Source organism: Panthera uncia, chromosome E1 (genome assembly GCF_023721935.1).
Source record: "Panthera uncia isolate 11264 chromosome E1, Puncia_PCG_1.0, whole genome shotgun sequence".
NCBI classification, from domain to species: domain Eukaryota; kingdom Metazoa; phylum Chordata; class Mammalia; order Carnivora; family Felidae; genus Panthera; species Panthera uncia.
In genome coordinates, this window is record NC_064814.1 from 8,638,097 (window position 1) to 8,708,133 (window position 70,037).

Sequence of the window (70,037 nt, forward strand, 5' to 3'; positions counted from 1 at the left end):
TGCATTACTAAGTGTGATGCTTCATAAAGCCCAACATTAGATACCTATCATCTTTTATTATATGGTTGTAGCTTGAGCCAAATGGAATCTAGAAGACCAATTTACTGCAATGAAATAATACATGTCTCAAAGCCTAATGATGTTGATCTATGGATTCTCCGCTGGTTGGAAATTTTTGCTACATCGTTTTCCTCCATCAACACGACTGAGGGAGTTGACTGGACTTACTTTCTTGTTGAGGTTGTCTTCCCACCTGTGAATGTTGCTGTCTCCGCTCCTTCCAAGTGCATGCACTTGAACTTGTGTAAGCGGTCATTAGCACCCTTCAACTCAGATGGTTTTGTTCATGGGGCCCCACTCTTGGCACTCCTGGGCTATGTTACCCTGGACCTGGGACTCTGGGACAAGACTAGGATCATCTGAATGGTTTGCTTAAGAGCCAAGAGCTCAGTATAGATATTTATTCATTCAGTAGACATTTTGTTAAAGACCTCTTTTGGATCAGGCACTGAGCTAGGTCTGAGAATACTGAGATGAAGAAAGTGACATGCTTCCTGCCCACAGGGGGTTTGTAGTTTATAGGGGGAAGCAGATCTAAAGGCTGATGAGTTACAGGTACTTTAACAGTTATCTCTGTGAGGTAAAGGGGAGCAGAAAGGAGAAAGCGGTCTCCAGGGGTCAGTCAGAAAGGCTTCGTAAAGGGAGCAGACATTTGATTTGTCTTACTGAGTGTTTGCCAGATAGACAATGGAATGGGCATGTCGGGAAGAGAGAACGATGTGGGTAAAGGCACAGTGTTAGGGAAATGTGGAACAAACAGTGTGATTCTCCTAGAGCAAGAGGGTGAGGAACAGGCTGGACAAGTAGGCAGGGCTCGTGCACCTGCTGAAGATCAGGCAGTGGAAAGGGTCAGGCTTTTAGACAACGATTCTTTTTTTTTTTTTTTTTTTTTTTTTTTTTAAATCCTTCTTGCTCTTGTTGAACCAGAGTGTCTAATTTCTGTTTTTTAAGACCAGATGGAGAGAAAAAGTACTAGATTCCAGCAGCCTTCTCCCATCCTTGGCGATTAGGCAGGAAGTTTGCAACTGGTTGCCTTTTTAGATTTTCGCTTCTGTCTTGAAAATAACAAGCAGGCTTGTGTTGTGCTTTTCTGCCTGGTGGGATTTGGTGTCTGGATCAGAAAACAGCCCTGCAGCGCAAACTGGAGAGGGGCCGGCCTTGCTGCTATTGCCGAAACCCCAGCAGGGGTTTCGTCTGCATGGGAGAAATGAATTTTTTATGGTTACTGCTTTTTCTTAAACACTTTGCCACCCTCCTGCCTCCCCCAACTTTGTCAAATTATTAATCTTTCCTCGGGAGAGTCTTAAATGAAGAGAGAACGTATTGTAATATTTCACTGTACGGAGGAGGCACACTGGTTTCTCAATATGAAACAAAGGGCTGGGTACGGGTTTGGGGACTGTGCCTCGCCTGTTTTCTTCCGGGGCTTTTGCGTTTATGTCCTTGTGTCACCTTGTAGTCTAACTGTTTGGTTGAATTATATATTTCACTTGGACCTCAGTGATTGTATTTGGGGATCTGACTCTGGTGACCGAGTGGGTGGTGGGTAAGGGAGGGCGAGGCAGTGACAGGGAGACGTTGAGAGATTCGGCAGTGTTGTCTAAGGAGAAGCTGGGAGCCGGGAGCCTGGTGCCGGAGTCTGGGGCGCCGCCGGAGGGGAGGGAATCCACCCACCATGATAATTTTAGAAAACATAGGTGGTGCTGTTCATTGAAGTGGGGCATGTTGGAGGAGGAGGTTTTGGGGGGGAAATGAAGCCAGTCGGACCCATGGAGCGTGAGGGTATATGGGACACCGATGTTTGGCCAGGTTGGATAATCATGTCTGGAGCTTAGGGGGGAGGTCTAGGCTGATGAGACTGGGTTAGGCGTCATGAGCCGCCGAGGTGGCATCTGAGGCCATGGGGGAGGATGAGAATGTCTGAGAAGGGAAGAGGGCCTGGGAGAATTAAGGAGGATGGCGGGAGGTGGGAGGCCCAAGAAGGTGGCCGTGATGCGGTAAAATGTAGCGCCCAGCCTTCCAGGAGGCCGATGGCAGGCCAGATGGGGTGCGCTGGGGGCCCTAAGCTCAGGCACTCTTGGGTCCAGCCTTGGGGTGCACTGAGGACACACAGGAGGGTGGGTACTTGGTACTCAGCCAGCAGATAACCTGAGCCCTGAGTAGTGTGGTCACTGGGGGGCCTAGATGGGAGCCGGGTCGTCAGAGGCTTGCAGTGAGTTGGAGAGGAGGCTGTCCCTTACCCTAGTGTCCTGCCTGTGGTTGTGTGGCTAAGCCCTCACAACCCTTGCGTGTGCTCACGGGTCACTTCCCAAACACGTCCATTCATGGGCAGCCCCAGGCCTCATCAGAAGCACCTTCGTGGGAGGGACCACATCCCTTACTGTCTCTGGCTCCTGCTCAGTCGCAGCCAGGAAACGCTCTTCTGTAATGTTTGTGCATAAACTGCCTTTGTGAAGCTTCTCTGTACCTGGGTGCTAGGCATGGCGGGGTGGGGGTGGGGGGGACATTGGGGGGTTTTGCGCCTGGTGGGAGCAGGGCCAAGTGCTTTCGTTGCCTGGAGGGATGTTAAGCTTTCCAAGGCTTAGGCTTAGGGCATCAGCCCTGGCTCCCTTGGTCATTGGAGTGTGGGCCACAGGCAGAGGGAGGGGGCCTGATGGTGGGTTCCCAGGCAGGCCCAAAGGAATATGACCTGGTGGCTTCTTAGTTTCATTTGAGAAGTCCTGGTTGGTTCTTGCTTTTGGCCTGACCTGTGGTCACTTCTCATTTCCTCCCGCCCAGAATGGCGATGAACAAGTGTTTGACTCTCCTCCTCAAGCCCTGATCCTCTGCCCTGCCCGCTGTGGTTTGCCCGTCCCTGTTCTGGAGTCCATTTTCCCAGGCTCGCTTCCCACCTCCTCCTTTCCCTCCTCCGCTCCTTCACTAGGAAACCTAGTTGCCACTTGTACTGACATGACTGCACTTCCTTTAGTGACTTCATCCCAACCCCGAAGACCTTGGTCAGGTCACGAGAGGTCTCCCAAGGCAGTGAATCACGGAATTAGGGTTCCTGGAATCCACCACCGTGTAGACCACGGCCGCATTCCATCTGCCATGAGCCCCCAGTGGGTACGGGGACCTGAGAGGCTGCAGGTGGCTCTCGGTCATTCTCCAGTGGGGGGCCTCAAAGGGCCTTCAGAAGGTGATTGTAAAGATGGACTGAGGTTTGAAGAAAGCCTGAGCTCTATTTGCTGGCTTAGTTGGGTTTTTTGTTTTTTGTTTTTTGTTTTTTCTTTGTTTGTTTTTAAGGTATTTTGCCTGGATTTGCCTTTAGGAAGGAGGGTCTCAGAAAGGAGGGACCCAGTCCCTTTTCCTTCCAGGCCTGTAATCCTAGTACCTGGGATCAAAGAGCCCCAGTATTGAGCATCACTGAGCAGAAGGGAGGGGGGCAGTGAGGGGGGGACTTGATGCCAACGACATTGAGGACGGAAGGGGGCAGAGGAGGGAACTCGGGCAGCGTGACCCACACTCTTGAGCTGCTGGGGGTGGCCTGCCCCCAGATTTTCCACCAGGGCCTATCAGGTGCCCTGGGGTGAGCTTGGGCTACATCACGCCATCCACAGACCCTGCCCCCTGCAACTCTCCAGTAAACTAAGGCAGATGAGGGCTAACTCGCCACCAGGTCCTTCTGTTCTTTCCTTATGCCATCACCCACACTGGGCAGAGAGCACTCTCCCACTCCCCATCTGACTCAGGCATCCCATAGGAAGCAGAGATAGTCAGGCCTGACTGTGGAACCTGAGTATCTCCCTGAAGAAGGGAAATCCTGAGTGCCAAAAGGCAGTTTTGCCCGCCAGGGGCTGGCACCCTCACTTCCAAAGGATGCCCGGGAGTTGGGTCAGTTTCTGCGCATGAAGCATTAAGCCTATGGCTTGGAATCAACTCCCAGGAAAGGAGAATTCTTTGTGACTAAGAGCAAAGCTAAGGGGGGTGGGGGTGGGGAATGTGGCAGAAGGTGGCCACTTTATTAGTAATCCCCTTCTCTCCACCAATCCCAGTTCAGAACACAGCCAGACATTTTTTCCAGCCTTGTGACCCACACGTGAGTGAGAGAAACCACCCCGCGTCTTCCTCCTGCCAGTGCAGCGATGAGATACAGGAGTGATGGGGGCTGGTCGAGAGGCTTCTGTGCCAGAGCACATTCAGGTCTGGTTTCACCCAAAGGGTTTGTGTACAGTGGTCAGGGGCAGACAACCCATGATCCGTCTGAGATCATATCCTTGTTATTTCTTCCGACGTGAGGGTGGATTGGCTCTGAGTAAAAGCTATCTGCTTGCAAATGCAGGCCACCAGTGACAAAGGAAACAGAGTGAGGGAATGGATAGCTCAAAAAAAAAAAAAAAGAGCCTTGCCACTCCTGCAAAACAACATCCCTGGCTGTGTCCCTTTGAGCGTAAGAGGTGTCGTTGTTGAAAGGAAAGCACATACCGTTGTCTATGTGACTCACCTCTCCCTTCAGCCCGGATGCTCTTCTGGCCCCTGCTAGGTTTAAACATGTGCCCTGCTGTCCTTCTCACAGCTCTCCTCCCCCAAGATCCCCACCAGAATTTCAGAGTTGCAGCACTTGTTAAAACCAAAATCAACCTGCTGTTCTCTCTGGGGTGCTGGGGCGGGGACCAGAGGAAAAATGGAATGTGTGGCCAGGGTCCTCTCTTGAGTAAAGCTGGGGTCCCAGCCCTGGAAAGGGATCTTGGCCCTTAAGAAATTGCCTTTTCTCCAGACTCTTTAGCCTCTGGGAAGGGACTAAGCTCTCTCCCCCAGAGTAACAGTTCCTACTAACAGGTTCTGAGGCCAAAGCCTTCCTCTTGAGACTGGGGAGTGGAAGGAACTCGCCCGCTGATAAGGAAGGCATTGCTGTGACTCGAGTCTGCAGGCAGAGCGTGCCAGCTTTGATTCCCGCAAAGCTGGCTTCTGGAAGCGGGAACACCTACACTAGGCCCTGCCCCGAGGTCCCACCCGGCTGCTGTTGGGCTGCATGCCAATGCTAGGAGGTCCGTGTGGCCGCGGTCCTTTTCAGGCTGCGGCCTGGATTTGCTCATGCCGGGAGGGCAGGTCCTGCCTGGGTCCCAGCGTGGACTGCCGTGAGAAGCCAGGGCTCCCTCCTCTGGAGGCCCCCCCGCCGCCCCTCCAGCTCTCTGTGGTAAAAGATCAAAGAAGCTGCACCTGCCAAGTTGCAGATTTTGCCTCAGGCAACTAAATTTATTAGCAAGAAAAAATTTTTGTCAGCCCAGTGCTGACCAACAAAGTACATCGTTAATAAAGGATAACAAATCTGTCACTTAATTCATAAAACATACCTCAAGCAGTTACAACTAAAAATAAAGTTGGATTTTTGTTTAATTTAAAAGCCTCAAAAATAACAAGCAATATGTTTTTAAACATGTAGTAGACACAATTGTCTATTATACAATATACACTATACACAAGTAGGGCTGGGGCCGGTCAGGGCGGGTTGAGGGCAGAGGATCAGGAGGTGGAGGTGTTTTCATCTGAATCCAGATTTGAGTTGAAATGCTGTGTCCTTTAGAAAAGAAAACTGCTAGAGAGAGAAAAAACCCCGACGCTCCTCATGGCCCCCCAAACCCTCAACTGAAGCAGGCGTGGGGGAGGCAAGTAACGAGGACAGGAAGAAGGGAGCAATTAAATAAAACTTTAAAGCACACACAATACACAGTGTTCATCATCTGAAGTAGAGTATAAGGCAACGTTCTCCATAGAAAAAGAGGGCATCAGTGGATAGCTCGACTTTTTAAATAGAAAGTTGGAATGTGCTGGAGGAGGGCGGTGGCAGGGCTGGGCATGTGGCATGTGGCGTGAGGCAGCCCCGTGAGCCTCCCGGGAGGTGGATGCCGGCCGTGCCCTGGGGACAGGGTCCCGGGGCGTCCTGGGTGGCTGGCGGGGCCGGGGAAGGGAGAGAGAGGGGCATGGCACAATGCGACTCCGGCGGTGTTGGGGGGAGAGGACGGGGTCGGGGGGGGGGCTCACTTTGCTCCTCGACGGAGTGAAATTCATGTTTTTCCTTTGGAAATAAGGGTTCCCATTCGTCCTGGTTTAGAACGTCTCATTGGGCACGGCCACTGTCCACAGTCTGGGCAGGCCGGAGCTCGAGGTGAGAGGGAAGGGCCAGGGCAGAGCCAAGGGGCTTCAGAAGGAGGTGAGCACTGGGCGACGGAGCCCCTTCCTATGGGACCGGTCGCAGAACAGAAGGGAGGGGCTGAGGGTGGCCCAGGGCACCCGGAGCCTCCTTTCCACCAGGGGCCCAGGCAGGACACAGACGGGGGACTGTATCTTCAGGGCCTCCCGCCTCAGTTGGCCTTACAAGTTCTTCGTGACCAGGTGGGTCTTGTAATGCTTGGTGAGATGGTCGCTCCTCATGAAGCGCTTCTGACACTGGGCACACTCGAAGCGTTTGTCCCCTGGGAAGACGAGATGCGCGTCACTCAGAGCCTACGTGCGGACGCTGTCCCAGCCCGGAAGAGGGGGTGCATGTGACGTGTGAGGGGCACCCTGTAAAGCTGGCGTTGCCTTGTCATCATAACCTACCCGCCTCCTGCTTACACGCTTGCTCCCTGTGGTCGACTCACCTAAACCCTCTGGCAGCTCATACTTCTCATATTTCTCTCCACCCCCCACATGACGTCACTTCCCAGTCTACTTTGTTCCCCTCCCTTGTCCCTTGCCTGAAATGCTGTACTTGTGTCCCTGTACCTGCACCCAGGACTCTTCCCAAGTAGGGCTGTCACCTGCTTCCTTCTGATCTTTGTCCCTGTGACTGACCCACTTGCCGAAAAACCCCACTTGCCCACCGACCTGTCAGCTGCCATTCTGAATATTTACTGCTCTTCCCCCCGGGAGGGTGGCTGGCCAGGGGCTGTAGCTTCGGGTCGCGTGCCCCATCCCTAGTCCCAGGCCAGGGGTCTGCTCACTGGAGACACTCGCCCTGGCAGTGGTTCTCAAAGCATGTGCCGCGGGCCACTGGAGATGCCCGCGACAGTGTTAGGTGGTAGCTGGACGAACACTGTTCTACTTTATAGTTTTGCATTTATTTGCTAGTGCATTAAAATATGTAACTATTACCAAGCCTGTGGTGCCAAAAATATTGCACTAGACGTAAAGGAGTAAAAACAGTGAAACAATCTGAGGAAAATCATTTGGAAAGTGATAGTAGCAGAGGCAGTGTGGGACAGTGATTTAGACCGTGGACTTGGGGGGCTCAGTCAGTCAAGCGTCCAACCATCTCGGTTCAGGTCATGATGTCACGGGTCGTGAGCTGGAGCCCTATGTTGGGCTCTGCGCTGACAGCTTAGGATTTTCTCTCTCCCTCTCTCTGCCCCTCCCCTGTTCATGCTCTCTCAAAATAAATAACTTAAAAAAAAAAAAAAAAAAGAGAGATTTTGACCTGGGAACCAGAGGGCCTGGTGACCCGGCCACCTCCCCATGTCTCAGTCAAGTGGGCATAATAAAGAACCCTCCCCACAGAGTCGTTATAAGGATTAAGTTAGTCCATTGGTAACACGCACTGTTCAGTGGCTGGCACGGTACAGCAGGGCTTGTTAAATAAATAACCGTGCGGCTACGGCAGACGTCATCGAGGCTGCGTAACGTGAATGGCATCACTCTGGGAAACGCTACAGTAAAGGACTGGCCTGAAAGAATTTCCTGGGTAGGCCTGGACCCCCCGAGAAGTGAGAGTGTAGCTCTCACTCAGCGCGGCCGGGAATCTGGGCTGAGGGAGAGGCCGGAAGCACCCCGTGCGGCCTGGAGCGTGCCGCAGGGGAGGGGACAGACCTGTGTGGGTGCGGGCGTGCCGCTGGAGCTCGTCGCTCCGTGTGAACCTCTTTCCACAGAAGAACCAGTTGCAGACAAAGGGCCGCTCGCCGGTGTGCAGGCGCACGTGAGCCCGCAGCAAGGACGTCTTGCGGAAGGTCTTGCCACAGTCGGGGATGTGGCACACGTGCTTCTTCTTGCCCTGCTCTCCAGACCTGGGAGTTGGGTTGAGGGTGGGGACGGAAGGGGTGGGAAGCCGAGAAAGGGAGGGGGTAGAAGAGGGAGGCAGGACGGGTCGGAGAGAGGACGAGAGGTCAGATCGGAGGGCACAGGAAAGGTGAGGGGGACGGGTGGCAGGCAGCTGCTACCTCACCCCTCTCCCACCTGCGTCCCGGAGAAGGGCCGGGGCAACAGGGTCCGTGCCGGGCTGGGGGCGTGGCCCCTCCCCCTCGAATCACCTCTTGTCCCCATCCTTGCAGTTGGGACACGTGCAGGCCATGCGGCGCCGCTTCTCCCCGGGCTGGGCCTCTCCGGCCAGCGCCTGCTCCATCTGTAGCTGGATCTGCGTGGGGCTCAGCCCGCTGATGGTCAGGTTGTTCCCGGAGACGTTCTGCACCGTCAGCTGCTGCTGCCCTGTGGACGAGAGGGGGGCAGCGTTCAGGGTCACGAAGCCTGGCGCCCCTCTTCCCTGCTGCACTCGACACAGATGATCATCGGAGCGGCTCACACTTTTGGGAGGCTGTCAGGTGCCAGAGACCACGTTAGAGACTTTAAAGGTGTTAACTAATCCAACCCTCATAACCCCCTGAGTTAGAGACTGTTATCCCTCTTTTATGGTTGAGGCTGAGGCTCAACGGCATATCAAGGTCATAGGTAATAATTGGTAGAAGCTGCGTCTGAACCCAGGCAGTCGACCTCCGAGGCAGTGTCCTGGACACTACACTACGCAGGCAGAATTCGGTGTCAGACTCTGCCCACGTGACCTCAGTGGGGAAGGGTCCTGTCTTGAGTGGTCCTGGAGTGTTTCTTCAGAAACGCCTCCAACCTCAGGCCCTTGTGAGATACCAACTCTGCTCTCAGGGACATCTCCAGGGATTTTTGTTAATAAGAGTGCGGAAACGGGACAAATCAAGTCCTCTGCAACGTGCATAAAGCCATTCAAAGCATGGGGAGTGTCACTGACCTAACACTGGTGTCTCTCTGAGTGGATTCAATCCTATGCCTCTAAACCAGAGTGACATAAATTCATTTAAGGATGAGAGAACTCCCACTGGCTTGAAAAGTGCTCCTCACCCAGCTGAAGAACACTCAACGAGGGGGCGCCTGGGTGGCTCAGATGGTTAAGCCACTGATTTTGATTTTGGCTCAGGCCGTGATCTCACCATTTGAGTTCGAGCCCCCACGTCAAGCTCTGCATGGACAGCATGGAGCCTGCTTGGGATTCTCTCCCTCTCTCTCTGCCCCTCCCCTACTCACATACTCTCTCTCTCAAAATAAATAAATTTCTAAAAAACTTTAACAAAAAAATTAAGAACACCTAGCTAAAGCACCAGGAACCATTCTGCTAGGTAGCTCCCATGTTCCTTTGATTACGTGCAAGGGCCGTGGCGCTGTAAATACTGCCAAGTATTACCACCCAGCTGAAGTGTAGTGCAAGCCATTCCCACTGCCAAAGGCTCCCTCCTTTCCTTCTAACTGTTAACTCAACTCAAGGCTGTCTCCTCTTAGGAGCCTTCTTTCAAGTCCCTTTACCTGGAACCTCCCTTGAACATCCCTCTCTGGTCTGTACCATGCTAATTTGCATGTGTATGTTAGCTGGAGAGCTTTCCTGAGTACATCTTATTTCTCCATCATATTCAAGGTCTTCAGCTGTCAGGTGGGGCCAACACACGTCTTAAACTATCTCCTAGGGGCGCCTGGGTGGCTCAGTCGGTTGAGCGTCCGACTTCGGCTTGGATCATGATCTCACGGTTCATGACTTCAAGCCCCGCATTGGGCTCTGTGCTGACAGCTCAGAGCCTGGAGCCTGCTTCAGACTCTGTGTCTCCTCCTCTCTCTGCCCCTCCCCTGCTCATGCTGTGTCTCTGTTTCTCAATAACAAACGTTTAAAAAAACAAAAAAACCCAAAAAACAAAAACTATCTCCTAGGACTTCTGTAAGGACCAAGTGGACATGCTCTTAAGCTAGAAGGGACCAGGCAAATGATGGGCGGTATTTTCGCTGTGGTTCCTGGGAACCCCGGGCTGGCCCACGGCTCCCAGGGGTGAGGCGAGCAGGCCTGCTGCCCACACCCTGGCCCAAGGGCCCACTCTCACCTCCGGTATTGGTGATGGTGACAGGCACGCCCTGGACCTGGACACCGTTGATGTTGATGGTCTGCATGGCCTGGGCCGCTGCTGCCAGCTGGGCTGCGTTCAGGCTGATGATGCTCCCAGCGGGGGCGATCTTTGGCAGGGGGCGCTCTTTCCGGAGAATTGCGGCCGAGTGCTTTTTGCTGGTCCCACTCAGATGGGGAGCACGGGACGCAGGGCTGCTACAGGTGGTGGTAGAGGTGGCTGCAGCTGTTGTTGGGGGGCTGTCCTGGACGAGGACCGTCTGCACCTCACCGGAAGGCGTACGGATGTAGACCTGGGAAGGGCCGGAGAAAAAGGGTCAGTGCCCCAGCAGAGACTGGGCCCCTGCACTTTGAACAGTGTTATCCCTCCGCACCCAAGTGAGAAGTGGGGGTGCCTCTTCACCCACCCAAGTCTTCCCCAGCTGGCCCAGACCTACATTCACACACTGTCGATGGCATCCCCACACTAAGGTGGCAAATGCTGACGACTGATTGGAAACCAAACACCGAATTTCCTCAGCATGAAAGATACAACGCCAGCGTCAGAAGTAGAGAATTAGAAGGGAGCTAAATGGGAACTTCACAAAAGATGCACCATGAATGACCGCCAAACGAAAATAGCTCTTAGGAGGCACAATCGATGAGGAACAGTTGTCCTCCACCTCAGATTGGCAAAGACGGAAAAATAAAATATGCTCACTGTTGGTGAGACAGCAGGGAAACGGGCACTCTTACATCAGGAGCAGGAGTTGTGAGGTGGTCTGGGCCTACTGGAGGGAAATGTGGGAAGGTCTATCAAAAGCCTTAAAAATATGCACGTTAGAGCCTGAGTGGGACGAGGAGGGCATTTGTGGGGCAGTGATGACAGCAGCCTGGCACAGGTGTCGCAGCCCCAGCAGGCACCTGTCCACATGGGAGAGCTGAAATCCAGGGGGCAGTGATCCAGAAAGGGGTATATTAAGGCTAATGGAAGCGAGGGTTCTGTCACAGAAGATGGTTACAAATATGGAAAGGGAGAATCTAGAATAAAGTGTGTGGCACTGGACAGGAATTGGAGGTACTGGTGGAAATTCTTGGGTTTCAATGTAGAGAAACAGAGATAGAAATGTGTGATAATATATGTAGGTATGTGCGTGTCCATATCTTTATCTATGTAGGTATTACATATATGTGTACGTACGTACTTATGTATATTTATGTATACTTCTTGGCTGTGTCCACTGAGAGAGGCTGGGAGCAGCAGTACTCCAGGGATAATGAGCTCACCCAGCACCCAGGTCTCAGCTTCTAAAACTCATGCTCCACTAAAAGGAACCAGGGCTCCTTGGAGAAAGAGCTGATTCTAGGTTTGGGGGCAGGGAAAGTGCAAGACCTTGGAACACCTGTTGTACCAGAAAGTACCAAAGTACAAGAATGGTGGTGTCATGGGAAGAGGACACGGGAGCCAGCCTGAGGGGTCTCCCATTGGCCAAATATGGGAAAACCTGAACATCAAAATAATAATACTAATGGGTTATAACCCACTGGATAAAATGGGGACCTAACAGTCCCTATTGACATAAATAAACAGATGGAGAAGAGAATGACACAATTTCCAATCAGAACCAGGACTCCTGGGAAGAATGATCCACCCCAGGGCCGGGGCTAGGAAAATACAAGGAATGAAGAACCTGCTACAACAGGGATGGACCCTGAAAACATTATTACTAAGTGAAACAAGTCGACTGCAAAAGCTCACCTATTGTAAGGTTCCATTTAATGAAATATCCAGAATAGGCGATTCCATAAAGACACAAAATGGATTAGTGGTCGCCAGCGGGGTTGGGGGAAAGGGGAGAGGAGGAGTGGCTACTAAAGGTACAGGGTTTCTTTTGGTGGGGGGTGATGAAAATGTTCTAAAACTAGACGGGATGGCTGCACAACTCTGTGAACATACTAAAACCTACTGAGTTGTACACTTTAAAAGGGTACATTTCATAGTATGTGAATATTTACAGCTGATTTAAAAGAGAAAAGAATGGGAGTATGTCAGGGGATACAGAGGCCAACCCGAAAGAGCTCCAAATGGCCGAGGGTAGGACCAATGTGAGTAACAAAATAAATAACACAGTCCTGGATTATAACCCAAAGTATAACATAGATACACATGAGTCCCTCTACTGCTAGAAATAAATGACTGAATAAGTAAATAAAGAAGAAAAAGTCATCTTTATAGAAGAATTCCCAATAATATTATGTAGATACTTTCTCTTCCAGGATGCAGAGCTTAATTCTTTTTTTTTTTTTTAATTTTTTTTTTTAACGTTTATTTATTTTTGAGACAGAGAGAGACAGAGCGTGAACAGGGGAGGGGCAGAGAGAGAGGGAGACACAGAATCTGAAGCAGGCTCCAGGCTCTGAGCTGTCAGCACAGAGCCCGACGCGGGGCTCGAGCTCACGGACTGCGAGATCATGACCTGAGCCGAAGTCAGACGCTTAACTGACTGAGCCACCCAGGTGCCCCACAGAGCTTAATTCTTAACCCCCACTCTTGCCCATGAATATGGGCAACTCCCATATTAGGACTTAGCAACTCCCTTCCAAAGAACAGAGAGGGGCGCCTGGGTGGCTCAGTCGGTTAAGTGTCTATCTCTCTCTCTCTTTTTTTATGTGTATTTATTTTTGAGAGAGAGAGAGCGTGAGCAGGAAAGGGGCAGAGAGAGAGAAAGAGAGAGAGGGGGAAACACGGAATCTGAAGCAGGCTCCGAGCTGTTAGCACAGAGCCTGATGTGGGGCTCGAACTCATGAACTGTGAGAACTGATCTGAGCTGAAGTCGGAGGCTTAACCAGCTGAGCCACCCAGGTGCCCCAAGTGTCCATCTCTTGATCTTGGTTCAGGTCATGATCTCACAGTTCGTGAGTTCTAGCCCCATGTCAGGCTCTGCATGGACAGTGCAGAGCCTGCTCGGGATTCTCTGTCTCTCTCTCTCTGCCCCTCCCCCACTTGTGTGCGTACATGCTCTCTCTCTCTCTCTCTGTCTCTCTCTGTCAAAATAAGTAAATCAACTTAAAAACAAAAAAGAACAGAGAATGGGAAAAGTAGTAACTTCAATGAAGAGACCTAGCAAACGCGACCTTAACCAGCGACAGAGGTTAACATCAGGGACATGACATCATCAGGATGGCATATGGACATCATGTACTCCTCATATAATGTGATTAGAGGGCCATCTCACCTCTGTAGTATTCTTTCCAAAAACCTATAACCCCAGACTGGGGGCATTCTGTAGGATACCTGACCAATACACCTCAAGACTGTCAAGATCATGGAAAATAACGACCAAGAAGCTATCACCTGAGGGGCCCAGGGAGATGTGCCCGCTAAGTGCAACATGGTATGTGGACTGGATCCTGGAACAGAAGGCGGACATAAATGGCAAGACTGGTGACATCCAAGTCAAGTTTGGAGTTAGGTAACAGTCTTGTACAATGTCGGTTTCTTAGTTTTGACAAACGTACCTGGTAATGTATGATGTTTAACACTGGGGGAAACTCAAGTGAGAGGTAAACAGACACTCTCTGCACTACCTTTACAACGTTTCTGGAAATATAACCTCTTCTAAAATAAAACATTAATTTTAAGAAAATCTCTTCTAATAAAAGATACTAAAGCAAGTGGGCAAAAGTCTGATGAGGAATGGGATATTTACATAATCTCAAAGTATCTTCCTCTTTTTTAAATTTTTTTTTTTTTCAACGTTTTTTATTTATTTTTGGGACAGAGAGAGACAGAGCATGAACGGGGGAGGGGCAGAGAGAGAGGGAGACACAGAATCGGAAACAGGCTCCAGGCTCCGAGCCATCAGCCCGGAGCCTGACGCGGGGCTCGAACTCACGGACCGCGAGATCGTGACCTGGCTGAAGTCGGACGCCCAACCGACTGCGCCACCCAGGCGCCCCTCAAAGTATCTTCCTCTTAATACTACTTCACTACAAAGAAAAAAAGGTGCAGAAATCTGGTGAACATATTTGCTACTTTAATTGTCACCAGTAGGGAGACAAATTGAAATCATGCACCCTTTTTAGGATATGGTGAGAACACAGCATCACTTCTGTATTTCTGCAAAAAAAAAAAAAAAAAAAGCACAGCCCAGAGGTCATGAGAAAACATCACGCAAACCTAAACTGAGGAACATTCTACAAATAACTGGCCTGTAGCCTTCAAAAGTGTCAAGGTTGTGGCACCTGGGTAGTTCAGTCCGTTGAACATCCGACTTCGGCTCAGGTCATGATCTCGCAGTTTGTGAGTTCGAGCCCTGTGTCAGGTTCTGTGCTGACAGCTCAGAGCCTGGAGCCCGTTTTGGATTCTGTGTCTCCTTCTTTCTCTGCCCCTCCCCCCTCAAAATTAAAAAATATATATATTTTTAAATTAAAATTAGGGGCGCCTGGGTGGCTCAGTCATTTAAACAGCTGACTTCAGCTCAGGCCGTGATCCCATGGTTTGTGAGTTCGAGCCCACATCGGGCTCTGTGCTGACAGCTCGGAGCCTGGAGCCTGCTTCTGATTCTGCATCTCCTCTCTCTCTGTTCCTCCCCCATTTATGCACGCTCTCTCTCCCTCTCTCAAAAATAAATAAACATTAAAAAAAAATGTCAAGGTCACGAACATCAAGTTAAGACGGAGAACTGTTCCAGACCGGAGGAGGCTAAGGAGACATGACAACTACATGCATGTAGTTCCCAACTACGTGGGAAGACTCTTTTGCCATAACGGAATTATCGGGACAAGTGCTGAGACCTGAGTGAGGTCTCTAAACTAGATGCTAGCATGTTTCTTTGCTAATTTCCTAGGTGTGATGGTTGTACTGTCGTTATGTAGAATGTCCTTGCATGTAATAATGAGACCCTTTCTATAAAACATTTGGAAGTGACAGGGATTGTGGTGGCAACTCAAATGATTCAGGGGCAAAAAGTTATTTGTTAAAAAAGTCCTGCTGGGATTTTGATTAGTGCTATTTTTAAATTCCTGGGTTATCTGAGACTGTGTTTCTCAGTTAAAAGCAAAGAAACAAACCTTACAGCATCTCTTAATGAATACACAGTTCTCATCCCCAATTTTCTCATATGTGCCCCTTTTGCACATTAATTGCTATTTTCCGTGTATCTGAAGTTTCTGTTACTAGAACAGTTTTTGTTCATAATCTAGAGCAAGGGTCAGCAAACTTTTTCTGTAAAGGGCAGATACTAAATATTTTAAACTCTGTAGGTCATGATGAGGTCTCTGCCTTGTAGTGCAAATGCAGCACAAATGGACATGTCTGCTTTCTAATTAAACTTTATTTATGAAAGCAGATGGGTGGGCCAGATTTGACCGTGAACTGCCCATGTATGAATCAGAATATAATGCCTTTTTAAAAAAATGTCCATATCCTTTGCCCCACTTTTAGGAATTTATTTAGCTAGAAGACTGGAAACTGCCTACATCTACAGTTAACAGAGAATTAGTGGTATAATATACAGCACCTGAGGATACTGGAAAACTATTTTATCTTTAAAATAATGTTGTAGGGACACGCGGGTGGCTCAGTCAGTTAAGCATCCAATTTCGGCTCCTGTCACGATCTCACGGTTTGTGAGTCTGAGCCGCACATTGGGCTCTCTGCTGGCAAAGCAGAGCCCGCTTCAGATCCTCTGTCTCCCTCTCTCTCTCTACCCCTTCCCCACTCATGCTCTCTCGCTCTTTTAAAAATAAATTAAAACTGGGGCGCCTGGGTGGCTCAGTCTGTTAAGCGTCTGACTTCGGTTCAGGTCATGATCTCATGGTTTGTGAGTTCGAGCCCCGTGTTGGGCTCTGTGCTGACAGCTCAGAGCCTGGAGCCTGCTTTGGATTCTGTGTCTCCCTCTCTCTCTGTTCCTCCCTTGCTCATTCTCTGTCTCTCAAAAATAAATAAACGTTAAAAAAAATTTTTTTTAAATTAAAACTTTAAAAAATATTTTAAAAATAATAAAATATAAAATAATGTTGTAGCTAAATCTATGCACATTTGCATGATTATGTCCTTAGGAAGACCTAGGTTTAAGCCCTGCCTCCATCAACCTCAAGATCTGGGACCTCAGGGAACGGAGGGGAGGTACTGCCAAGATGTGTGCACCTGAGCGGGTATCACCTCAGTTCCTCTGTACAGCAGATCTGATGATGAAACCTCATAGATATTATAATACGTAAATGAAACAGTTTAAAGAAAATCACTTGACAATACAGAATGTGCCAGAAGGGAGGAGGCACTCTAAGGCAGACCTCAGATTTCCTCCTGTGTGACTCCCATGTCCACAGGTCAAACTCAAGGGCACTCCTTTTCCACCCAGGAAGAGGACACAACTCCCTACTCTCACTGACCGTGATGCCTTGGTTCTCTCTCTCTAGACAACTGCATGATAAATTCCTCGACGGCAGGAGCTGTTTTCTTGTACTAAAAAAAATCCTTGTCCTCAATTTTAATTGTAGCACCTGCCACTGAGACCCAGCAAGTCCAAGTGAAAAGCAGAAAAGAGCGTGGGGTTTGAAGTCAGAACTTCAAGCTGAATCTTGGCTCTTGTCACCTATGCCCCATGAGCTATTAGATACTTCCTAACTTCCCTGAGTTCCAGGTTCTCCATCTGCAGCACAGGCACCATCTCTGGCACTTAGTAGGCATACACAGAGAATAAAACCAACTCACACAGAGCCAAAGAGATTCCAGAGTAATACAACACCTTAATAAAAGCCCCCAATAAGAACATTCTTGAAGTTCTTAGCATCACAGATGAATCTAGCCTAAGAGTTCCTGCCATCGAGCTGGCCTGTGTCTCCCTGTTTTTTTTCTTGTCATTAACAATGACCAGAATGTTCTTGCTTTACATCAAATTCTATGGTTCTGACTGAAATTCGTTTCATTCTTGTACCGTTCTGAGTATGTAGTTCCATAATAAAAAAAAACAAACGAACTTTACTATTAAAAAGTATATATCTGCCCCCTACCCATCCTCCGAAAGACTCCCTGAAAGAAAAACTGGACCACGATATAGGTATATAGGGACATCTCGGCTTATTTCTAAGGATGAGCTGTATGTAGCCCTATGAACCGAAGAGAGCCCATTTGCCGGCCCAAATGGCCACTTCCTGCCCACCCCAGACGATGCTGAATCCTAGCACTCAGGTAAAAGTGGGAAATGCATCAGCACCATCTTCCAGAGCAAGCCCAGGGGGAACGGAGCGTCAGCCATTCAGTGCGAAGGAGAGGGAGGCAGGTGCAGAGGGTGAGTGCGGTACCTGAGTAGGCGTCGGCTCAGCCGCCTGGATCTGAAAGTTCTGGGAGGGCTTCTGGGGGACGGTGGGGAGGGTGGCAGATGCCGCCTGCACCACCCGCAGGGCCTGCTGGGGGATCTGCACCACCTGCTGCTGCTCGGCCTTGGGGGGCACCACCTGGACCTGCTGGACCACGGCTGGCTGGCCCCCACCAGGGCTCTGAACAATGAGCAGGTTGTTTCCTGCCTGGATGATGTTGTCCGCAGTGGTCTCGATCAGCACCGTCTCCACCTGCTCAGCCACAGCCACGGGGGGCTGGGAGGCAGGCAGACTCTTCTTCCGGGCTTTCTTGTTAGTCTTAGACAGTGGTGTGGGGGGGCTCTCCGTGAGGAGCTGAGCGGTGGCCCCGGAGTCACTGGTGTTCACGAGGTTGTTGACGGGCAGCGTGAGCGTCACATTGCCGCCCCCACCTGTCAGCTTCACCACATTGGCGCTGCTCTGCACAGGAGTGGTAGTCGTACTTGACTTCTGGACGGGGGCTGGCTTGATGGGGACAGGCTTGTGACTGGACGGTGAGGGGGTGATGATGGCTTGGCTGGTGCCGGGGATGATCTGGATCTGGTTGGTGAGACTGGGCTGTACCTGGATGGTCTGGGAATTGCTCGCCTGGATCTGAGGGACCGCCTGGTATTGGATATTGGCATTTGACCGGGTCCCTTTGTTGATCACAGTGGGGTTCTGGATGGCAAACACCAGCTGCCCCCCAGGATAGGATGCACTCAGTTGTGACCCCTGAATCTGAAGGATGTTTCCTTTGGAGGACAAGATTCCAAAGCTATTCTTGCCAGGACTGAGGGGGAGAGGGGCAGGTTTGATGGGGACGAGTTTCCGTGGCGTGGGCTGGGGGGGAGCAGGAGGCGTCACCGCAGCTTCAACAGCTGGAGGGCCAATTTTGCTACATGTTGCAGCAAGCAGGGCTAGAGGAGATGGCTGGGAATCCTGCGAGAGAACAGGCGGAGAGAAAGTGAGGTGTGAACCCACTGCCCAGCCACCCTCTGCCCTTCGTGGCCCTTGGCAGGCTCTTCGCCACCGCTGTGGTAGGCAGGGTGCCAGCATCCTCCCCCTCCCTGCTGGCTCTGCTTTCTCTCAGGGAGAAAGAATGGGCAATGCCTTCCTCAGGAAGGAACTCTCCAGAAGCCCCCATGGCAGGGTAAACTAACACCCTTACTTCCCACTACCCTTGTTTCTTAAGGCTCACGGAGCCATCCTCAGCTCTTAGACAGAAGTCCATGGGCCCATCACAGGGGTGAAGGGGACCCTGATTCCTCAGCTGAGGAAGGGCTGAGGAAGGGAGGCAGGGAAAGAGGAAGGGAGGGCCAACAGGAAGAATAAACACTCTGGTAAAGTGGGGAGGGCTGCTCTTTTGAGGCTACAGGGACAGAGCCTCTGTGTAGGGACACAGCCTCTGTTTCCCTTTTATGGTCAGGGGGCCTGGTGGAAGGGACCTTGAGTTTAACCCTGCTTTTCCCTCGGCTCAACTGTGTCATCTTAGGTAAGCAGCCCTGGCTTCTTAGTTCAGAGAAAGCAGATAACCGAACCTTCCCGGGTCTCGTATCCTAGCCAGTACAGAGCTTTTGGCTGTGGTTTAATGTCGGCTTCCGGGAGTGCTTCCAGGCCAATGCAGCCCCAACCCTCAGAAGCCACTGCCCACTCACCTGGGTGGTGGAGGCGGCGGGCTGCAGGTAGTCACTGGGACTGACAGCGGCAGTGGCAGCCATGCTGGTCTGTGGACCTGCTGGAAGGAAAGAGACAGAACAATGCACAAGATGCTGGAACAGAACCCAAGCCCACTGGCTCAGACACTCTTTTCGCCTCTTTGCTGCTGCTTCTCCAAGAGATGTTAACCTTTCCTCACATCTCCCCACTCAAGATTAGCAACCCTATACCTTTCTTTAAAAAAAAAAAAAAAAAAAACTTTATTAATTTTTGAGAGACAGAGAAAGAGTGTGAGTGGGGAAGGAGCAGAGAGAGGGAGACACACAATCTGAAGCTGGCTCCAGGCTCTGGGCTGTCAGCGCAGAGCCTGACGCGGGGCTCGAAATCACTGACCATGATATCATGACCTGAGCTGAAACTGGATGCTTAAACGACTGAGCCACCCAGGTGCCCGTTAGCAGATGACCTTCTTTCCTCTCCTCCAACTTGGCCATCTGGGGCTGTGAGGACAGCTGGTCCTGTCTCCAGCCATCATAAAGCCTGGGAGAACGTGATGATACAAGACTATACCAAGGGCAGCTTCAGTCACCTAATGGAGTTCTCTCTACAGGGTACTGCTGACTCTCCCTAGCTAGATCGGAATCCCTATTTGGAGGCGCCCTCCCGCCTCCCCCGCAGCTAACTCCCTAGTTCTAACCCAAGCTTCTTGCTCGCTCTTGCTAAAGCTAGGTGCCAAGCCAGCCTGGGAGAGAAGCATCCCTCAGCCAGGATCTCTACAAGGACACACCTGCTCCATGAGGAAACCTTAGGTGCTTTATTCTCAGCCTTTATTACAAAGGCACAACGGCCCAGGTATGGATCTTCAGCACATGGGGAACTGCTTTAAGCAAATTTATATAGGATAGTAGGTATGGCCCCAAAGGTGTCGCCAAGACTAGAACTAATGACTGAATATAACAAAAAGAATGAAAACAGAGTAAACTCTATTTTTGTTAAATGTGTTATATTTCTAAATAGGAGTACAGCAGGAAAAGTCTTTAAAAATGCTGAAATGTTAAAGGCCATTATCCCTTGGTGGTAGAATTTCATTTGACTCAGAATTATTCTCCTTGTTTTCCTGGATTTTCTCATTTTCCCACAATGAATATACTCTATTGTGCTTTTTTATTTATTTATTTTTTTTCAACGTTTTTATTTATTTTTGGGACAGAGAGAGACAGAGCATGAACGGGGGAGGGGCAGAGAGAGAGAGGGAGACACAGAATCGGAAACAGGCTCCAGGCTCCGAGCCATCAGCCCAGAGCCTGACGCGGGGCTCGAACTCACGGACCGCGAGATCGTGACCTGGCTGAAGTCGGACGCTTAACCGACTGCGCCACCCAGGCGCCCTATTGTGCTTTTTTAAATTTTAAATAAAGAAAACTAAAGAACGCTGAGGAAGTAACAAAGGGAATCAATACTCTGAACTTAAATCCGATCTAAGAGAAATATAAGTAAAGTGGAAATCATGAGAATTGGGGCAAAGAATCTATGCCATCTTGTAGTTCATAAGTCACTAAGGAGAAGGGCACTGGGCAGTGAGACTTGTACCTTGAACCTCTGGAAAGTAGCTTTCAGGAAGTACAGAAACCAGGTTATTAGTCTGGAGACTGGAGAAGGCAGCGAGCCCCCTGATCTTCTGGGAAGAGGACTGAAGTCATGGAGAGAGGGCAACTACTCAAACCATTCCGTCTAGGCTGGCCTCTGGGGGAGAGTCATTCTTCCACGGGAAAGGTAGGGGGAAGGGAAAGAAAAAGTCAAGGGGAAGGAACTAAGCCCAGGACAGACGATGGGCCAGCAAGACCGATGCCTTCAATGGTTTCCAGGCCCTAGGGCCACACAAACTGCACTCCAGAGTAAGACTTTACAGGCACACTCGCAAAGTATATGAGAAGCCAGAGGGCAGCTCTAGGCAAAATCGTATTAGGAGATCCTGCAATAATACAGACACTGATCCTCGGCAAAATGCTAGAACAGATGACCGCACGCTACAATTACTGCAGTAAGGAAGCAGTGATCGTAAGGAATAAGCACAGGGTTGCAAAAAAAATGAGTCATGCTTGTTTCCTGGGGTTTTGCATGGATACACCAAGAGAAGGGTGTTATGCTGTGTGTTTTAGTTCAACAAGGGATCTGACTGAAATTTTCGTAATATCCTTATAAACGAGAAGGAAAAAAACAAAAACAAAAACAAAAACACAGGCAGGATAGTCTGGGTTGGGGGCTAAGCTGAATGTGCCTCTACCTAAAAGGGCTGAGATCCACACACCCTGGGGAGTTTGCTGCAAGGTCCACCAGGGTGTCTCAAACTCAGGGGTGGGCCCCAGGGCAAGGGTCGGCAGCTTCTCCTGGGAGACCCGTGCTTTTTCTACCAGAATGTTTTATTCCGGTGTTTTCACTGTGATGGTCTTTTAAAAATGAACGCATGCTATAGAGATCACTGGGTGACTGCTGCTTTACCGGGCTTTGCCTGTTTCGGGGCCTGTGTGTGTGTTTTCACAGCAGTACCAGTGCCAAGTGGCGCCGCTCTAACTGCGTGGGCTAATTAAGACAACTTAATTCTGCACATTTAATTCACGTTTGTGCAAAGTGAGGGATGACGGCTCTTAAGAAGCGTGGGAGGGCTGTGTTGCACTAGACGCTGCAGGGTAGGTGTCTGCAGCTCAGGGAGCCTGAGGTGTCGAGGCTGTGGCACGCTGCTGCTGACAGCCGCGATACGGGTTCCATCAAGTGTCATCCTCCCAGAAGGAAGTTGCTGATGTGATTCTTACTGGCTTTTTTGTAGTTAATTAATTTTATAGGAGCTAGATCAATGAGTTGATAAACAGATTTCTGTGCACAATTAAGTAAGGCTGCAGCATTCTAATGAAGACAATCTAAGTTGACTCAAAAACATTTTTCCTTTAGAGCAGTGATGTTCAAAGCATTCTGACCACGAACCACAGTTATAAAAACAATTTACGTAAAGACTGAGTATGCGCGCACCCACACGCCTCCCTGTCCTATGCTCAGGCACTGAGTTTCCTGAAACAAAATCTACGTTACTCTGTGTGATGTGCTTGGGTATTTTTCTACTCTATTTCATTTTTTTTAAATGCTGGCTATGACTCACTAAATTGGTTCTGCACCCTAGAGGCTGGAAAACGTGGCTTTAGAGTAGTCGATTCACCACTGAAGTTTGGAAAACCATGCAAAGACCAAGCAGGCAAGTTCAACTCGCAGATGCCACAAAACTGAGGGTTATAAATACAATGGGTGTCAGTATTAGGGTTCAGAGATCTTTAAAAACTAGTATGTGCAGTGCTTTTAGAGCATGAGGCTCCATCCAGAACTAAATGAGAGCTGGGTCTGTGCTGTCACCTGTGGGGTGGCGGGGGCGTCCCTCTCAGCCTCACTGCGCCGTAAGACAAAGGGCACAGCGCCTCCTGGGATTCTAGGAGGCATCAATAATTACTACGGAGAGCAGCGAGCACACAGTGGGTAATAAATAAACAGTGGTTTAAACTTTGTAGTTGAGTACATCTTGCCCTTGGGTTAAAAAAAAAAAAAAAATCACATGCATGCAGGACAGGAAGACGGAGCTTAACAGTGGCTCTCCTGTGAAAAAGCCCCAGTGGGTTCTTCTCAAAGCTAAACGGGAGGCAATAGAATCTAGATGTGGTTGCCAAAAAAGCTACTGCAATCTTGGACTGAATTTCCAAAAGTTCAATCACAGAAGAATAAGTTAATCGTCCGAGTGCGTTCTGCACAACTGGGCCACATCTGGAGTGTCAGCTTTCATTCTGAGGGACATTTTGAAAGGGGCATTTTCAATTGGAGCTTGGTCAGAGGACAGGAGCAATGGTATGACCAGGATGCCAGACTGACTTATATCCACCAGGGGGCTTATCCCATAGGTGGTTCAAGACTTTAGGGTGGTAACTTCAAGAAGGCAGATTTTGGGGATGCCTGGCTGGCTCAGTCAGTTGAGCATGTAACTCTTGATCTCGGGGTCATAAGTTTGAGCCCCACATTGCAGGCAGAGTTTACTTAAAAAAAAAAAAAAAAAAAAGAGGGCAGATTTTGGATTAACAGAAGGGAAAACTTTCAAAAGATAGAATCCGTTGCCTTTTCTGGAATCGTTTAGACAGAGGCAGGATGTGTGTCTCTGTCAGAGATGGGATGTCTAGATGGGGTGGGAAGCTGGACTAAACGAACTTTTATAAGACTTTTTCAATTCTCAGGCCATGTTGCGATTAAAAACACAAAATGAGTTACTTGCAGCCAAGGATGGGAAGGGAAGGCAGGGGCTCTCCCAGGAGGCTCCCCTGGGCTCAGGTTCACTTAGCTAAAATTGGTGACTGACTCCCGCAGACATCCTCTGCTCTGAAATAGAAGGACACTAGGATGGGACAGAGTGCAAACAACTTGAAAAAAGGCCTCGAGCTTCTTACTCATCTCCCTTTCTCCCTCTACAGTTGTTGTTACCCTGGACTCAAACTGTTTGGAGACCAGGTTGGGCTCAGAGCGATTCTTCAGTTAGGAAGTTACAGCAGCATTTACCGAAGCAGCCTGCTGGTGCGCGACGACCTTGTACCATTTGGGCTTGGTTTCATTTTCCTCCCCAGTTGGCTCTTGAAATAACCCTCTAGATTTCAAACCAGTGTTTGTAAGTATCTCTCCTAGTGTCACTCAGAGCTTTGTGGCCCCTCGGCTGCAGGCTTGGGCAACCAAAACAGAGACTGATCTCCCTACCACTGGAGAACTATATCCTGGGATTAACCATGAAAGGGAAAAGAGAAGCATTTCCAGTTGGGTGTTTGGAAATGAAAAGTGGTTCAGAAGTAAGCATAGATGTGTAACTGCAAGACGATGATCAAAGGTACTTTAGAACCTCATTAATTTGGAACCTTATATTTAAAATGTGTAATTTGGACATAAATTGTGCTTAACTTTGTCTTCATACTATTCAAAGGGAGGCTAAATAGTGTATGAAGACTGCAAAGGGACTCTTGCGCAAAACCACGTAATTGTTTTATGCCACTTCGACCATTTCAATTGTACTTCGTGCTTTTAACAGCAGTTTAGATCCGGTCACTGAAACCTACACTTAGCAGCACTGGTGAGTGGGATTTCCTAAGTGTTCTTGAAAGAAAAAGCTGCATTCCTTTCAGAGTTGTGCCATTCAGACTTTTCATTAATTCAGGTTAGCTAGAACTTCCCCAACAGTCCCTTGGCTGGTGAAGTTTTACAGTGATTTATTACACAAGCAACAGTAGCTCTCTCAGGCTCCAAGGAATGCCAAGGGCATCAAGGGAGGCTTCCAGACTGGAGGGTTGGGGGGTGGGGCGGGGTGGGGTCTAGGGCCTGATGGCACCACCCCTGACTTTCCTTTCCCCAGACTGGAAGCCAGTCTAGTTCGAACACCAGCTGAGAAGCAGCCCCTGAGTCTCTGGGCTCGTTCTGTACAGGCCTGGTGGAAAAGCTGCCGGCACTTTACTGTTTCCCTCCTTTCTCACTTGCTTATTTCCCTGAGCAGCAGCATCAGCACTTTGACCCTGGCTCTCTGCTCTCCCTGCTCCTGCTTGGGTCACCCAAGACCTCCTCCCTGCTAGATCCAACAGACCCTCGTCAGCAGTTCTTGACCCTGACTATTCCCAACGCCTCAAAATTCCCATGGATCTTCTCCTATCTCTCCAGCCTCCTCTTCCCCTTTCGGGTTCTGTTCCTCAACACCCATCCTTCTCACCCAATACCTGTTCCACAGGTGACCATGCCCACTCACAGGGCTCCAGGTACTGTCCACAGACTGCCCCCTCCTGGATCTGCATGTGGCCCAGCTCTCCTGAGGGGCAGGCGGGTACATCCGGCCCTCTGTGAGCCTTCCACTTGGGTGGGCCACAGGACTTCCCACACCGAGCTGCCAACTCTGCCCATCCTCTCCCCAGCGTTCTCATCCCCGGCCTCCACAGGCCCTCTTCCAGATCCTTGAAGCTTTCATCTCTGCCACTGACCTTTCCTTGCTCAGGGCTCTTTCTTCTCTCTTTACTAGCTAACACCTACTCACCCTTCACGTCTCAGCCTGGTTTTTCCCCAGAAAAATTTATTGAGAGCCCACTATGTACCCAGCTGTCATTTACTCAGACCCCTGAGATGAGGTTAACCCCTCTGGTAACACTCGCCACCCATTAAATAATCACAGGCTTGATATTCGCAGAGGGGTGGGGGGGGGGGGGGGGCCGGTTTTCACTGCACTGCTACACACAACACAGGGGCCCTTCAGTGCCTGTGGGCTCGATGAATAATAGTAGTCTCTGGGGCAACCAACTTCTGTCTGGTATTTCCAATCACAAGGAAACCTGAACATCATCCTCTTTGCCTATGACTCATCAAGCCCTCATGAGTCTATCTCCTAAATATAAACCTCTCTCCAATCCACTCACCACTCTCCAATCCCCTTTGCCCCGACCCTGGCACTAACCACCTTCTGCTCGGCCTGGAATACTGCCCAGAGTCTTCAAAATGGCTCCCCAGCCTCTGGCCTGGCCCCCTCTAATCCAGCCTCCACTATCAGTGTCAGAAGAATCTTTAAAATGCAAATCCCATCCAGCCGCCAACCTCCCCCCCCCCCATTATACCTTTCAATAGCTTCAGATGATCTTAGGATAAGCTTATAAAAGCCAAAAACACTCTGCCCCTCCCCCTCTACCTCTCCTTTATCTCTTGCTCTTCAGACTCTCCCCACAGGCACTTCAGTGTTTTCCATTTCTGGAACTACGACACGCCCTCTCTCACTTGGAGCCTAAGCTTGCTCTTTCTGGCATTTGTCTGGCTAACTCCAGTCCTTAGAGCTCGGTTTATAATTCACTTAAGCAGGGAAGATCTTTCCTGACCTCTTCCCTCCCAACCCCCAAGTCTGGGGCAAGAGCCTGTGCTGTATGCCCGTGTAAAGGTCCCACAGGCCCCTTCCCCTATCACAGGGCAATGAGTGGTGTCTGTCCTAGGGGTCTTTCCAATGGCCTGGCTCAGGAAGCACCGGTAACAGGAGGAGGCCTCAGACAGGACCCTGAAGCCCTGGCCATCAGACTGGGGGCCGCTCCACTGGTCTTTCACTTGAGAACATTACTCTTGAGACACAGGGAATGAGAGAGAAGGGGACCTAAGAAATACCACAATAAGCTTTAGGAAGCTCTTTTCCCTCTGGAGAGAACTTGGGTCAAACTCCATAGCCAGGACTTGGCAGTACCTGGCTTTTTTTTTTTTTTTCTTTTTTGGCCTCATGGGTTCCTACCATGGCCTTCTTGGCCATCCGCTATGGTATTTCCCCTGGAGGAATTTCACTCTGCACAAACAGTCCTTCTGCAGGCTATTTTGGTCAGCTCAGCTGGGCCAGAAGCCAACAGAACAGTTTCTCCCAGTTGCCTGGCCTGGAAGAATTCAGAGTTGGTAAGGGAAAAGCAAGCCGTGGCTGGTTTTAGAGAACAAAGTTGGACCTTGAAGGGAGTTCATAAATGGGCTGAGAGAACCAGCCTGCACGGAGGGAGCAGCAACACTGGTGGTTAAAAACACCAAACTGCAGACAAGCAAGCCTCCAGCACCACAATAACTATATAAAGGAGCTCAGTAAGGGTAAAAGGAACTTCACTGACTTTCCATAAATGAGAACAACTCTGAGTGGCGGCTTGCTAATGCCTCAGGCTAAAGGCGGCTCAGGCCACGCCTCTTAGTGGGCCCACGATTTCATCAGGAAGTTAAAATTCCCTTCATCAGTTTGAAGCACCTGGGGGCTGAGGGGGTTAAGCTTCTGACTCTTGGGTTTCAGCTCAAGTCATGATCTCATGGTTTGTGAGTTCAAACCCCGTGTCAGTCTCTGTGCTGACACTGCAGAGCCTGCTTGGGATTCTTTCTCTTTCTCTCTGCCCCTTCCTCACCTCTCTCTCTCTCTCTCTCTAAAACAACAACAACAAAAATTTAAAAAATTCCCGGGGCACCTGGGTGGCTCAGTTGGTTAAGCATCTGACTCTTAGTTTCAGCTCAGATCATGATCTAACGGTTCACGAGTTCAAGCTCCACGTTGGGCTTTGCACTGACAGTTTGGAGTCTGCTTCAGATTCTCTGTCTCTTTCTCTACCTCTCATCCCCACCCTCAAAAAATAAATAAACATTAAAAAAATCCCTTCAGCAGTTAAAAGCTGTTATTTCTCCCCTTTTCAAACAAAACCCTTTGCAAGAGGTACCCATAAGTGCTGCCCCTAATTCCTCTCCTGCCAGTCTTTCTTGAACCTGCTCCAGGTTTTTGCCCATGCCACAAAGACTGCTTGTGCCACCAGTGACCTCTGCGTTGCTATATCCAACAGTTAATTCTTAGACCTTATTTTATGTGTTGATCTGACAGCTGACCCCTCTTTCTCCTTGAAACACTTTCTACACTTGGCTTCGGGAACACACTTGCCAGGTTGATCTATGTCTCTAGCTACTTTTTCAAAGTATTCCTTTGCCGGGTCCTCCTCTCCTCTCAAATTCTAACTGGTTGAGTTGCCCCAGGGTGCAGTCTCAGCATTTATTTTTCTTCTGTCTATACCTATTTCCTGGGCGGTTTCATCTAGCCTCACAGCATTTTAACAACCAGTAACATATAGGTTCTATATAACGATGACTCCCAAACTTATATCTTGTATATCCGACTGCCTACTGACACCTCCTCTTGGATATGTCAACAAGCATCTCAGATCTAACCAATGCCTGGTATCGTCCTAATTCTGTGTCTCCTTCAAACTTCCCCGTGCAGTGAATGGAATTCTGTCCTTCCAGCAGCTCGGTGCTAAAACCCTGTACGGCATACTTGACCCTTCTTTTTTTCCACACTCTACATATGACATCCACCAAACAGTGTTTCGGTTCAAGGTAGAAAATGCATTTTGAAAGTACAAAATACATTCAGAATCTGACTGCTTTCACCACCACCTGTTATCACCCAGATTCAGATCCTCATCATCTGTCACTCGGTTAACTGCAAAAGCCTCCTAGCCGGGCTTGTGACCTTGTTCCCGTCAGTCTGCTCTCAACATGCATCCAGAATGAGACCCATCACACTTAAATGAAATCACAGTACTCCTCTGCTCAGAGCCCCCCAAGAGCATCCTGTCTCCCATTCAAAGTAAGAACTGAAGTCCCCACCGTGACACATAAGGACCCTATCTGACCTATCCTGTCCCTCCTCTTCACTACTTCGGCCACGCTGGTCTCCCTGCTGCTTTCCAACATACTAGGTACAGCCCCTTCTCAGGGCCTTTGCACTTGCTGTCCTCCTTGGCTGAGTTCTCAACCTCCCCCGCCCCCCACCCCAGACTGAGCATGGCTCAATCTCTCCCCTCCTTCTGTGGCTTTACTCACATGTCACCTTCTCACTGAAACCTTCCCTGACCACCCTATATAAATTGCACCCTTTCACATTCTTCTGTCTTCTCTTTTTCTTCGTACCACTTCTCATTGTCTAATATCCAGTAGTTACTTATTTATTGTCATCCACTAAGATGTAGGCTTCTTAAAGCAAGGAACTTCTCCTTCCCTTACCCACCCATGTATCCCTCCTACCTGGCACATAGTAGGTGCCTAGTGTATATTTTTTGAATGGATGAGTGAATGAATCCTGGAGACTGCAGAGTGGGAGAGCCTAAATGGAGTTTTAAGAACCACAGGAGAAAACCCACAGATGTGCATGTCCTGGCATGAGGCTGGAATCCACCCGCCAGGTCAGCTCAGCTGATGCTGTCCCAGATGGAACTCCCAAGCCCGCCCACTGCCTCACGTGGGGACAAGTGCCTGTGTGCAGACCCGCACAGTCCAGTCCTGCACCCGGACAAAGATCTCAAAGCACACACCTCATCACCACACACCAGGTACCGATTTTCAATGCTTCTTTCAATGAACCTGCACCAGGGAAGGGGAATTCTTTTCCAAATGAGTTAAGATAATGAGGGCTGGCTATATGAATATGCCTTCTCGAAATGTGACTGTCATTTGCTAGTTTGCATCCTGCCTGGGTCACAGCCAGTGGTACTGGAAGGGACACTGGAGAAGTGTGTGGGGACCCAGGGCAGCTCTTCACCCTGACAGAGCAGTCCCAGGAAATGGTACAAAGAATACTTGGTCCCAGACCGCTCTTAGGGAACAGGAGAGAAAAAGAAACCAAGATACACTTTTTCCCCCTAGAAAACCACTGTGTACAAACACGTGTTTTCTCTGCTTTGGCACATTTACTTGTGAGTCACGCCCACATTCATCCCCAGCTCGGACCAGTTGTGAAATGAGCACTGACTTCATTTCCCCTGGGAAGAGAGGGCTGGCTTACCATTTACCGTTCGGAAGGCTGGGAAAGGTTTTGGTCTGTCTTTAGGCTAATATGAGAAGCCTTCAGCCCGACACTGGCCAGGGGCAGAAATACTCCACTTTCAATCACACAGCCCTGCCTGCTGTCTCTTAGTCCCTAGTCACACTCTCTGGGAAGCCGCTCCATGATTCCACTGAGCCCCAGGGGAAAGCTAACAAATACGCCAAAGAGGAAGCTCTCGAAAGAGGACGTTTGGCAGTGGGCAGGCCAGAGTCTGCTGTTGGTTCCTGGGCCACTTTTCACCCCGTGGCTGAGGTGAAAGAGGCCACCTAACAGCCTAAGTCATGGCCTAAGGGCAAACCGGCATCTCAGAGCCCTCAGTCTCAAAAACAACAGTCCCCCAAGCTAAACGCTGGCATTATGACGTGGTGAGGCTTCCGGCCAGGTACAGCACACAACTCTGAAGCTGACACCAGCTGCAGCTAAGGAATGAGACGTCCAAAGGAGGGATGCAAACAGCTGGACCTGCACACATGCTCTTCCGGTGACACAAACAGCCTGGACATCTCAACACTGCTCGAAGCCATTCACGGGGACAGACTGAACAGCATCTAACCTGGGCACTCAGCCCTGTTGTGCTCCCTTGCTCCTGAGCAGAGCTCGGCTCCCCAGGGCACGTCCTGATGAGAAGCACACGGTAATGCCCTGTGCCGGTGACAGCCTCGGAGCACCCAGAAAGAGCACCTCCTGGCCGTGTGGGGGAAGCTAAGCAGTGAGTGCTGACTGAGCTTGCTCCTGGGTTCTCTTTCTAGCATCGCGTGAGGCAGTGGAAAAATCAGTTTTCCCTTTCAGAATCCTGTCAACTAGGACAAATCTACCAGTACCACCGGGGAACATCTCTTCCAGGGCAATCTCTAATCCTTTCCCGATACTTAGGCTGACGGTGCCCTGGAGTTGGTAATGCCCCATGTTTTTACCCTCCTAATTCGTAGCAAAAAACAAATAAGCAAAAACGTCAACGAATTCATTCCATAATGATGTCCACCTCTCAGTCCAGCATGTGGGTCAAGCGTTCCTCGTTTAGAACTTATGAGAAGTTCCCTAATCCCGTTAAGCTATCCAAACTCATAAGTACTGGCGCTTCTCCAAATACATTTTACTTCAAGTCTTCAGCCCGCAAGGTTTCAGACTAGACCCCATAATTGTTTAAACTCAGAAGAGTTCACATCTCTACAATTTCTAATACTCTGTATACACTTTAATTACTACATTTTTCTATCCTTGGAAGCAAGCCTTCCAATTTGTGGGTAAGCAGAGAACAGAGGGAGTGAAGGTAAGTCACAGAAGAAGATGCTACATTTCCATCATAGAAATGTATGGTGACAAAGGTCTAGAAGATTGCTGAACTCAAGCCAGTACCAGGGTCTACCGACCAGTGGCAACAAGCTTAGGACGTCTTCATGAGGGCCCTGGTTCGGCAATACTCTCTGAAAGCAGAGTCAGGAATTATCACATGCCTATTGTAAAGGACTGTTCAAGCTACAAGGGACCCTGCAACTTCTCCAAAAGGCTGCTAGTAATCAACGAAAGAACGAAGAAGTTCAAGGACAAGATATCAAAATGAACTGCCCTATATGCTATTATGCCACGAAGCTCCTTTACCCAGATATTTGCCAAAATCTTCTTTCAGCTTCTCTCCTCCGACAGGCCTCCGGAGGCCCAAACTTTAATAGAATCTGAGAGAAAAAAGCCGGCCAGTCTATGTGCTGTCAACACTGGTGCCAAACTCTTCCTCCTGGAGCCAGCTCCCCTTACAGGGCAGTGAGGTGAGGATCCAATTATGAACTAATTCCACTTGGGTCTCCTTGGCAAAGACATTGTGTCTTTAGCAGCCTAGCTCAGGGAGTTTATAATTATGTCAGACCGGCTTTTTTTTTTCCTTGTTGTTACTGCTTTTAAATGAAGAGGGGTTAAGCCTCTGTACAACCAAGCGGAAGAACCAGAATTAGAAAACTTACCAATCGCCCCAGCCAATGAGAATCCATTTCCAACAGGTATTAATGCCTGTTGGAAGCCACTGGAACATTGACATCATCAGCCCAACTGATAGGTTGTCTGACAGATTCGCCCCCTTCATCGCACACAAGAATTTAAAACAAAACAAGACACTGCAGTTATATTCATTATTGCAGACAACGGGCTTCTTTGTGTTATTAATCAAAATGACTTCTACGGTGTTGACTTCACCACTGTTCCCTCAACAACCTCTCTGTGAACTGGCCAACACCCTGAACTTTCTAGCCCTAAAAATCTTATCCAAAATACCAACTCAACGCTTAGCCCTCCATTGTGATACTTAAGGCCTTCTGGGGTACAGCATGCCAAGTCGTAGACAGTGCATGCTAATATACCTTGAAACAGTCATCACCCTTTTTTCTGCAATTAAATCAGCGTAATGGGGGACTGTGAGCCAATTCCTTGCTTAAAGCAGATCTACAAGCTCTTCCCTCCCTTTCTCTAGGAAACCACAAATAAGGGAGCAAGAAGTAGCCTCAAGAAGAAACAAACTTTGGGAGAATGTGCACTGAGAAAAGCCAGATGGAGTCCCCCTGGATCAAGTTAATTAAGAAATAAACATGACGGTATACTGGAGTCAAAACCAAGGAATGCGGTGAGGACAGGTTTCTCAATTGCCCAAAGAGAAGACACAGTTCCTTTTCAACTAAAATTAGAAAGCCACTGGGAACATAAGCCAAGAAGCACGGGTAGGAGGCTGAGAACCAAAAGTCAGCAATGGGATGGAGGCAGGGTGGAGAAAGAAAGTAAATATCCGTTTTATTTCTTCTGTCATTCCTTAGGTTTGCACCTGGCTTTTGGGATTCAGCAGTCCCACCGACGGAGCATCAGCTAACAGGCTGGGAGCTTTGTCAGCAAGTTCTTAAACGGCTCATAATTCTGCTAAGAGCTTGCGGGTATCTAGCTGGTGTTCAAGGACCCAAGTGAAAACATTACGAGGTTTATGTCCACGTCGCAGTCTAAGGCAAGAGGTCATCTGCCCTTTGGGGGGGGGGGGCGGTGCCCTCGTGTCCTGACACACCATCTCTCCATTGGGGTATATCGGGAACCAGGCTGGCTTCTAGGCCCCGCAGTGCCCATGTGGTTGGCGCCGTCTGCATTTTAAGCACTCCCTCGCCCCTCTCTGCACTCGGGAGGGCCCTGAATCGCCGGTAGGTACCGAGTCAGAATGCAGGAGGGTCCCCCAACACAGGGCTAGCGCGAGGAGCGTGGGCCGCCTCCTCAGAGCAGACCCAGGCTATGTCCACAGGCCGGAAGCACTGAGGTGGGTAGGCAACTGGGTGAAGGGGGTGCCAGGCACGCCCGGGTGCCCGCACCTCTCACCAGCCCCCGGAAGCGCCGCCCTCCCGCCCAGCGGGCTCCGAGGGGGCGGGGAGTCGAACGCCCCCTTCCGGGTGCCTCCGCCCGGCTGGCCAGCCCCGCTCCTCCTCCGGGCGGGAATCCTCCCTCCCCCGCCCCTCCCGGAGCCGGGCCCCGGCGCCAGGCCCGGTCCCAGGGGGGAACCCCCGGCCCCGGCTTCCCCTCCCTGCGGCCTCTGCCCGTCTTCCCGACCCTTGGGGGCCGGAAAGACCCCGCCGGCAGCGGTCAGGACCCACCGCTCATTACGACATCTTCCTCCCTGGCCTCCGCCGCCTCCGCCGCCACCGAGAGCCTGACACCGCCCGCCCAGCACCCGCCAATCCCGGAGCCCGCCACCGCCCGAGCGACGGCAGCGTTCACCAATAAGAGTTCAGTACATTGGGGACCGACAGCACTAGTATCCAATCAGAGAGAGGCGCCTAGAGCGACGTTGGTTTGGCCAATAGACTTGTGAAATGTCACTGATGGACAGTAGAGGGCACCAACCGGAAACTTACTGAACAGTGAACGACATGTTCGCCAGCCAATTGGCGGGACGTGAAGTCCCGCCTACGAGGTGGTTGATGGACAGCAACAGGAAGCTAGGTGGGGAGGGGCTTAGCTGAGGAGTGGTTTTGTATTGGTCGTGGTTGACCTTCCACCCACCTCGAACCCAAAAGATGAGTGATAGATCTACCCCAAAGCCAATCAGAAGTCCTTAGGGTGAGGCCCAGAAATGCCCTATAAATAGTACACACTTTACACCTCAATCTAGTGTCGCCCTGGAGTGGCGGGAGCCACCTGCTTTTCGGCTACTCAAAGCCCTTGGCTGGTGAGTGGGAAGCCACCAGCCTTTTTTTTTTTAATTTCCCTCGCCTTTATCGCTTCGGGAGAGGGAAATGAGCCCCCAGGTGACTTTGTACCGCGAGGCATCGGAGTTCAACGCAATAGCGGGAGTTGGGCTACGTGACACTTCTGAGAGAAGGGATTATTTCGCCATCTCAGTTCAAGCCCCTGTTCATCCTCACCTAGTTATTGCAGCGACCCGCCCCTCCCCTCCCGCCACAACGGGCGGTCCACCCAGAGTCACCTGAAGCTCTCTAAAAGGAGATTCCCGGGGCTGCCGCTCATAATCCGATTCTGTGCGTCTAGGGCACTCTTGGAATATACATTCTGTCCAGCACCTTGGGCGGACAGAGAGTTGGGCCTTTCCGATTTACCTCCTTGAATGAGGTGCTGTGTGAGTACATACAGCCCTTGGGAGGCGCTACCTGGGTACGTTTTTTCCCAGGTCTGCTGTACATGCGTAACTTGGGCAAGTTGCCTGGCATTACTGAGCAGGAATCCACGCTGGCTTCAGACCAGCCTGGGTTTGAAATTTACATCCCACTTACAGAGGGGCAGGGTACTGAAACTCCCTGCGCCTTATGTCCTCACCTGCAAAATAAGGCTAGTCACACCTACACCTTACAGCAGCGGCTTCTCGTTCTTTTTTAAAACACCATAAGCCGCAGTGAGAAATAACATTTGAATCCCGACACAGTACCCTAAAACTCAGGTGAAAATGTGTAGCAAAGTTTCCAAAAACAATACTAAACCTTTCTACCCGCGACACCCTGATAATTTCTATGCTGTTATTCTCCCTTCCCCCCTCCCTCCCTTCCTTTTTTTCCGTTCCTTTTCTTGATCTTGACTGGCAGCTTGAAAAAAGCTATCATAAAGGGTTGGAGTGACCAAATAAAATACAGAGCCCAATGCCCAGTACACAGTAATTGATGAATAAGTGTTAATTTTCTCTTCCAGTCTACCCCTCTCAGCCTTCGCCTTTGAAAAACAAGACTCTAAAAGCAAGACTCCTTCGGGGTGCCTGGGTGGCTCAGTCAGTTGAGCATCTGACTCTTGGTTTTGTAGGGTTGTAGGATCAAGCCCCGAGTTGGGCTTGGTGCTCCACACTCAGTACTCAGAGCTCTTGGAGCTCCACACTCAGAGCTCATTTGAGATTCTCTCTCTCCCTTCCTCTGCCCCTCTCCCCCGCTTGATCTCTCTCTCAAAATTAAAAAAAAAAAAAAAAAAGCTATCACTCCTCTAGTTAAGAACCTTCATTGGCTCCCTATGCCGTTCTGGATGAAAAGCCCAAACTCCTTTTTTAGGGGGCAAAGAATGTCCTTCACACACACTTGCGTATCTTTCCTCCCCCACCCTATTCCCTTTCTACAGATCCTACCCTTTTGCCTCAAGGAAATATTTTACATTTCTTAAACACTTACTCTTCTGTTTGCCTTCCTGCTTTATCCTTCCTGTCTCCTGGTAAACTCCTGAACATCCTTCAAGACCCTGCTCAAACTCTGAACACCTAACTCCCACTGAACCACAGTTTTTTTCCTTCTCTAGACTGCAGAGGGCTTCACTCGCTAACACTACACTTTTATTTTCACGTCTGTCCCCTGCTACATACACTGTGAGCTGCAGTGGAAGGTTTGAAACCTGTACAAGAGGACTGGCAGGAAGTGTATGTTGAGTTAAAGAATGAATATTTGCATACAATTACATCTACATAGGACTTGTTTATATAAACCATACATTCTGTTCCCAGGCCATTTTTCAAGTTCAGATTGCTTCACTGTCAAGCAGAGGACTCCACCCGGGTTCAGTGACTCAGCTATATTAGGGTGCAGGCAGTTTGGGGGGGGGGTGCGGTTGAATATCCTGCTGGGCCACTGCCAAACCTTTTGTGGCAGCTGTGCCTCTCTCACCCCCAGAGGCCCCATCATGAAGACTGCAGAGGGGGTGGGGGGAAGTGTGCATGTGTGTGGGTGGGGGAGCAGGGTGCAACAACAGAGAATTCGGCAGGTCTGAGTTACTTGAATTGTTCTTCCCTTTTAAAGACCGCCATTGCCTTGTTTTCTCTTTCTTTCCAGGCTATCTTGCTCCTTTCTTACCAGAGGCATAGCCGAGGAAGGGGGCACTTTCTCAGGAGCCCCTTATCCTTTTGTCAGAACCACTGGAGTCTTTGAGCCTCATTTACAACCCCCTCAAAGCACCGTACAACTTCCCTTCCTTCCCACAGGTCGCTTCTTTCAAGATGGCCCCCATTCTCACCAGAGAGGAAGGAGGCCAGGCAGCCAGCTTCTAATGCTCGCTTTCTCCCTGGCTGCATTTTAGACTCATTGGAGAGCTATTAATAAATTCTGAAGTCCAGGTGCCATCCCAGGGCCAGAAAATCAGAATCTCTGGGGGTGGGACCCTGGTGATGGTGTTTGGAAGTTCCTCGGGTGACTCCCCAACGGGCAGCCAAATGTTGAGAACCACTCGTAGCACAGACATCTTTCCACTGTGGGTGCCTGAGTGAAAAACTGTGAACAGTCTGACCCTCCACCCCCACCCACTCCTGTCCCTCCCCTTCCTGAATTTCTCCCCTGCCCAGCTTACCTGCCTCGGTCTTCACGGAGCCAGGGCCGACAGGTGGTTCTGGCTGTGTCTCACCCAATGATGGGCCTGGAGGCAGGTTCTCTCTCTCTCTCTCTCTCTCTCTCTCTCTCTCTCTCTCTGTGATATTTCCCTTCTTGTTTCCAACTATGCTTAGCCTCTTCTTGCTCTAAGTGGCCACTTTCTCCCCCTTTCTCACTTGCAAACTCCCCATCCGCCACCCCTTAAAGCCCATTTTGTCTTATTCACCACTGCACCTTCCACTCCCAGCACATTGTGTGATATGTGATAGGTGCAGAGTGTTTGTTGACTGACTAAACGACTGCATCCTTTTAACACTTTTCATGGACTTCCCTCCTCTTCCAGGCCCAGCTTCCTCCACCTCCATTTCGCCTTTCCCTCCCTGTCTGCCTCTTCAGCCCCTTCCCTCTTCACTCTCCCCTGCTTTTCCTGCTTCCTGACATTCTCCTTGTCCTTCCCTTTGGCATGCAGCTGCTCCCTTTCATTCATCAGTACCAGAGAATGCATCTGTCCCCAAGGATGGGTGAGAGAGCACCAGAGGGAGGGAGAAAGGGACGCAGAGCCACAGTCTCTGCCCTTAGGAAGCTCCAGATTCCTTCTGGAGCCTCGTGGGAAAGGTGTGGTGCAGCAGGTGCTGGGTGTTTGGAAGCCCGAAGAATATCAGTGTCTGCCCTTGACTTATCTGCTGGTCCTCACTCATAGCTACAACCCAAGCTTGATTGCTTTATTTTTGAAGAGTTCCAGCCAATTCAGCCTTCTAAAGCCTGCTCATCCTCCCTTAAGGATTTTCCCAGTAGCCTCTGCTTCTCCCATTGACCTCCTCTGCTTTTCCACGTTCTCATGTCTTCCCTTTCCACCTACAGAGAAATCAGATTTGCCGACTTTGCGAATGACCCCTGACACTCTTAAGCACCCAGGCAAAAACACCTAGTTTAAGTGAATCCTGATTTTTTTTTTTCCTCCCAGGCCCATCTATGGTTTCAACGATCTACATTTCCTTAGTCTTCCATGAGCACAAAACAGTGACAGAGCCTGTAAAATGTGTCTCCCTATTACCCGTTGGCAGCTACCCCACCCCGTACCCCAGGTGCACACACACAGCCACCCCTCTTTCTCCACTGCCATGGGATGCCACTCCTGACCCATGCCCTGACTTGTCAACTCCTTCTGTCCTCTGGTTGCCCTGCCAGACCGATGACTGTCCACCAACTGCCATGGAATCTTCCAGCAAGAACATTCCGCCCTTCCTTCCCCACAGGATTCTTCCTTCTTACCTGGTTCTTTCCATCCCTTAGTCCCCTTGGGATGAGATCTGTGAAGCCTTAGGAAAAAAGGGCAGGCCCCTCCTTCCCCCCTGCTCCCCACTCCCCTCCCAGGGAGAAGCCCTTTAGGTAGAAGGCACCTCTCACCCCTCTCAGCCTTCTTTGTTGCCACTAGGGGGCATCCAAGGCATTTCTAAAAGCAGATGCCGGGTGGTTGGTTGGTTGGTTCGTTGGTTCGTTTTAACCTTACTGCAAGGGAAAGACAAGCACAGAAATTGAGTTTTAACAAGCATGCATTGAGTGCCTACTGTTTGCCAGGGTTGTGCCCTGCTTCAACTGGAAACAGTATGTTCTAGCCACTACAAAACTCCTTGAAGAGCCATTTGCCTCTTTAAGGAATCCTTTCCTACCAATCAGCCCATCTTACCATGTCTGGTAACATTTTCCTCTCTCTGCCTCAGCCTCTCCCCTGCCCTCAGCCTCTCTCCACCCCTGCGGACCCCGAGAACCACAGTTCTGTGTCGGCTTCTCTGAGTCCAGGCTTCCCACGGCAGACTGGAAACATACCTAGGGACAAAGTGAATTTCCCCAGGTGGGCCCTGTCTCCCTCTCTCTTCTGGGTTCCTGACCCTCTCCTGTCAAAGCCCCATCTTGGTCACCATCACTAGCCTCTTGAAGGTTCCCCAGACACCCTGAGTGCGGAGGATGAGGGTTCAGTGAGGCCATTGGCTGGGATGCTGGGCTCAGGAGCATAACTTCGTCACTTGGGAGCCCCGACCCAGCTGGCAGAGACTCGGGAAGTGGGTGACAGTGGCGATAACAATAACAGTAATAATAGTAATAATACACTGGGGCCCACAAAATGGCTGTGAAATACCCTCTAATGACCACTTGTATTTATAGATCTCCTTCTCTTCCTAGACACTTCAGAGCCATTGCCCAATTAACCCTCCTAGCTTCCCTAGGAGGGACAATTAACCCCCTATTTTACAGCCGGGGGAAACCGAGGCTCTGAGAAGGTGATGGAGTGGGCTGAGGTCACACAGTGCATTAGTGAGAGCAGAATGTGGCACTCTCTCCTTGCTTTCCTCTATATCCAGACCCACCTGAGTGTGTGTGGCCCCCATACACACTCACGCACACATGTGCATGTGTCCCTGTCTATCAATCTACCCTGCCATGGACCTCAGCATCTGGGAGAAGCTGGAACCGGGGCAAAGGATTGCTGCCTGGGGTAACAAGGAGGGAATCCCAGTTACCATGGAGGAGGGCTTCTCGGGGCCAGTCAAGGCTCTGGGGAGATCTTTCTCTATTCTGTTGAATACACCTCATGTCTGACAGGGTACCAGTCAGGATCGAACCTCCCCAGACTTCAAGACTCATGGGAGAAGAAATGGGGGGGGGTGTCTAGGTCCCCACACAACATGTCTTTGTGATAGTGCCAGACATGTGTTCACCCTAAGAACGAGTGTGGATGAGGAACCCCACTAACGCCTTCTGGTCTCGATACTGGGGATGGCAACGTGATTCCAGAGAAGAGATGTGACCACCCTAGAGAGGAAGAAGGTCTCCCCGAACCAGAATGGCAGTTTATTTTTTAAATTAAAAAAAAATTTTTTTTTAATGTTTATTTTTGAAAGACAGCGTGAGCAGGGGAGGGGCAGAGAGAGAGAGAGGGAGACACAGAATCGGAAGCAGGTTCCAGGCTCTGAGCTGTCAGCACAGAGCCCAACGCGGGGCTCGAACCCACGAACCGCGAGATCATGACCTGAGCCGAAGTCCGATGCTTAACCGACTGAGCGCCCCAGGCGCCCCCAGAATGGCAGTTTATTTGGCCTCCATGAGAAGACACAAGACAGGAACAAGGGGAGGAGGGGAGAGATGGAGCTGGGCCCGGGAATGATTCTCGGTTTCAAGACTTCACCGAGAAAGTAGAAAAGAAAGGAGACACTTCTTCTCTAGTCTGAACTCAGGCACAGAAAGGGGGAACGTGCTTTTTGTGCAGCAGGAGGGAACATGGTTATCTAATCTAAGAGCTTCCTGGCTACACAAGATAACGCCCTGGAGCAGGTGACAGAAGACTGGATGACATTTGGCTAATATGAACACCGTTCCAGTTGGCTTGGATGCTGGGATTGGAGTTCTCCATACGTGGGTGGGTCCCTGCTTAGAGAGAGCAGCAGTGGAAAGCAGGCTGACTGCAGCCTTGCCTGGGTTCTTCAAGTCACGGATCCTTCCTGACTGGCCCCCACCTACCAGCTCCACTCCTGACTCCCGTCTCGCCCCCGTGACCCCTGCAGCCAAGGCCTGGGCCCGTCCCTCCCACAGCTCCTGGTTCCTGGGCTGAAACTCTATGGCTCCACATTGCTGAGATTTTACTAGGGCTCCCAGCTGGGTCCCACCTTTGATCTGGCTTCAAAAAATAAAAAGCAGTACCAGGAGAGCAATTTTCCCCCGACCTGCTGGGGAGGAAGGCAGGCTGGAGGCAGGTCCTGACCAGCCCGGCCCACTCCTCCTTGAGCCTGTAGTCTGAAGCTGGTGGCAGGGGGTGCGGGGGGGTTGGGGACCAAAGGAGCAAAGCCGTTTTCCTCTCTGCCTTCCTCTACCTCCCTGCTAGAGCACTGACCTCAGGTTAGTCTCCCTTCCCTTCCCTTCGCTGCCTGCCAATTGGCAGAAAGAAGGACCCAAGGAAAGTATAGCTTCTCCCTCCCACCCCACCTGCTACCCAGCACTGGGCTCCCCACCCCAACCTCTTCCCTATGGGGCTGGATTAGAGCAGTGCCCCGGTGGAAGGGCAGTGCCTCTGTCCTCTCCCCACTTGTGCCCCTGGCCTGTTCCTGGGGAGTGCCAACCGACCACTCAGGGCGGGGCCTGGCAACGGGCAAGTCTGTGCCCACCTGGCTGGGCACCCGAGACATTACTCAGTTGGCTGTCTCCGCGCCAGCTCTGGTCTTGGGAGGCTGGACTAAGGAATGGGGAGGGGAAGGCCAGGCTGGAAAGAGGGTGGGTCAGCCTTTTATGGAGCTTCCTCCGCATCCCTTTGCCTATGATACCGCAAGACCTGGCCGAGGATTTCCATCTTCTGGCAGCCCCCACCCTCTGGCCAAGTTCAAAGGCTCTAGCTCCTCACCTGTCCCAGGATGCTTACCCGGGGCCCTTTTAAGTGGTTAGCAGCACCCCTCCTCCACCCAGCCGAGGTTCAGGGCTTCGCCGTGAGGGTGCAGGGGACGTGGGGGATTAGGGTGATGGGGTGCAGAGTCCAGAGTTGGAGAGGAAGCAGCAACACACCCCTAAAACAGTTGAGCTGCCTGCCCCCAGTCATGTCAAGCCCTAGACACAGGGCCATTGACTACTAGATAATTCCTTCAGGGACCAGGAAGGAGCCTGGGGTCAGGCCCAAGGGCAAACTGGCAGCTGAGAACAGAGGGTAGGGGCTGCTGCCCTGGACATCTTTTTCAGCTCAGCCTCTTGGGTCATTGGTTTAAATAAAAAATGGCCATCAAGCCCAGGGCGACCAAGCTTTCAGTGTTTTTGTGTCCTTATTGTTCCATTCTTGTCTCCTTCAGGGAAGACTCCTACCCCACAATCATACTCTGAAAGTGTTCCCTAAGTCTTGGGACTCTTCCAGAATTGGCCAGAACCCACCCATCCCTTCCTGCCTCCACTTCCTGGGAAAACGAGCCATGGGACCAAGAGCGCCCCTACCTCCAGAGGGAAGCACCTTCTGGAAGTCGCCCCGTCAGTCCCCCTCCTCTGGCCCCAGGCACCTCTCCCTGACCTGGGGAAAGAAAGGAGAGTCCAGGGTGGGGGAGGAAGTTGGGAGTCACCTAGTCTCCAAGTGGGGCGGGGTCCCCACAGCGATAACCATCTTTCTGGCAGCTCCAACCTGTTCTATTGGTGAGTAACTTTTTCTTCCTAGAGGAGAAAGGTGAAGGCCTTGGTGGGGAGTTATTCTGGCTCTGAAGTGTCCTCGCAGCTCCCCAGGCCCCCTCCAGGCCTTGTGCAAGAGCTGTAAATCTCTCACCACCCACGGGCCTGGGGGTGCCTCCTGCCTGGCTTTCATGTCGGGAGGTTTTTATGCTCCTCTCTTGGGCTCCACAGCTCCTGCCTGGGGCCTCTCCCCAGCCTGTAAAAATCCAGTCCCATAAATCTCAGCTGCCCCCCTAGGGGCCAAGCAGCGTTCCTCCTACTCCACCCCCCACCCAGAAGGATCCCACCCCCCCGCCCCCCAAGAGATGGCAGACAGCAGAGCAGGGAAGAGAGGCTTAAGGAGTCCTGAGAGGGGCAGCAGTTGGGCGAGGGGTTTTCTGGAGCCTCCTTCTACTTTGCCCCTCAGCATCAGCCACTGCCTGGCTGGGTTTGGACCCTGTAACGGAATGGTCTGTTTTGACAGCATCCAGCACTGGAGGGGCTTCTGCGTGTCTCTGATGGGGAGGCCTCTTGGCCTCCACTGCCTGCCCGCATCCACCTGAGCCTTCTGAGACAGGTGGCTGTCTGTCTGCCAAGCCCCCAGGTGCAGTCGGAGGTGGCAGGCAGCCCAGTGACTGTGCCACTTTCCTGGATCAAAACGGGGAGCCCGAGGAATGGGAAAGGGGGTAACAGCGCCTGAGACAGACATGGAGGGTCACAGATGACTTACGTGATCCAGTGGATTCGGTAGTAAAACACAGTTCTGAACTTCCCAGTCTGATCGGGGAGACTGGACACTCAGCCAGACAGGGCAGAGATGAGGGCCTCGGGTTGCAGGGCCTGGGCCGGGGGGTGGGGGGGGGGGGGGGGGAGGGGGGTGGGGGAGGGGGTCTCAGGGCTGGAGCAGGTGGAGGAGGGAAGGGCTTGTGCCTGGGAATTGGTGGCTGGGGAAAGGGCTACAGGATGGTCTGGGGAAGGAGGACAAGGTGAGAGCTGCCAAGGAAGCGGGGCGGGTGGTTCCAGTGGAGGGAACAGTCTGTTCAAAGGTTCCCTAGGGGAGAGGATGCGGCCTGGGCGGGGGACACAGCAAGTTTGCCGGGAAGGTGAGGAGCCTGTGCCTGGCTCTGCCCTTCCTGGAATGAGACCTGGGAAGAGAAGAGTGGCCCAGCCCTCCCACTGAAGATTGGGAGAGGAAAGGGGGAGGTGAGGAGAGGGCTCTGCGAGGGGCAGAGGACTTCCCACCCCAGGGTCTCACTGAGCCTCCTAACTTGCCGGGATCTCCGTGCCAGAAGAGAAGGCCATTGGGAGACCGTGTTCTCGGCCCCAGGAAGTCATCTCACACCATCCTCCCAATTCCCACCATGTCCAGACTCAGTCTGGCTTGGGTGCATCTCCCCACCCCACGGCCAGGCCAAGACACTGCTAGTGGCTGACAGTTTTTACTGAACACTCACTACGAGCCAGGCACTGCCCTAAGCACCTCGCGTGTACTTCGCCCCACTTTGCAGACAAGAGAGCTGAGGCACAGCGAGTCTAAGGGCTCAGCAGGATCACCCAGCTGAATAATGGCACGGTCAGGATTCCAACCCAGGCAGTGCGGCTCCAGAGCCAGAGTTCTCCATTTCTGCCCTTTGATGCAGAAGTGGAGGGAGGGCACTACCCCCCCAGGCCCGGGTACCTCCTCCCGCCTCCCCACACAGGCCAACAGGGATGTTGTCCTCTTTGCTGAGGGCAAGAGGGGTTCTGGCCCTCTGCCTCCTGGGGTGCACCACCTCGGAAGCAGCATCGGGGACTAGCTACCAACCCCCACTGGATGCCCTGCTTCCGCTAGCACCCAGCAACAATCAGGAAACTGGGCAATAGCAAAAGTGAAACTGACACGGCCGGTTTCCCGCCCCCGCGGAGGGAACTGGGGAGCGGCCTCGGCTGGACAACAACCAATTAGGCACTTTTTATTGCCCACACTGTCATAATACCCAGAGCTTGGCCGGGATGGGGAGGAAGTGGGATAGGATGGAGTTTCAGGATGCCTTCAGAGTTCATTGCAGCCATCCCCCTGCTTCCAGGTGGGAGAGCCCAGATGCCATCAGGAGAACGTGCCTCCAGGTGAGGCCCTTGGCCCTGGAAGTCAGCAGGCCTTTGCGACCAACAAGAGTCCCTTAGCCCCAGAAAGGGGCTTTCTCTTGTCCTTTGCTCCAGCAACTCAGAAAAGAGGAGTCCCTTCCTGTTTCTCCCCAGGACAGGGTCGGCAAGGCCGGGCTCACACCTAGGACACAGATGTGGCGGTGGAGGCCTCTGGTTGGTGTCACCCTGAATGTTGGCATCAGGGGTCAGGGGAATCGTTGATTGTATTTATTTATTATTTATTTATTTAAAAAAATTTTAATGTTAATTTTTGAGAAACAGAGTGTGAGCAGGGGAAGGGCAGAGAGAGAGAGGGAGACCCAGAGTCCGAAGCAGGCTCCTGGCTCTGAGCTGTCAGCACAGAGCCCAATCTGGGACTCGAACCCACAAACTGTGAGATCATGACCTGAGCCCAAGTCAGACGCTTAACCGACGGAGCCCCCCACTCCCACCCCGGGCACCCCTACTGTTTGTTTGTTTGTTTTTTGTTTTTTAGTACAATCAGACTCCTCTCTCAGACTGGCAGCTCCCAGAGGGCAGTGGTCTTGTCTCTTCCATCAGACTGAAAAGTCCTCAAGAAGCTGTCTTCCCAAGAGAGAGCCATGCCTCCCTGGTAGTCTGCCCCTTCCCTCAGTTGCCCAGGGCAGGGGTTTGTCCACAGGCAGGCCACTCTTGCTGTGAATACAATAATGACTCTGGTTCTGGCCCAAAGTGGGCTGCCTTCTGGATGGGAAGTGCAACCATAGTGTGTCATAGCCTTCATTTCTTCATCTGTAACATGGGGGTGACAATAGGACCCACCTCAGCGGTTGTTGTAAAGGTTAAGTAAGAAAACGTGTGTGCCCGGCCCATCTCGAGGGCCCAGTAAATGAGAGCTCTTGTTAGCTTTGGGGGCAGCTGGCACAAAGGAAGACCACAGCTTTCCATCCATCAGAAGTCAGGATGGAACCCCGTAGGCCAGGCTTAAAATGGGAAGGCCAGAAGCTGGCCGGCCTGGCAGCTCTGTGGGGATCTCTGGCTGAGACCTCAGTGGACAGGGCAAGTCCGTCATCTCCCGGAGAGAGCAAGGAGAGCCGCGATCAGCATGGGCAGCCTCAGGGACCCAGCAATGAAGATGGACGTCAACTCAAGACCCAACTGTCAAGGCCAAGTGTAGAGGACGGACTGGGTGTTTCGTGGCTTCAGGAGCCCGTTGTAGCATCTTCGCCAGGGCGGTGGTGGTCTCAAACCAACAGAGATGTTTATCCAGCATGGTGGAGGGTTGGGCCGGGGGATGGACACAATGACCTCTCCCAGGCCATGGATCCCAGAGTCTGGGAGGGGAGGGGACCGAAGGAGGTGAAACCATATCCGAACAAGAGGAGCACACATCCATCTTCCCTGTTGTGGGTAGAGACACATCCCTGAGTTCAGAGTGGTCCGCAAGCTGCTTCACGTGTTGACATTGCCTCTCCTCAGGGACCAGGGGTCTCGAGTTTGGCAGCTGCTTTGAGAAATTGGAGGCATTGCCTCCCCAGCAGGTTCTGCCTTGAGTAAGGACCCTGGGTGGGGCTGAGCAGTCTGACACTTGGCGGGGAGCCAGCGCCCTCAGGCTGGCAGGGCAGGCAAGGGGGGAGGAGGAGGGAGTGCGGTGCCAGTTCGGAAGACATGGGACAGACCCTTCTGTCCCCTGTCTTGGGCCTCAAGGGGGAAGCAAGTGAAATAGGGAGGTGGGGCTGGAGGAAGGCTCAGAATCTCTGGGGAAAATCTCAGGGGAAAACGTACTCTCTTCTCCCTTTCTTCTTTTCAGTTTCAGCTTAAAAGTTGCCAAAGTGGGAAGCTTTTCCCCTTTACTCCCTGGGCTTATCTTTGCAGGGACCCGTCTAATGAGTAGAGAAATCAAGTTTCTCCCGTCTCCCCACCGCCCTTCCTCACTGCTTCGGCTCCCCCCACCCGGGGCAGGGGCCTGTGCCCAGTGCTGGAAGTAGGTCCAGAAGGCGACCCCTTCAGGGAGCTGTTGGCCGGATAGGAGAGACATGGTTCTTGACCACAAAGATTTCCCAGACTGACGGGGGAGACAGAGCACGTCCCTGACTCATCAAGAGTCCAGAAACAAGGGCAGACAACAAATGGATGGGATTCTTGAGGTGGTGGCTTGGAAACTGGGAAGACGCTCTAGGGAGCAGGCTGAGTGGAGCCAGTGGAGAGAAGCTCCTAGAAGAGAATGCAGAGTGGATTTAGGGGGAGAGTCCAGCGAATGCCATTTATCCTTAAAAAAAAAAAAGTTTATTTATTTTGAGAGAGAGAGCGAGAGCACGAGTATGAGCAGGGGAGGGGCAGAGAGAAAGAGAGAGAGAGAGAGAGAGAGAGAGAGGGAGAGAGAGAGAATCACAAGCAGGCTCCATGCCCAGCGCAGAGCCTGACTCGGGGCTCGATCTCACAGTTCGTGAGCCAAAATCAGGAGTCGTATGCTTAATCAACTGAGCCATCCAGGCGCCCTGACCATTTATCTTCAAGCCAGGCCCATTTATCCAAAACAGAAACTGCCTGGGACTTCACAGTAAATCAGTATCTCAGAGCTGGGATTCTAAGTCACCCCTTTGCCCTGGGCGGGGTGCAGGGGGGTGGTGGCTGGGCTCTAGGACGAAGTGCAGAGAAATGGGGGAGGTGGAGAGGGCTGGAAGACAGGCCGGGGGTGGCTGAAATGAGAGGGGGATGGGAAGCTTGTCATTTTGGTGAAGTGCCTCCCCAGCCTCCAGAGGAACCAAAGTCCCTTAAATGACAAAGAAAGAGAGGCGAGTTGAACAGGTCCCTGTCTGGCCGCTCTGAGTCAGGGAGCCGGGCGTCTGATCCTATGAGCCAAATCCCCGAATCTCTGGGGCTTTAAAGGCTCCTTCTGTCCAGGCTCAAAGTCACCACCGCCAGGTAGGGATCTGTCCCCTCCCTGACCTCCTTCTTTTCCTGCCCTTTCTCTGCTCTCTGACCTCTGACCCTGGAGTCTCCCTGCAAGGCTGAGTTACTTCTCCCCCTACCCAGATTTGGGGCAGACCTGGATAAAAGGTACAGAACAAAGGAGCTGTACAGCCAGGCACAGGGCAAGGGGCCAGAGAAATCATGTTTCTCAGCTGATGGGGAGGCCTGGCCTCTGCTGGATCCTACTTTGATAGCCACATGGGAATTAACCCATAGTAAGAAAGTGCCTGGGTGTGTGCGTCAGGGTGGGTGGGGAGAAGGTAAAGGTGGTGAGAAGGAGGAATGAACGTGATCCGTCCCCGGAGCCTCCTTTGTGTGGGTGCAAACTGGCATTAGAGGGGAACACTGCAGGGGCACAGGAACCTTCAGCTCTGGGTCCGACCCTATAGGGACATCAGGGAATCCCCCATCAGTCCCTGTTCCGGATAGGCCCACAAGGGGCCAGCCCAGAGGTTCTCCTCAGACATCTCCCAAGTCAAGACACTTGAACTGCCCAACCTCTCAGTGGGAAGGGCCCTCTGAAATGGCACCTAGGCCATCCACCTGTCCTGAGGCACATTCATGGGGGTGGGTTTCCTTGCAGAGCCAATGGCCCATTGAGACGGGGTGGTGCAGGTGGGGGAGGGCAAGGAGTGGGATGTGCATCCCCGTATTGTTGGGGGACAGCCCCTGGATACTCTCTCCCAGCCCACAGGAGCTGGCACGCAGACCTGTGCCTGACTGGCTGGGGGAAGGCTGAGCCTGGCTGAGCCCCAGTCTCAGGAGGGAGGGAAGAGGGTAGCGAGGGGGTGGGATGCCTCTTCCGGGCCTGGTAGATTAGGGACTCTGAGACAGGAGAGGGCCTGTCACCAGGCCCATAAATAAAGCAGCTGAGTCTCTCCCTCCATCTGTGTTTATCTGTCTGGCCTCGGGTTTCCGGGTTTCCGGGAGAGGAGATGTCTCAGCACCCCCGGCATCAAACGCCAGGCGCTGGGGGGGCGGGGGGGGAGGGGCAGCCTGCCTCCCTCCCTTTGCCTGGCTCTCACCCTCTGTTTCTCCTCCTCAAATCCCTTCCTTTTGGCCCCTCTGTCTATAGCCTGGACAGTGAGAACAGGCAGGTAGGGTCGGGGGATGGGGGGTGGGCAGAGTATGGTAGGGGTGTCTGCCAAACTCTGATGGCTCTGTCTTCCCTCCCCATTGGTGCTCACCCTTCACGGACTGCGGAGAAGGTGCTCTGGGACCCCCAGAGAGGTGAAGGGTAGGAATCAGCTGGGGGGGGTCTGAGTGTGCCAGCTCCTAGTCTGTGAGGGGTGGCATCGGAAGAGGGAGGCGGGCCTGCTCCTTAGTGATGACGGGAGACCCTGCATCTCCCCTCCTACCCCAGCTGACTCCCCCCCACCTCTGCTTCGCTGGGGAGCTGTGAGAGGTCCAGGTTCTTCTCACTACCCAGGGCATGCCACCAGGGTTTTTAATTTAATTTAATTTAATTATTTTTCAAATGTTTATTTATTTATTTTTGAGAGAGAGAGAAAGAAAGAAGTAGAGGGCAAGTTGGGGGGGGGGGGGGGGCAGAGAGAGGGAGACAGAAGCCCAAGCGGGCTCTGTGCCGACGCAGGGCTCGAACTCACGAACGATGAGATCATGGTTCTCAGCCAAAACCAAGAGTCGGACACTTAACTGACTGAGCCACCCAGGCGCCCCACACCAGGGCTTTTTTTAAAGCCTGGTCCCCAGGCCACCTTCATCAACACCACTGGGAAAGAGAAGGGGAAATGCTTGTCTAAATGCACATTCCCGGGCATCACAGACTTGCTGAATGAAGAGGGACCTTTCATTTTAATGAGCATCTCAGGTGACGCTGGCATAGCTCACGCTTGAGAACTGCCCCCCTTGTGCTACCTGAGGGCAGGTTTTCTTGTTTTTTTTCCACCACATCCCCAGGACCCTGCTCCATGCCGGGAACATAGTAAGTGGTCAATAAACATCCGATGATTGACTGCATTTCTAGACGGTGACTACCCCTCTTTCCACTTTAGACCTTCTTCTCTGGCTGCTCCAACAATCCCAAATCTACCTGGTGGTGTCGAGGAGGGGCCCCAGCTTCCTGCTCTCTGCTGAGATGATAATGTCGGAATATGTCAGCCAGGGCCCCCAGCGCCACATGTCTTTAAGCAGAAGACATCTGTATACATCACTGGCACTCACAGAAACCCTCTATTTTTTTTTATTAAAAAAAAATTTTTTTTAACGTTTATTTATTTTTGAGACAGAGAGAGACAGAGCATGAACAGGGGAGGGTCAGAGAGAGAGAGGGAGACACAGAATCTGAAACAGGCTCCAGGCGCTGAGCTGTCAGCACAGAGCCCGACGCGGGGCTCGAACTCACGGACCGCGAGATCATGACCTGAGCTGAAGTCGGACGCTTAACCGACTGAGCCACCCAGGCGCCCCAGAAATGGCCCATCCTCGGGGAGCAACAGTGGAGTGAGGGCAGCAAGTGGCAGGAGCCAGGGAAGGGGAAAATCCTAGAGAAGGAAAACTATTGAAACTGTGTAAAAGAAAAGCCACAGCTAAATGAGGTCTGGGGAGGGCGGGGGGTGGCGAAAGGGGAGCGCGCCTGTTGCACAACTCAGGTCCCTGGCTCCGGGAATTTTCCAAAGGACTAGGCATCCCAACCAGGAATGCATGGATAAGTCACCTCTCCTCTCTAAGCCTCAGTTTCCCTGACTGTCAAATTACCATCTCTGGAAAGAAAGGCAGGGCTCTTCCAGATGAGTCCTCTCTTTGGGTCAGGGCTGCTCCCATGTTGCTGCCTCTCTGCACCTGGTTTGCATTGCATTTGCATTCATTTGCTTGGGCTGGACCAATAAATGTAGTGTGCCGTTAATACAACAGTGGTGGGGTTCCAAGGGAAGGAGGCTCCCTGAGGTGGAGACAGAGATGTGGGGGGAGGGAGGCACAGACAGATGCCTGCAGCTAGGATGGGGCCCTTGGGCTTACCCGGACAGCCTCTCCAGCTCCCGAGGGGAGGGGGCAGTCCTGGACTTTGGGATCCCCAGCACTGCAGACCCCAGGAAGTCTGGGAGGGGAGCGAGCTAGGGACCCAGGCATTCCAGGGGAGTAGTGATGGCAGCCCTGATGGGGTGAAGGGCAGCTGAGCAGGCTTCTCAGGCCTCCCAGGGAGCCTGGAGCCAGCCCCTGGGATGCACCAGTGTGGCAAATGGGGAACACTTGCCCTGAGGCCCTAGAGAGGGATGAGGGAGGCAAGAAGCCCTAGAGGAGGAGGAGGAGGGAAGGGACGAGGCAGAATCATTCCTACACAGGAGAGGCAGATGGCAAAAACTGCTACCCTGGCTGTTGTCTGGGGTTGGAGGGGAAGCTAAGAAATGAGAAATCAGCCAATGAAGAGGAGGGAGACGCAGGCTGTCCGGGTCCCTCCTCACTATCGAAAGGCTCCTGCCAAATCCAGGCTGGGGCAGATAGAGGAGGCAGAAAAGTCCTAATCTGATGGCAGAGACACAGTCCCACCCCGATGGGGGCTCTCTTTCCCCAAGACACAACCCAGGTCCTTGGGAAGCCCCTAGTCTCGTAGGGGGGGAACACAATCCTTGCCTCCACCCTGGAGTGAGGGGGGGGGCACAATGGGACATCACACATATTCTCAAAATTACTTAGGAGCTCTTTCAGCAACGTACGAATGAGGGTAAACATAGAGGACAGCTGTGAATGCCTAGCCCTTCATAGATGGAGGGGGCCCCAGCAGAAAGGAGCGATTAGTTCAGCAGAATTAATCAGGGGAGGCTCCCTCAAGTGGATTTTGAGTGAGATGTGGAAGACAGAGAAAGACAGGGGTTAGGGGTTCATCCTTGGTTGGCCTGGGGCAGTGCGGGTAATACTGGGGAGGACAAGGAAGAGGACAGTTGGCTCAGAGGCCTCTTAGCAGCAACATCGGATGGCCCCGGTGCAAAAAAGAGACTCCATGCCCGGGAGAGCCTTTTTGTCCAGAGATGGTCATTTGACATTCGGGGAAACTGAGGCTTAGAGGAGTGACAGGGTTGAGATGAGCCAGCAAGTGAGGGGCAGAGCAGAGACCAGGGAGCAGATTTTAGGGCTCCTAGTCCTGTACTTTCTCCTCCCCCAGCTGGCATGCTGATAACCTAGGGTTGTTGTCAGAAGGTTCCAGGAGCCCTGCCATCCTCCAGGTGTTTTGTTAGAACCGGGGAAAGTACCTGAATGTCTTAAGGCCTCTTTTTCTCCATCTGTACTCTGGGCTTTTTCATCAAGGAGGGGAAAGTCCTTTGCAGGAAGGTCCCACATGAATCCAAGGTATTGGTAGGAGTTGCTGACAGCTTTCCTGTAGCAAACATGGGGGGACTGGAGAGGGAGGCCGGCCAGAGGCCGGGGTACCCTCAGCTGATCAGGCAAGCTCTGCTTCCACCGGGGCCTGATCTGCTGACTTTTGGGGGAGGGGTGGTGGTGGAAAGAGGACAAATTTGCGTTTGATTTGCATATCAATTGTGTGAATTCCAGGACTGGCCACGTGCTCTGGAATCTCCCTGGCTCCTGCTCCCTCCTCTGTGGTTTCCCCACCTGCCCCAGAGCCTCCTGGTTGCCAGTTGTGTGGCCACAGCTGGGGAGGGGAGTGGGGGTTCAGATACTGGCCACTGGCCTCCCCAGGACCAACAAAACGCCTCGTGCACCCCAGCCTCCAGACGGGGCCCCCAGGCTCTCCTGGCCTCACCCCTGTGGGGTGCCCAGGAGGCCTCCCTGAGGCCTTGTGGGAGTCTCCTGGCTGGCTGAGGGATGGCTCTAATCATGCCCAGGGCCTCCCACCGCTCCGCCTTCCTAAACCCGGACCCCCTCTGAGGGTGACCCAGCAGGAGTCCCTCGGGGCCCTCCCCAGCTCACAGGGGGCTGGTGAGAGGGGCCCCTACACCCCCACCCCAGCGCCCTCAGCGGCAGTGGGCCGGCGAAGGGCTGTCCCCTCCCACTGGAGCCAAATAATTGCCTCCTGCTTTGTTGTGTGGTGTCTGGGGCCCGGGGCCTCTCATTTGTGGGGACGTGCTGTGGCGAGAGCCTCCCTGCGTAATTACCCTCCTCCCCATCACCGCCGCCGCCGCCACTGAGCCTCCTGCGTCCGCTGGGCCTTACTCACCCCGCCGGCCTGCAGCTCCCCCCACGGCCCAGACGCAGGGAACTCCCCTCCCGGGTCCCAAACTGGCCTCTTCCGGCAAGCCACCTCTCGGCCTTCCCCTAGGCCCCCTGCAACCCCGCAAGGCCGGGTGGGGAGGGGCACACCCGGCGGGGGTCTGTCTCTCAAACAGGGACCTGAAAGGATATTTCTGGTCTGAATGCACACCCCCCACCCACACACCCCCGTCCTCAGCCCGGGAACCAGACCCAGGATGGGGCTCCGGGCACGCGCCTAGCATTGCACAACATCTGGACAGGAGTTGCACCTGTCGGGACTTGTTCCCAGTTAGGGTTGGAGCTACCTGCGACCCTGATACCTGGGAGAAAACACTCCACTCCAGCTTCTTTTTTTTTTCCTTTGCTTATTTCTCAGTCACCTGTTTACCTATCTGTTGTAAAGGAAACGGAGAAGGAGAAGAGAGAGCCAGCCAGAGAGTTAGCAGACACACCCACACACCGAAGAAGAAACAGCGATACTCCCCCAAGATAAAGGGAGAGACTCCCTCAAAGAAACAGAGACATGGGCCACAGAGAAGGCTACGCAGTGAGCCCGAGGCACACAGCGAAGAAAGGACAGAGGAATGAAGTTTTCATTTCTCTTACATGGAGACAAAAAAAAAAAAAAAAAAAAAAGACAAGAAAAGAAAAGAAAAAAAAAGAAAAGAAAAATAGAATGAGCAAATACAGCAAGCCTCTTGTCTCTTGTTATATTTTATTAAATCTTGGGTAAGTCTTGTAGAATAGACCACTACAGTTGCATAAAGGCTGAACTTGAAGGGGAGGCGGCAGGACACACAGTAAGAGGCATTGGATGAGCCAAGACAAATTATGAAGAGAGTCACATATCACAAAGGCTTGCGCACAGTAGGCGCTCAATCATAATTGATGGTGGATGACCCCTGTCTTCTGAGGGCAGGACAACTGACAGTTTAGAAAAATTTTTATTCTTGAGGGAGACACACACACACACACACACACACACACACACACACACGGAGGGTGAGTGGGGGAGGGGAAGAGAGACAGGGAGACACAGACTCCCAAGCAGGCTCCAGGCTCTGAGCTCTGAGCTGGCAGCACAGAGCATGACGCAGGGCTTGAACCCAAGAACTGTAAGATCATGACCTGAGCCGAAGTCAGCTGCTTAACCGACTGAGCCACCCAGGCACCCCGATAACTGACAATTTAAATGGCAGCAATAGGGGGCACATGGCTGGCTCAGTCAGAAGAGCATGCATTTCTTGATTTCTGAGTCGTGAGTTGGAGACCCAGGTTGGTGTAGAGATTACTTACACAAACAAACAAACAAACAAATAAACTTTAAAAACAATGGCAGCAATAGGGATGCAGGATGGGCTTTTGGAGGAGGGACTTTCCAAGCGTAAGAACCACTCATCAAACATTAAATGTGTTAGAGCTCCTACTATGTGCCAGGCACTGTTCTGGATGCTTCTGATTCAATTAATGAATAAAACGAACACAGATCCTTGAGAATACTTAAGAAGGTTATGGACTCTGCCTGTTAGAAGGAAGATCAGAAGAGTACAAATCCCTCTTCTCGGCACGTTGTAGGGGAGCTACTTCGAGAAGACGAGTTCTGGGTGCACTGGGTTCTGCCAGAAAATTAGACAAGGTGAGCTCTAGTATGTTCGATTACGGACACTGTCAAACCAGGGGCGACCAGTCACCGGTCACTCAAACCAGTGGAGACCAGTGGAACACCCCCTGAGTTCAGATCAGGAAAGGTTGAGTCCCTCCTGAGGTTACACAACACAGGCAATTTCAGTACCTGCTATGGCTGTGGGTTCTGGGGTACCAGCTAGCAAACCCACACATTTAGGAGCCCTTGGTTGAGAGATTCATTGCAGTGGAAACCTAGCAAGCCTAGGAACCTGTAAGGACATCTTATCTCTAGGCAGGTCAGTATTCAAAGCAACCTTCATCTCTGTCCTGGTTCTATTCTCATTCTCTCCAAGGCCTTCTTTTTTTTCAAGTTTATTTATTTTGAGAGAGAGAGAGCAGGGGAGGGGCAGAGAGAGAGGGAGAGAGAGAATCCCAAGCAGGCTCCGTGCTGATAGCACACTGATAGGGCAGAGCCTGATGGCCGGCTTGATCCCACGAACTGTGAGATCATGACCAGAGCCGAAATCGAGAGTTGGATGCTTAACCGACTGAGCCACCCAAGGGCCCCTCTCTCCAAGCACTTCTTAACATGCTTGTTATCAGGAAGCTGCCCTGAAGGTCCAGCTCAAAGCCTTCTCCCTCAGTGGCAGTGGAGGAAAGCAGTGCTTGCTGCCCTTTTCCAGGGCAGAGAGGGACAAAGACGCAAGGATGTCATTTTGATGAGGTGGGGACCAAAGCCTCCTTCACAAACACCCCTCCGCCTCTCCCCAGCTACCTCTTTTAGGCCCTGAAGCAGAGGAGAGAGATGAAAGGGACAGAACTGACCATGGGTGGGTGGGGGGAGGGTGGAACCCAACCGGGAATGGATTTCAGGAGCCGATAGAGGGGGTGGGGCAGAGGAGGGCGGGGATTCTGGCAATCTCATTGGCTCCCTTGGCATCAAAGCATCCATTGGCTTTCAGCAAACTAAAACTGATTAGTGTGTTTGTGTGAGTATTGGGGAGGGGAGGTAGGGGATGAATCCTAGACCAATGTGTTGACTCTGTACAGCTTCACCTCCCCCATCCCCTTCTTACCGCCCCCCCCCCCCACAGTCAAGAAATTCTCCAGGAATCTGGCTTCACCAGGTATTGGTTCTGGAGTGACCCCTGTGATCCTCCCGCTGAGGAAAGAGACAGATGTGAGGGCCCCTTAAAGGAAGCACAAAACAAAGTTTTGGTTTGATGTGTAAAAACATTTTAATGTAAACATTTATAGAACTATGACATGCATATAGAAAAGTGTTATAGGGGCGCCTGGGTGGCGCAGTCGGTTAAGCGTCCGACTTCAGCCAGGTCACGATCTCGCGGTCCGTGAGTTCGAGCCCCGCGTCAGGCTCTGGGCTGATGGCTCGGAGCCTGGAGCCTGTTTCCGATTCTGTGTCTCCCTCTCTCTCTGCCCCTCCCCCGTTCATGCTCTGTCTCTCGCTGTCCCAAAAATAAATTAAAAACGTTGAAAAAAAAAATTAAAAAAAAAAAAAAGAAAAGTGTTATAAGTGTGCGATCTAAGTAAATCATAAGTAAAATATGGACTGAGCTTTTTCACAAAGTGCACACGCTTGGGTAACCAGCACTCGGCTCGAGGAGCAGAACATTCCCGCTGTCCCCCAGCCCTTGCTGTGCCCCCTTCAGAACTAAACCCCCCAAGGGTAATGGAAACTCTATTCTGACTTCAAAGAACATAGATTGTTGTTGTTGTTGTTGTGTTTTTTTGCCTAGTTTTGAGCTTCATATAAATGGAGTCAGGTACCGTGTACTCGTGTATCTGGCCTCTTTCACTCCACATGGTTGTGAGATCACCCTTGAGTTTGAACCCATCTGTGAGGGGAGGGATGGGATGTACCAGCGATTGTCCCCTTTGGGTCTCAAACGTAGGCTCCCCTGAGACCCTTGTGCCCCCCCCCTTTCGGAGTTAGGTGTCAGCACCCCCACTTTGCTGGCCCTCTAGACTCCCAGGTCCCAAACAGGATGAACATTCTGGGAGACCTTGTCCTCTGGAGGCTCCTATCCAAGCTGGGATCTGGGAACTGTTGGCCCCAGACCACACCCCTCCAAAGGGACTCCAGAGGAAGTCCCCGACCAGGGTGGGGTTAATTAGATGGCGCTTTGAGATCTCAGGATGAAAGGACTGCCTAGAGCCATTGTCCTTGGCCTCCTGTCCAGCTTGGTGGGGGAGGGGAGGGAGTACCATGTCCCCTCAGGCCCCAGGGATGGGGCATCAGACTATGGGATTGGCATTGCCAGTCTCTGAAGGATTTTCTGTTCTGAGAAGCTCCTGCTCAAAGAGGCAGGGTGCTCAGGGCTGAGATACTGGGGAGTGGGGAGTCAAGGGCCCACACCTCTGGGGTCTACCTCTCTGCCTCCCGGGCAGCGCCCAGACAGCCCGGCTCTGGTGCCGTGTGTGGTTTCAGGATAAGCTGCCGATGCCACCCAGAGCGCCCTGCTGACAGACAAGGATCTCACCCGCTTTCAAAGACGCCCTTTCATCTGCCAGGGCTAATTACACCTGCAGAGCAGAGGAGAGGGCACTGGAGCCAGCCCCCTCCCTCTCCCCCCCCCCCCCCCCCCCGGCCCAGCTCCCAAGCCCCCTGCCTCAGGAACCCTTCCCCTCCCTCCCACCTGCCTGTTCTAAAGCTCTGGCGGGGGCCTCAGCACCTGCCAATTATGGCTCCTCTAGTGACAAGTGGCCCTGTCTTCTGGGAAGGAGGGTGCCTGAGAGCAGGGGGCTGGAAGGTGGGCCTGTGTGTGTCCCTGAGGGTTGGGAGTCGGAGGGTCTGGGTAGCATTAGGATGGCTGCTGGGAGGCACCAGGGAGCAGGTGAGGGCCTCATGAGTGTGAAAGTTCAAATCTATGACAGAGGCGGTTTAATGCTGGCCATGAGCACATGGGCTCTGATTCAGGCAGCTCTGGGCTGGAATCTGGGTTGCGCTGCTTTATGGGTTGCATGACTTTGCTTCTCGCTTATTTAAGCCTCTGTTTTCTCTCCCGTAAAATGGGGATATGCACACTCACCTCACGGGGCGGTGGTGAAAAATAGATGAGACGATGCGCATAAAACGTTTAGCCTTTAGCAGGGGATTGTGTGAACATGGGCAAGATGTCCACCATGGGTGGGAAGGCTCTCTGGACCGCCAAGACTGAGTTAGTCTCCACAGTCCTCTATCCCTACTTGTCTTCCAGCACTGGCTGCACTGCTTTGCAACAATCTGTTTAATTAGTCCTAGTCTCCCTTCGCCAAGCAAACAAATCCCTTGAGGCACCATATTGTATCTGTCTCCAGCCCCGAGCCTGGGACATAGCAGGTGCTCACTACGCGGAAGGCCGTGTGGGAGTGGAGCGTGTGATGGGTGCACATGAGCCCAGGGCTCCTCCGGAACGGGGAAGGGTCTCATGGCAGCCTGAAGAGTGTGTGCGACCGCCGTGTGTCACAGCAACACGAGAGGGGGGGTGTGTGGGTGTGCACACGTGCGTGCACAAGCGGTTGCTGCCGGTGTGTGAGGAGTGGAGTTGCACCAGGGTCTGAATGGGCCTCTCAGTGAGTGATAACCCAGGAGGGTGTGTGGGTAAGGGAGGGGCGTGCGTGTGTGTGTGTGTGTGTGTGAGGACAGAGAATCTGCCTGTGTGATAACTTGTGAAATTCTGTGCAGGAGGAGCCGTATCCATCTGTGTCTGCAGGTGTGAGGGGCAGAGGGGAGGGCCCGTGCAGGTGTGGCTGCACCTGAGGGTCTGATTAGGGCTTCCAGCGATGGTGAGCTCTTCAGAAGCAGATGAGGTTCCCAATCAGGGGGCTTCTGCCCTCCCAAGCCCCTCGCGTCAAGGCGCTGGCAGAGAAAAAGGGTAAGAGCCCATCCCTTGCCCAGAGTGGGGTAAGTGGGAGGTAGCCTCCACCCTAACACCACAGTCCTCCACATCCCCGCTGGTCCCAGGGACCAGGTGACGTGCTGGTGACGGTTTTCTTGGGAGGCACAGGAAGCTGGGTGGGTCCGGGGAGCTGTGGGGGGAGAGTCCGAGCTCCCTGACTGGCTGTATAGGCAGGTGGCCACCTGCCCGTGCACGGGATGCACGATTGTACACTTCCCATGCTGTCGGTGGGTTTCTGCACTCAGGGGTCCTACTACAAAAAAGCAAGGACGTTCTTCTCAGTGTCTAACCCAAATCCTCTATATTCCAGGCCAACCAGGGCCCTGCCCTCCCATTGTGAGAATCCTTACATAGACACGAACCTTTGACCATGGCTACTCTGATCCTCAAGCCAGGGGGCCCTGACATCACAGTTTTCCCCCACCCCTTCCCCCCCTTTCTTTCTTTAAAAAAATGTTTTTTAAGTTCATTTATTTTGAGAGAGAGAGAGAGAGAGAGAGAGAGAGAGAGAGAGAATCCCAAACAGGCTCCACGCTATCAGCGCGGAGCCCGATGTGGGCTCAATCCCAGGAACCTTGAGATCATGACCTGAGCTGAAATCGAGAGTCCGATGCTTAACCAACCAACTGAGCGCCCCTCCCCCCTTTCCTTCTAAGCCTTGTCATGTCCTGCCCCTTCCCACATCCCCTCTTCTGACTCTGTCCACCTTAGGAAAGGTCACTCCCCAAGCTCACCCTCACGGCAGGTCCTTCTGGGAGTCTAACTGACTTCCCTTGTGATCTCAGGCCCTGTTAAGGGGCTGGGTGCAGGGGGACCCCACTGGAGCAGCGCGATAAGATGGGGTCTGACGGCGGCAGGCTGAGGTCACAGCGCTGAGGTACGTCAGCAGTGGGTGTGTACGTCCCCAGCCGGCCGCATAACCTCCCTTTCATCCTTTGTTCCTGCCAGCCCGGCCCATTCCCACCACGGATTCTCGGATTCCCAGCGTGGCGTGTCCGATGAGCCAGAGTCTTCGCCCCGACATGATCCTCTCCCAGCCCTGCCCTCTACTCACCTCCTCCTCCCTGTCTCTCTCTCCGCCAAGGGGAAACCACTGGGGGGTGGGGGGGTCAGTTGCCTGCCATCTCCCTCCTGCCCCTCTCCTTGCCCGGCCCTCCGCTGGCCACCAGGGGAATTGTGGTCGGATACAAGGAAGAACTTTTAGGGGTGTTATCAAGTGGGGAACTTGGACAGGTGGTAGGCTTCACTTTCCTGGGAGCCAAAAGAGTGCTGGCCAGCGGGTTGGGAGGGAGGGAAAGGAACGGTGTGCCTGGAGGCAGAGAGGTGGGCTGGGTGACTTCTCCAGTCTCCCTTCCGCCCTCAGACGGACGCCATCCCCAAAGCTTTGCTCCCCACAGATGTCTGGCTGCTCCGGTCTGGGAGCCAGTCCCAAACATTTCTCCATCCACCCTGGCTTAAAGCTGGGTTTCCACATCACTGGAAACGACTGCTGCTGTTGGACCCTCCCAGCTGCCTGCCTGACCCTGTGTCCTGGGCCCCAGTCCCTTCCCGGGCACCGTGATGCCTCCCCAGCCGGGGCCCGTCTTCCTCTTCATCTCCAAGAGTCCTGCGGCGGCTCAGATCTCCTACTCCAAACACCTTCCCACATCTTCCTTCTGTCCTTCTCCAGGAAGCCCTCACCTGGCCTCGCTTCCTCCTTCCTGCCTTGGCCCATCTCCCCAGTCCCGATGCCCCCCCCATTCTTTCAGCCAGAGCCTTCCAGTGTCTCTCCTGGCAATGTGTGTTGTGTCTTGCTTAGGTAAGCCAGGAGTTCTCAGAGGATGGGGCTTAGATCTCCCCCCACCCCGTCACTGACTGGAAACACCCCAGAAAAGTCCATGACAGCAGGGATTGAAGAAAAGAGGGAGAGGATGAGGGTGACTCTCAGGGGGAGGTGATGAGAAAGAACTGGCAAGAGTTGAAGCAGAAAGAAGAAGTGTGTCTTCCCTGGGGCGCCTGGGTGGCTCAGTTGGTTAAGCGTCCGACTTCGGCTCAGGTCATGATCTCGCGGTCCGCAGGTTCGAGCCCCGCGTTGGGCTCTGGGCTGATGGCTCAGAGCCTGGAGCCTGCTTCCGATTCTGTGTTTCCCTCTCTCTCTGCCCCTCCCCTGTTCATGCTGTGTCTCTCTCTGTCTGAAAAATAAATAAAAGTTAAAAAAAAAATTAAAAAAAAAAAAAAAGAAGTGTGTCTTCCCTGACCTCTGGCCCAGGTTGCAGGCCAGTGAAGAGAAAGGGGCCAGGCAGGAAGAGAGAAAGTCTGATGGCCTCTCTGGAGGGTCTAGGACCAGAGGTTCCCAGGAGGAGTTTACCAAGGCACAGGCTTGCTTTGGGAGCCAGTTGTTGAGGGTGGAGGGCACCTGTTCCATCGGTCGGTCCCCTCTTTCTTGAGCCCTACCGCCTAATAGGAGTATTTGGATGCCCTGGGCTGACTGGAGCAAATCCAGAATCATAAAAAGTGCTAACAAAAGTCCCCAGGCATCCTCCAGTCATGGCCTAGAAGAGAACCCACTGGATTCTAATCCTGGATCTGCCATTAATTAATTTGCTGAGTGATCTCTGGCAAGTTCCTCAGCTTCTCTGGGCCTCCCTTTCCTGTCCCCGCCCCTCCACCCCACGAACAGGTGCCTGAGGGACTGAGGGACGAGGTGGAGGTTCCCCCAGGCTGGCTCTGAGGCAGGGTGATGGATGGGATGATCTCTCGGGTCCCTTTCAGTGCTGGTGGTTAGGGCCAGTGGATGGTCCTGGGCCCTTCCCCTGGTCAGTGGAGGAGGCTGACGAAGGGGATATAGCCTGTTTCACTCCTGATGGGAACATTAATCTTACCTTCTTCTCCACCCCTCCTCAGGGGGCCTCCCGGTGAATCCCCTCCTGTGCTGGTGCGGGGGGGGGGGGGCCCTCCCCAGACACTCCCCATCTTCCTGCCCACCTGGGGGCCCTGCATGGGAGCAGGAGCAAACCCTGGGGAGAGAGACTAGCCCAGCACTCCTGATGAGCAATAATTTGTTTTATGACAGAAAAGGAAATTGTCTTCAGTTTCACAAGAGCGAAACGAATTCGTTTGAAGTAGTTTGCCCTGGGGCAAGCAGAAGAAGGTTTCTCTCTTTCTCTCTGGAGCTTGCCTTCGCTCTCCTCTCCCCCCCTCCCTCTTCCCTTCTAATTACTGCAGCTTCCAAGCTGTTGGCAGGAGTCGATGCCAGGCTGTCAGATGCCAGCTGCCCTAGGATCTCACCTCTTGGGTGTGGATGGGGGGGGTGGTAATGGAGCCACAGTAACAAGGTGGGGTGGCTCTCGGTTCAGCCCCTGCCATGCCCGAAGCCTTACCTGGCACCATCATGGAGGGTGGAGGAGGGCTGGGGCAGAGGCCAGCTCCCCAGGACCCAGGAGAGTAGTCAGCAGTGGGGCCTTGGGCGAACACTAGCACCTTGATCCCCAGGGAGGGGCCTGGTGGGCTTTCCTGCATGCACTGCCTCTGTTTCCCCATCAGCCCTTCTTCCTCTGCCTAGAAGCAGAACTCAGGCATCTGAGCAAGAGAAGGGACCACGGCCACCTACTGTGTCGAGACTCAAAGATTCATTTGGGGGCAGCCAGGATGGGGAGGAGAGTATCTGTGGATCATCAATGTTGTCCTTAAGAAGTCCAGGGGACTGGGGGCACCTGGGTGGCTCAGTCAATTAAGGGTCCACCTTTGGCTCAGGTCACGGTCTCATGGCTTGTGAGTTGGAGCCCTGCGTCAGCCTGCCTGCTGTCAGCACTGAGCCTGCTTCGGATCCTCTGTCTCCCTCTCTCTGCCCCTCCCCTGCTCATGCTTGCGCTCAATCTCTCCCTCTCTCTCTCTTTCTCTCTCTGTCTCAAAAATAGGTAAACATTAAAAAAAAAAGAAAAAGAAGAAGTCCAAGGGACTGAAAATTCATGGGACCCTGCTATGCCCATTCTCAGGGTGGCTACCTTCCTTCCTTCCTTCCTCCCTCCCTCCCTCCCTCCCTCCCTCCCTTCCTTCCTTCCTTCCTTCTTTCCTTCTTCCTTCCTTCTTTCTTTCCTCCCACCTATTTATCCTTCCTTCCATTCATCCATTCAACAAACTTATAAAGCCCTTATAGAGGGCCAGGCACCATTCCAGGCACTGGGAATGGAGTGAACAGAAACTCCTGTCCCCACGGAGCTTACATTTAAGTGAGTAGGGTGTTAGCTACAGAGGGAAGGGGGGCTGTGTCGAGAGCACGTGCCTGGAATAGAGCAGGCATTTAAAAATATTTGCTGAATGAGTGACTAAGTGCCCAGTGTGAATCAGAGGTGACACTACAAAAGTTCAGCTGGTGAAGGAAAAAAAGAATCGCTTGTTTAACCCCTTCCCTGCCATGCCCTGCCTCCCTGCTCCCTTCCTTTCCAGGGAGCCTTCTCACCCTGGTCCTCAGTGAAGGTGTGAAGGGGCAGCTGGCTGCACGGAGAGCAGGCAGACGCCAGGCTCCAGGGCTACCAAGCTGGCACCACTCCTTGGCGCTGGGCGCCCTCTAAAACAACAAAGTTCGTGTCTCTAATTCGGCACTTCCTGTTTGTCTTGATATTATCTCCTGTCCTTGAAGCCCACAGGCCCAATCAGAGCCGGGGCAAAGGGCAGGAGCTTTGGGGACTCTGAGAGAGGGAGAGGCAAGGTTTCTCCCCTCTAGGTTTCCAGGCTGTGCCCAAGGGCACTGGCCAGAGGTCTGAGGTCTAACGTTCCAGGGCACTCAGTGAGGAGCGCCCACAGACAGGGAGTTCCTAGATTCTGGGTTCTGGTCACCATGGATTCTTGGGTCAATGACACCCCTGCCCCTCTGTGACTCCTGGCTTTCTGGACGCTGCAGAGGAGGGAGATTTCAGGGTGGAAACCACCAAGCTTCGCTGCCCTCTCTTTCTCATTCCCAACATGGCTGGGAAGTTCTTCTTGACGTCTAACTTTAGTACCTTTCCTTAGCCTTTGGGAAGAGCTCCGATTTGGGGTTAACTGCCTCAGGTTCACGAATCACCACCGTAGGCGCCTTACAGATGAACCTTCTTCTAGATTTTGAAGTCTCCCTGGAACCAGCTGTCTTCCATAAAAGCAGCCCCTTGCCCTGTGAGTGTGTCCACTATGCTAGGCATCGGGATGGCTGTCCTGTGGGTGGTAGGACCAGGGCAAATTCCAGACAGGCCTCCACCCCGGCCAGAGGGGCAGGCCTCTGCCACCCCCAGAGCTCCAGGTAATAACCTAGGGGCCACGCCAGGCTCGCCAGCACCTGAGCCACCGGCAGCAGATAATGACGGGGGAGCTGGGCAGGCAGAGCCAACCCCTCAATCAGGAAGCAAATTAAAAAGGGGAGGAATCTCCCAGACAGACCACAACAATGAGACCGGCCCCCTTTCCAGGGCACTGCCCGCCCTCCCCCCTCCCCGCCCGATTTTGCCTGCCAGGTCCTGATATCAAGCCATCCCCTCTAATTCCCCTCTCATGGGATCCAGCTGGAGGCTCTCTGGCTGACCCTGGCTGCAGGTTGGTGGCAGTGCCCGAATGGCCCGGACGCGGGACGTGGGCACTTTCAGTGAGCCTTGTCTGCTGGCTCGATCTTCGCTTCCTGAAAGGGCACTGGGCACAGTGGCGGGTAAAGGGGAAGGGTCAAGGCATGCTTTTGGTGCAACATCTTGATGTACACAAGGCAAGCTATGGGTGGCTGTGACAAAGGGATTTACAGAGAACCCACCAACCTCTGGCCTGGCAGTCCCTTGTCCTCAGCGAAGGATGCAAATAAATCCAGTGCAACATATATTTACTGCACAATCAGTACTAGTCACTGTATGAGATGTTGGGGCGGTGGGGGGGGGGTCGGAGTACGAAGATGACCAGAGAATGACCAGAGAAATTTCCAGTCTCCCAAGGGTCTCAATCTGACACACACACACACACACACACACACACACACACACACAATTATATCACCTATCAGTGCTAAGTGCTCTGTATTTTAGGACTCTGGGAACACAGAAAAGGGGAACTTGGAGAACTAGAGAAGGCTTCATAGAGGAGGGGGTGCATATGAGTGGGCCTTCAAAGGATCAGCAGGAGCTCACAGGCAGAGAAATGAGGAACAGCATTTTAGACATGGAACAGGATGTGTCATAAAAATGTGTGGACAATAAGGATGGAGTAGAAGTCCCCCCCCTCGGTGGCTGGGACCTGGGGAGAGAGAGGGGTGAGGCTGGAAAGGTGGGCTGAGATCAGATGGGGAATGGGGCTTACCTTCCAGGCTGAAGGGTATGGACTTTCTCTTGAAGGTAATGGGAAGCTATTGAATGCTTTTGAGCTGAGGCATGACATAATCAGGATCCTGCCACCCTGGTGAGGATTTTAACTGTCCACAGAGGGACAAAGGAGATTCTGCTTTTTCTGCCTCTGCTTTTCTCCATGGTGGCTGTCGGGCCAGTTCTTTCTTCCAGGTTCCACTCACTGCCCTGGGTCCCTTTCCCCCAAACCTCCAATTCATTGTTCCAAGCAGACTGACAAGGCAGAGCCCTTGGGCTCTCACCCAAGGTCTGCATGTCCTAGACATCCTGCTGGGTCCTTTTACCTCCATCCCCAACCAGGGTCTAGAGTGGGGGAGGGTGGCGTGGCAGTGTGTGTGTGTGTGTGTGTGTGTGTGTGTGTGTATGTGTGAAGTGGATGAATGGCAGGGAAGCTGGGCTCACTTTCTTTATGGATCTTTGGGTTTCAAGGCCCCTGTTGTATCTTCTCACCTGACCTGGGCTCCCGCCCTCACTGCTAATCTCCCCAACTGAGATGCTTCTGGAAGCTTTGGTGCCAGGGACACATTTTTCTAATCCACTCAGCCCAATGCTTAGCCACCCCCTTCTTAAAGAAAGGAGCTAGGCTGAGGGCTGGGTGGCATGAAAAAGGCTGTCTCTGCCCTCCAGGAGCCTACCGACCAGTAGGAAAGATAAGAAAAACAACTCCATGGAAACAGGGCACGTGGCAATTAGTTGCCACTGAACGAGGCAAGTTCAGAGGAGCAAGCGAGGGATGTGCTAAGAAGAGAAGACTTCATAGAGAAAGCAGGCTGTGAGCCAGCAGCTTGAAGGCTGATATGCCTTCCTGAGGCAGAGATGGGGAAGCCGGGATGAAAATACTTGGAGCAAAAGGAGGAAGGCTGGATGCGTTGGGTGGCTGGACGCGCTGGGACGGGCTGGAGGGTCTGTACAAGGACCAATGGAAATGGAGATCGCAAAGGTGATGGAGGCCCTATAGGAGGGTCTCAAATGTCACAGGTAGCACTGGGGAGCCACTAGAGGTGTTGGAGATGGAGAGTGCCAAGCTACAGTGGCATCTCAGCATGATTAATCGGTTATTGGTTTAAAGGACGAGCTAGGCTATTGGGCAAGAAGTGGCAAGAAAGCCCATTTTTCAGGAGGCCTGAAAAATAACCCAGCTGAGAAGTAGAGAAGTCATTCCTATCACCACGTTGGTACTTCCCTAGAATTTTCACAGACCAGTGCCCACCTTCCAATTCATTCATTCATTCATTCATTCATGCATGCATGCATGCATGCATTCATTCATTCAACAGGTATTTATTAAGCACTTACTGAGTACCAGGAGCCATGTTAGGCTCTTTCTCCATTGCCCCCTCTCTCTTGCTGACTTTAGAATGAGAAGACGGAGGTTAACAAACTCTCACCCACGGCACCTGGGGGACCTCAGCTCAGCCTCCTCCTCTCTACTCAAACTAATCCAGTAGCTTCCATCTTTGGAGCAGGTATATGGGGGGAATGAGAGAACTACATGCAGCAAGGGATTGTGGGGTGGCACAGGGTAGGAAAGTTTGAGGACAGGAGGCTGAGCAGCTGGGGCAGCAGAAAGCTGTTGGCGGATGAGAAAAGCAACGTTGACCACGGAGGGGGGGGGATATCTGGGGGAAGGAGGCTGGACAAGGAGGGAAAAATGGAGAAGGACGAGAAGGAGGCAAGCCTCCCGGTGAGGATGGGGGCCCAGAGTGAGGGAGGGACAAATCAGAGAGCTGGAGGAGGAAGTGGAGTCTTAGTAGCTAGAAGTGGGTGAGGGAGGCGGTGGGGGCTGGTAGGCGAGGGCAGAGGAAATGGGCCCAGGAGCTGGAGACAAAAGTCTGGGAGTCTGAGCCTCTGAGGAGCCACCTGGAAGGTGCAGGCAGCGGCAACATCAAACTTGGGATCCAGGGTTGGCTCTGGGAATGACTGCACTTGGGGGAGGGGGTGGCTCCAGGGGGAGCTGAGAGCACAAGAGGGGCCTGGACGTGCTATTACCCTGCTGGTCTTCAGCTCCTTCCAGCAGCCCTCTCCTCCCCTCTGAAGGCCACAGGCGACTCCCGAGTTCCACCCCCCAGCACAGAGCTCTGGGCCCTCTTGTGCCCACCGCTGGCCTACCTCATCTCTCCCTCCCACCCCCCACTGGTGGTGGGAAAGCGCGTTATTCTTAGTTTGGAGGTGTGAACAGAAGGAGAGAGGGGGTCCCCTGCCAAATAGGGTCTGGGTCGTGTTAATAGTCCCTCTCTCGGCAAACACGGTCAGGGTCTCCACACACCCTTTCTGATCCAAAGGCTGGGAGAAGGGGTGTGGGCCAGCAGGTCCAGGCCAAGGGCTGAGTCTTTTTCTCGCCCCCCCCAACTGCCCCCACCCCAAGATTCTCCCATCTTTTGGACTGGACCTGCTACCTAAGCATATGGAACCGATTGAAAGAATTTGTATGCTCACCTTATAATTTATGCAAATCAACTCTGTAATTAACTATAATTTGGAGGCATCCTTTGGTATTTGAGACATTTATCCATGAGGAAATGCCCTAGTGATAATGCTCCTGTATTAACATTATTTACTCCACCTGTGTGGTCTCTCCAGCTTGTTTCCCCCCCTCACTCTGATTTTCTGGGCTGGAAGGTGGGGAGGGACAGGGAAGCCCCTCCCTGGAGCCTGCCACAGTCCTGACGCCTGGATTCTCCCAGGGAGTTGTGCTGGCCCTGTCTTCCCAACTTAGCGTAGGATTGAAGGAAGGGGTGCAGTTCTGCCTCCCAAGTCCCCCATCACTCTATTCTCTCCTGCCCGATGGCTGGGTTTCTGCTGAGCTTTTTAGTGCTCTTAAAGGCCTCAGTGTTCTCATCTCTAAAATGGGGAGAGGAAGGACCTGTCAGGACCTTTACAGGATAATTACTGAAAAGCTAATGAAGGGACTGGGAATCCCCAGTCTAGAGATTTCTGGGGGTGTGTGGGGAGGGGCAGGATGAGAGTTCAGGATGAAGGCTCCTTGACTCACCCTGTGCTAGACTCAGTGGGGGAGGTGGCATGCAACCTTGGGTCACCGGGTTCTGCGCATGTGCAGAGGGGTGCACAGCAGCACCTGTGCTCAGGGCCAAGGGCGCTGGGCTATGGCTGAGCATGGGATGCGATCTCATGAAAAGTCTCCAGGCCACTCTCCAATGTGGGTCAGAATTCCTAGCTTCAGAGAACTCGGGGAAACCGGTCTTATTCTGTTTGATCTCCTTTCTCCTTCCTGGTCCTTTGTCCCCCTCTGCTCCAGGACATGCGCCTGTTAGCCAACACGCCTAAACTTACCACCACCCTAAAATTAAATTCCTGTAAATCGTTGGGGATGTGGGGCCACCACCTAAATTCACCTCCAGGCCCCGTCTCCCTTTCCAGGCCACCTTCCCAGCCTCTTCACTCTCCTGGAGTCCCAGGATTCCTGAACCGTCTATAAAAGTTCTTGGCTGGGCTCTGCCTCTAGTCTTCAGTGACCTCTTGCCCATCCCAAGCTGCCCCACCCTATCCTAAGTCGGGGAGATGGTCTTCCCACCCCATTTCACAATGAGAGATCCCAGATTCAAAAGGTGGCTTACATCAGGTCCTGAGCGTTCCAAGTTGGGAGGTATCTGAAAAGGGGGTGAAGGAAAGGAGGAGGAGGGGTGAGGCTCCAGCAGAGGCAGGGGAGACCCGCTGGAAGAGCCATCCCTGATGGGGAGCTCTGCAGGGAGGGACTGACTTGAAGCGGGGGTGAGAGGGGGGGCAGTTGCGTCTCAAGTCTTAAAAGTGGCACTTCCTTCTTTCCCACCAAATCTATGGTGAAAACCTCAGAAGGAGGGAGATGTAATGTGGAGAGTTGCAGCCATTCCAGATCTCTCCGCTGATCCTGTGAGAACCACTTTGTCCCTCTCCCACTGCCCGTCCAACTTCTGGGGAGGGAAGTCCTGTTCCCCCATCCCCCACCCCCAGCTGCCTCTTCCAGCTGAAATCCTCCTTTCCTGGCAGACCTCGGAGACTCAGATCTCACCCCCTACCACTCCCCCCCCAGGAGAGCCTGGGGGGCCACTGTTTCCTGGATTATCCTAAAAGCTTCCGAGAGGGCCGAGGACTTGGCAACAGCCCTGCCAGAGACTCTCACCTCCCCCTCTGGCTCTGGCTGTCGCCTCCTTTATAAAAGCCTGGTTCTCCCATCACCCCCCCGCTTGCCCCTCACTGCCGCTGCCAGCTCTGGGCTCCATGGACTGGTAAGAGGGGCTGGGCTGTTCCCTGTCCAGTTCAGGGGACAAGAGGATCAAGTCTCCACTCCAAAAGGATCGCGGAGAAGGGTTTGGAAGGCTTGATTCTCTCTGAATCAGGAAGGAGGAGATAAGAGGGACTCTTATCTTGGGGGACTGTATATGGAGAATCAAAGAGGATTTTTTGGAGGTCTGTGGACTTGGCTGAGCTGAGATCTGGGGGCGAAGGGGGGCGGGGATTCACCAGTTAGTAGATAACCAAGGGCTTCATTCTGAGAGAAAAGACACGGGCGAATATTAATAGACACATAAGGCACACGCTTACCACATGGAAGTTCATCCGCGATAGAAGACCCACAGAGGTAGTAAGGGAGAAACCTCTGTACATGTCCTGTGGGGAACTCCCTTTATGATGGAGACAGGACAGACACCCCACACTCAAGCCCTAAAGGTACACACAGGCACCATGGGTACATCCCCCCTCCCCCCGCCCAGCATACAGATATACTATCCTCATCTGGGTTCATCTTCTAGACTAAAAACAGATGTGGATGCCAGTGAGAGTTGGATTTGTAATAGATTTAGTGTCCCGTATAGTGCCTGGCCCTAGGTAAGCCCTCAGTAAGTGCTGAATGAATACGGATGAATGAAAGAGAACCATTTGGTCCCAGCTCTGGACTCTGCCCAGTTTCCCAGGAACACAGGAGAGCAGGGTGGGAAGAGGGAAGGATAGGAGGAACGTGTTGGTGTCCAGGATCATTAGTTAGCAGGTTTCCGAGTGCAGCCTGAAGGCGGGAGTGGAAAGTGGAGAAGAGCGAACAATCAGGAATTAGGAGATGGGGGGGGGGGGGGTTTGGTCCCTGCTCTGCTTCTGACTTTCTGTGTGACTTTGAGCTACGTGCCTCCCTGTTCTGGGGTCCGGTTTCCCTACCAGTAAAACAAGGACTTGCATTGGACAATTGTTACGGGCAGATCAGCTTTAATACTTTCGTAGGTCAGTCTCCACAGAAGGACAACTGAGATTTAGAAAGGACCCCAGATATAACCGTGACTTGTCCCCACAATCCAAGATGGGACCCGTTTGTCCTATTACAGTCGGGATCATGGATGGCTTTGATAGGGAGATCAGTTTAAGAATGCCACCCCCTTCACCTTCTGCATCTAGGGGAGCCGGACTCTCTGGGCCATCACTTCTGCCCTAGCGAGGCCAGATGGAGTAGCAGGCAGAACAATGGCTTTGGAGCCTGACAGATCTGGACTCAGTTTCCTTCTCTGGCTCATTTAACAGCTCTGTAATCTTGGGCAGTTCATTTCACATCTTTGATCCTCGGCTCCTCATTTGCACGATGGGAATAATAATAATAGTGACTTTGCTGCATGCCCGTGAGAATTAGAGATATTTGTGGGAAGCACCTGGAGCATAGTATATGCTCAATAAAGACACGGCAGCTATGGTGTCCACGGGGACTAGTGAGGCTCCTCCGGGTACAAAATGATTGCTGATTGCTGACCGTAAATGAGGTGTAAGAAGAGGGGTAGCAGGACTGGAGATTTGTGGCAACATCTGTCTATTTACGTCTTTGGGGGAATGACGAAGAAGGCTAGAAGTGGCCCGATTCCTGGGCAAATCTCAGTCTGTGTGGGAGACGACGTGGTAAGCAGCATTGTTCAATGTTGAGAAGACGTAAGAGTACCGGGCAGTGGTTCTGTTAGCAGTCATATCGACATCAGACCACGGGCACCGTTTAGTAGGAAAACGTCTGGCCAGTGGGAAATGGAAAGGACTGGACCCAGAAGAATGCAAGTAGAGGGGGACCTGGAAGAAAGACAGCACCCCGAGTCAGAGGCAGACAGCTAGGCAGGGCAAGAAAGCAGGATGGCTGAATTTTTCTGAGAGGACTGGACTGGGACCCTAGGTGGCCGCCAGTCAGGGTGGGGTGAGATTAAAGGGGGCCTGGGGTGAAAGTGGGGTGGGAAGTATGCTATCCAGGGGCTGGATCCCTTTCTCTGTTGCTTTCCAGGGAATGATGGAAGGAGCCAGGAAGATAAGATAATCTGGTGCCTATAAATAAATGGGAGGGTGGACTCAGATCCCTCAGCAGAGGGTTAGCACCTTAAGAGCAGTAGCTTCAGGAATAGCCAGAAGGCCAGCGGGCTGCAGGGA

General features: G+C 52.4%; 1 protein-coding gene across 4 annotated transcripts; it reads right to left on the reverse strand.

The window, feature by feature from the left end:
• Positions 1-5,267: 5,267 nt before the first annotated feature.
• SP2 (Sp2 transcription factor) lies at positions 5,268-36,531 on the reverse strand. Of its 4 annotated transcripts, none has more exons than XM_049637503.1 (7): positions 36,369-36,531; positions 19,177-19,256; positions 17,486-18,460; positions 10,179-10,491; positions 8,322-8,496; positions 7,885-8,078; positions 5,268-6,512 (listed from the first exon to the last, which is right to left on the reverse strand). In XM_049637503.1, exons 2-7 carry the CDS (start codon positions 19,237-19,239, stop codon positions 6,412-6,414), a joined length of 1,821 nt encoding a protein of 606 aa, XP_049493460.1. In that variant the 5' UTR covers positions 19,240-19,256; positions 36,369-36,531; the 3' UTR covers positions 5,268-6,411. The 4 variants fall into 4 exon arrangements, with proteins under 4 accessions (XP_049493460.1, XP_049493458.1, XP_049493457.1 ...); XM_049637501.1 differs by lacking the exon at positions 36,369-36,531 and adding an exon at positions 33,197-33,280 and having other exon boundaries at positions 19,177-19,253; XM_049637500.1 differs by lacking the exon at positions 36,369-36,531 and adding an exon at positions 33,197-33,270.
• Positions 36,532-70,037: the final 33,506 nt, after the last annotated feature.

What these genes read in the sequence shown, in the direction of transcription:
- SP2 (XM_049637500.1), bottom strand. An exon ending in CACCATCACCAATACCGGAG is followed by an intron (nt 8,497 to 10,178) that starts GTGAGAGTGGGC and finishes TCTCGTCCACAG; the next exon opens with GGCAGCAGCAGCTGACGGTG. An exon ending in GCACGCCCGCACCCACACAG is followed by an intron (nt 6,513 to 7,884) that starts GTCTGTCCCCTC and finishes TCGTCTTCCCAG; the next exon opens with GGGACAAACGCTTCGAGTGT.